Source organism: Kogia breviceps, chromosome 9 (assembly GCF_026419965.1).
Source record: "Kogia breviceps isolate mKogBre1 chromosome 9, mKogBre1 haplotype 1, whole genome shotgun sequence".
Taxonomy (NCBI): Eukaryota; Metazoa; Chordata; class Mammalia; order Artiodactyla; family Physeteridae; genus Kogia; species Kogia breviceps.
The window spans coordinates 11,391,071-11,463,159 of NC_081318.1; the positions used below are offsets into that span (position 1 = coordinate 11,391,071).

Consider the following 72,089-nt stretch of genomic DNA (forward strand, 5'->3'; position numbering starts at 1 on the left):
AAGTTTCTAGATTTCTGTTCTCCCCAAAAGTGAATAAGCATCTGTGAAACAGAACTACTTTGTAACAGAACCCCGTCAAGCACAGTCATTAAATAAAAAATATATACAACAGGTGATCAAGTGTCTGAACTGCTCACAGGGGCTTGATGAGGAAGTATCACAGCACTGCCACCAGGTACTTGGCCAGAAGTTGAACAGGGTCTCCAGTGACTCAGGTCCCACAGCAGGGTGAATTCACTCAACTTTCAGTTGCCCATACCTTTGTGGCTGTAAAGGCCAAAACTAGGGGTAGAAACCAACTGGGCAGAAAGATTTGCTTAGATAGAGTCGGTCAAGGTAGTCAAGGCCCAGGGTTATAGATGAAGATAGGTAAAAACAGATGAAGCAGACATCTGGCCTATAATGAATTAACTCTAGGACTACATGTCTTCTGGCCTCTGTGCTTATGACTCACTTGTGAACACCGGTGCCTGAACAAGGACTAGTTCTCTACAGATGGAGCAGTTTGTCTCAGTCTTTTATTCATCCTCATCCCGCAAAGAAAATTTTTAGACATCTTTTTCTTAATCACCCACCCCATGAAAATTTAATACCTTAGGTATTATATTCTGTATATCTGTTTATACGGTCCCTTTGAAGGACCATAAGCCATTGCAATATCTAAGATATTTTTGCCCCCTCCCCATGAAGGCCCATTTTCACCACTTTGGGGATGATACCTCCTACAATGAGAAAGCATGAGACAGAATTTGTTCTTTGTTGCCAAAAATTCGAGGTCTATTTTCTAGACACTCTTCTGGCATCTACTCCTCTGTCGGACCCCTTAGATTGTTTGGGATGGACTAGTTTGTTGGTCTAAAATGTTTGCCAGAAGGTCAGGGAGGACAGGAGGTGGGGGTAAATTGGTAGAATACGCTATGAGAAAAAAACAAAGATAATAGCAAACAGTTATCAAGTGCTTTTTCTGTGTCAGCCATTTTACTAACTGCTTTACATATAATATCTCACTCAATACTCTCAAATTTCTCAAGAGGAGCTTATTATTCTTTGTAAGTTATGAAAAAGAGAGCTGATCCTTAGAGAGGTTTTATAACTTGTCCAGGATCGCACTTCTTGTTTTGTCATCCTGCTATACTTTGATGAGGAAGATGTAGAAGGCTCAAAGAAGTCAGGAGAGAGTATGCATACAGTGGTGAGATCATTTCCATGAGATGGGTAAAAACCTCATGCTGCTGAGGATGAGATCTCACTGAGACTAGCCCAGCTCAAATTTGGAACTAGAAGGACAACCAAACCACATCAGTCTGACTTGGTTGTGTATATTTTATAGGACCTATATTTTATACAATAGGCTTAGGTCTCAAAATCCTGAATTTTAGTGGGATGAATAGGGGAGAACCTGATGGTCCCAGACATCATGATAAGGGACAGTACAGAGTGAAGCTTCAGCTTGTATGTAAGGGAGTGTGTCCCCAAAAGGCCTGTCACTGTGGTTAAATGCTGCTGAGGCTAAGAAGTAATACAAATCACCCAATTAATATTCAGCAGATATCTAAGAATTATGCTTAGTGTGTGATTCATGTCCTTAATTCACCCATTAGTATGGAGTCCTTAGAGCCTGGGTAAATGGACCTAAATGACTATGAGAAATGAGATGCTTTCTGAAATGCAAACTGAAGTGAGAACCACTTCATTTTCTCTTAGAAGCCGTCACCATTATAACAGTCTACATGCAAAAAAGAATCCCTTCTTCCTCTGAATATCAGGACTCTTTATGAATCCCTTCTTCCTTTGAGTATCAGGGCTCTTTATGTGCATACCTCATATTATAATTTTGCACTTTTGTTATATTTCCCCTATAATGGTGTAGCAAACTATTGCCCAAAGGCCAAATTTGGCCCACCATTTGTTTTTGCATGGCCCACAAGAAAAGAATTTTTTATTATTTTTAAATCATTGAAAAAATAAAAAGGAGAATATTTTATGATGTAAAAAATTATATAAAATTAAAATTTCAGTGTCCATATATTTAGGTTTATTGCTACCAGCCACATTCACTCTTTTTTTATGTATTATCTATGGCTATTTTACTGCTGTCATGGCAGAGCTGAATAGCTGTGATGTAGAATGTATGGCCCACAGAGTCTAAAATATTTTCTATCTGTCCTAATACAGAAACAGTTTCCCAACCCCTGCCCTAGAAGACTGTAAACTTCTTGAGGTAGTGGCCATATCTGAACACAACTTTGATACCCCACAATGCCAAAAGCACTGTCTACAACAAAGTCAATGCCTACAAAATGATCAACTGTAACTTTGTTTTAGAGAAGGCTGAGAATAAAGATAAAGTTGGTCAAATTAGAGGAAAAATATGACCTTTGTGACCTTGTAACTGAAGATACTGAGATGAAATTCAGAGATACTTTAGGCTCAGTGATGTCCACAGGTAAAAGGGGCATATTTGTCTATACCCACGTGGACTATTAACCTTCACCATTCTCGGACTTCCCTGGTGGCGGAGTGGTTAAGTATCCACCTGCTAATGCAGGGGACATGGGTTCGAGCCCTGGTCAGGGAAGATCTCATATGCTACAGAGCAACTAAGCCCGTGTGGCACAACTACTGAAGCCCCCATGCCCTAGAGCCCATGCGCCACAACTACTGAGCCCGTGTGCTGCAACTACTGAAGCCCGTGCGCCTAGAGCCCGCGCTCCGCAAAAAGAGAAGCCACTACAATGAGAAGCCCACGCACTGCAACAAAGAGTAGCCCCCACTCACCACAACTTGAGAAAGCCCGCGTACAGCAAAGAAGACCCAACACAGCCAAAAAAAAAAAACCTGCACCATTCTCAAATCTCACTCCTGTATCTCCTCTTCCTTCCCCTGTACTCTCAGCCATGGGTAATCCACCTTATTTCACAGAGAAAGTAGGTGTCAGTGGAAACCCTTCAACTTCTGATCACCTACACCCAAACGCAAATCAACCAAAAACCAATCAACTGACTTAATAATGAGACAAAAAAAAAAAAAAAACTACACCCAAACGCAAATCAACCAAAAACCAATCAACTGACTTAATAATGAGACAAAAAAAAAAAAAAAAGAGTCCCTCTTTTATACTCCTTGAAGAGAGTGAGAGGACCCATTATTACCATACTTTTTACCTCCTTCCCCTACCTATCCCTTGTTTAATCATTTCTTTCCCCTTTTACCTTATTTAGCTTTATCCTCAGAGACAAGTTACACTCACAGACAATGCCAGCTCACAAGATTTACAGAGATTAAGTAGAGTTTTGGTGTCTGTGTGTGTGTGTGTGTGTGTGTGTGTGTGTGTGTGTCACGGGGAGGGGAATACAAGAAGGCCTTTAATGTGGAGACTTGAGAATAACATCTGCAGAGCAGACTGACCTATCCTGATAACACAAAATCAAAGCTGTATTATCTTTCACTGGCTTCTCCAAGAAAACTGCTTTTCTTAGATTAACTATGTCTTAACATTGTATTCATTGATTTCCTTGTTTATTTGCTTATTTTTTTCCCAAGATCTCAGAGAAAAGAAAGTTTGCTGATTTTTCAGAAATTACAATTTTACCTTTTGAATGGTACCCAATATACATGCAATAGTTTTCTTATTAAATTATTCATATGCTAATTAGCAGTAACTGAATCTCATATTTTTCTTAAATAATGTCGTTGTGTACAAACAACCCTTGATTGTATCCTTATCGCGGTAAAATATGAATTTGGTTGATGTTTCTCCTCTCATTTATTTCCATTACTCAGACAGTGTCTGTATATCCACATGCAGTATAGGTCATGCACAAAAACATTTTAATCAGCGTTGATAGCAACGCCCTCCTTAGGATCGTGACTCACACAATGAATGAAGGTGACTATATATGCCACACAATATTTTAAGTGAGTGTTCAAATATGAAAATGCATTTTGTTCCCAATGGAAATACAATAACCTCTTTAAAATGTGGTTGAATAAAATCAGTGTTCCAAGGTAAGATCCAAGAATGGGCCAATGATTACAATTTTTCATGCTGCTATCAAAAACAATAAATGATATTTTCCTCAAATACTCTGAGGCCATATGAATGGATACTGAGTGGTTAACCGTGGGAAGTTCTATTACAGCAGGGCTTAATTTCTCTGAACATGCTGCTGTGACATAAAAACTCCCTTACATCCCACACCCCAACCCAATCACTCAGCCTCCTACCCGGTACCACAAGTACACATTTCGTCATCTCCTTCCTGGTTGCCAGGGCAATGCAGTTACGATGCTTCATACCTGAGTTGGCTGGGAAAGCATACAAGCAAAGTTCTTTTCTCTAAGTCATGCTCATGATTCAGTAAGTTGCCAGTGCTGACGTTAATCCAGATAATTGCCCTAGTAGTTTCTGAAAGGCCCCCTTCACCTCCTTATTCCTCAGCCTGTAAATCATGGGGTTCAGCATGGGTGTCAAAATGGCATAGAAGAGAGAGATCAACTTCTCCTGAAGGACAGAGGGGCTGGAGCGTGGTTGGATGTAAGTGAAAATGGCCATGCCATAGTACAGTACAACTACCACGAGGTGAGAGGCACAGGTGTGGAAGGCTTTCTTTCTCCCCTCTGTGGACTGGATCTTTAGGATGGTGGAGATGATCTGGATGTAGGACAAGAGAACCAAGCAGAAAGGAGTCATCAGCAGAACAATACTAGAAACCATGATTGCGATCTCGTTGGAGGAGGTGTCCACACAGGCCAGTCTGACCACAGCTAGGAGTTCGCAGGATATGTGATCAATATACTTGTTCATACACATGGGCAACTGAAAGGTGATGGTGGTCTGCGTGAGAGAGTTGACAGAGGCACTGACCCAGGATGTGATGGCCAACCTAGTACAGAGGCCTCCGTGCATGATGACTGAGTATCTCAGGGGGTCACACACAGCCACATAGCGGTCATAGGCCATCACTGCCAGTAGAACAAACTCAATCCCACCCAGGCCCAGGGAGGAAAATAACTAGGTTGCACAGCTCACATATGGGATTCCTTTATGTTCTGCAAGAAAATGCACCAGCATCTGAGGGACAATGTTTGTGGCATAAGAGACATCGACAAGGGAGAGGTTGGTGAGAAAGAAATACATGGGAGTGTGGAGTCGGCTGTCCAGTCTGGTCCGAAGAATAACGAGGCAGCTCCCCAGCACTGTCACCAGGTACATAACCAAGAACAGGACCAAGAGAGCAGCCCGAGTGTCCCAGTCACTGGACAGAACAGGGGAATGAATTCTCTCACCAAAGTATGGTTATCTGCTCCCATTTTAAAATGTGAGGATTATTAATCTGCAGAGAGAGACAGAAATAACAGAATCTACTGAATCACAGAACCATAAAAATAACTTTTATCAATACAAACTATATACAATTGGCCACCCTTAGTGCGATGTTTCACATCACTCGTGGGCCAAGATGACAGGCTTCAGTCTGATATACATTGTATCCATTCTGCGTCACAGAACAGGACAGCACCTTCATAAGGACTTGATGTTGTCCCTGGGAGGCCCAGTTAAAGCCTGAAGATAATGCATCACAATTTTAGGAGCTCCACATCTTTACCAACTTGCCTAAGTTTCTAGGGCAAGGGAAGGATGGTAGATAACAGTGGCAGGTAAATTGATAAACAGTGAAGAAAAGCTTGGTGGGAAAATTACAAAAACTACCTTAAATATGTCAACTAGATCCATTATAATGACATGTATAAATCTATTATAAAAGGAAATACTGAAAAGAGGAAGGGGCTTGTGCAAAGATCTGGAATCAGAGAATCTAGGTTTGAAAACTAATTTTATTTACCAGCTACATGATGTGGGTTTAGTGACAAAGTTTTACATATGAAACAGATAATATTATACAACTCACAAGTACATTTAAGGTCACATGTAGGTAATTTATGGAGAAAGTACTCTGTGAACTGTTACTTGTAGCAGTACTGTAGTAGTATGGATAGTAGTAGTCATATGATCTCTGCCTTGGCGTAAATAAAGTAGCAAACATGATTTTCTCATGCAACAACCTCCCCTCGACAATTCAGTCATAAATAATATTGGAGGCAATTTTTAATAGAAATGAGGGCTTAGGAATAGCTGGGTCACTCTAAGGACCTGGGGACCATTTGCCTTTCTGATAGCCTTGGGTCTCTTTAGCATCAGTGAGATACAGTGGGGTAGATGATTGCAATTGTACCTTGTTCTTTTCATTTTTCTCCTTTCAACTTGCTGCTGTTAAAAATCTACCCTTTTATATGGGCTCAAAATGAAGGAAATGAGAGTGTGAATGCTTGACTTTTTATTTACAAGAGAGAAAGGGAAGCAAATGTTTAAATACCTTTCTTAATTGTCCAAGGCAGAGAAGGAGTTATCAATTCATGTAGATGTACAGAGGAATGGAGTTGACTTTTGCTTTCTATCACCCAGAAAGTGCTTTTTCAGTATAACTGTATGTTATAATGTCAATTTTGAATATTAATAAGAAGCCATTTACATTTTTAAAAATATTTTTATAGGACTGATTCATTCTTATTATTTCTCCATGCCTGCCTAATTCACTAACGTTTCTTTTCTTGCAGTGTACAAAATAAAGGAAAATAGGAGATAAGGCAGTAAGAGGGCTTGAGGGCAGAAACAGAGCTGCTTGTGTCATCCACAAACTCTTAGGGGTTGGGGTAGGGTCTCTGAGCAGAAAGGTGAATATTGCCTATGCTTCAACTCTCCTACCTGTGTGAAAACTAATAAAGGAAAACCCTGACTAAGGGAGGCCTGATAGGGAGTCTCAAGCCGACCATCAGTGTAAATTACAGAAGAATCGTCAATTACAGGGCCCAAGGAAGAATCATCAACAGGAAAGAAGCATCAATTACAAACCTCAACAGGATAAAACACACACATTGCATCTCTTGTAAGTAACAGACTTCCCCAGCAACTCAGCCAGTGAGAAGCCGTCACAATCCTGAATTCTCAGTTTCCTCCAAAGGACTTTGGTTCAAAACAACCTTTCCCAACATCCTCCTTTTTCTCCATAAGTTTCCTCTCCTTTGTTTGTGGGACTTGCCTATGGCTTTTGCTACAGCTTGCATGTCCTGAATTGCGTTTTCTCTTGCAATAAACCCTCTCCCAAATAAACCCATTTTGCTGGCAAAATAATTGTTCCGTTTTTAAGTTGAAAACCTGTTAAAGGACAAAACAAAGCAAGTAGGTCTAGAAATGGCCATATATTTCAGATATGATTGAGATACATAATATCTCATATGTATGACTGAGATACATAAATTTTCATAAACCTCTTTCGTAATGTCCACAAAACTGATGTCCTCTACTTCTCTATCAAGATACTTCTACCACCACCCTTCACTTTGCTTTTCTTCAACATGGTCAGGCTGAAATAACATCTATTTGCCTCAAAGAAGGCAAAGAAAATATTTAACTTAAAAAATCCGTTAACTTTTGTTGAATATATGGCAGACCTGCAGCAGAAAGTAGACATTTCTTTTTCTATTAATTTGGCAAATATCTATAAAGTCTCATCTTGGCTAGATGTTGGTGTTTCAAGGCGAATATTACATTTACCTGTGTTCAAAGACCTAAGGCATCCATAGAGGAAATGACACAAAACAGATCATCATCACATCATTTTTTTCCCCTGGTGCATGTGCAAGCCGCCTGGAAAACACGCCAGCCAATGACTCACCTGTGCTCCTTTTACTCACCCTGCACATCTCTCTACTACAGCTTGTGCCTCATTACAAACAAGTAAGTGACAGTGCCACTTAGTGCAGGTATGAGCTCCCATTGTCTGCGAGTGTCCATGGTGCTTGCTGTCAAACCCTCAACTTGCTAAGAACCAAGGGCATTTCTGTACAAAAACTACGCTTGTTCACTGCTGTCCCCAAAGGCCAGTTACAATTAGATGCTTCCTCAAGACTTAGTTACAAAAGGAACAATAATTATGCTAATAACAGGTTAATGCCATTTTTCTATTTTCCTACTGGTTTTCTTTCTAGTTCTGAGAATTGCAAAATGACAGCGAGGGATGCATTTCAAGCTGGAAAAGTGACAAAGGAAGAGGGAACAGAAACAAATCCTCACCAGGAAATAAAAGACAAGTAAGGGACAAAGGAAGCTTCGGTGCCTCTCGGGACAAATCCCCGCTGGGGGCGGAAGGCCAGGCCCACGGGGAGGACGCTGAAGACCCGGCCCGAGGGAGCGAGCTGGAGGGCGAAGGGGCTGCACTGCTGGGAGACCGACGCAAAGCCTCCGTCGCACGGCAGCAGCAGGAACAGGACACGTTAGACGAAGAACATACCATCGTGTGCTTGGAATTTCCACGCGCTTCATTCTCCTACCAGGCGCCCGGCCACACGGCAGACAAAAGACGGGCCTGCTCACGGGTATGTCCTCGGCACCGGCACCCGCTCCTCCCAAGAAAACCAAGGTCTGAATCCAGAGCCCCACGCCATGCCTTCGTTTGGACAGAGCCTCTCTGGGGAGACAGAGGCAGCGGCCACATCCCCCATCACGCCTCACTGCGCAGCTTCACAAATGTCCCCTTGAAGTATCTGGGCCGTTTTTAACCAATGTTCTGCCCCAGAAGTGTCACCAGGGAAGCCCATTAACTATTTTCTGGCAATCAAAATAAAATCTGGGTAATAAAATAAAGCCTAACCTTTTTTTTTTTTCCTTTGTGCCTAGTCGGGTTTCACTCGCTCACAGGGGGCTACGTGCAGAGGCCTCGCACCCGGCTCTTCCCACCGGAGTTCCTAGTGCGGAACGGCTGCCGCCAGCACCGCGCCTCAGGCGGGCGTGTGCAGAAGTGAGACGAACGATACTGCATCCAAGATGGCGACCGGGGCCGTGTGCAGAGAGGCTGCACGTGACGGTGCCATCCAAGATGGCGACCGGGGCCCGTGTGCAGAGAGGCTGCACGTGACGGTGCCATCCAAGACGGCGACCGGGGCCGTGTGCAGAGAGGCTGCACAGGACACTGCAATTCAGGATGGCGGCAGCGGGCGTGTGCAGAGATTGCTGTGCCCGGCACTGTTATGTGCAGTCGTGAGCAGCAGATATATCAACTGCAAATTTGATTTTAAGCTAGTAAATCTTCCTAACTTCCCCATACACTAGCTTATATTTCAAAATATGCCTTTCTCTCATTGTAGGCTCTACATGTGTTGGACTCCGGGAAGGAGAGAAAGTAGAGAAAAGCCCATTAGGCCACACATGTTTCAAACTATACCAAAAGGGATTTCAGTCAACATGTGGAAATACTACATAATGTTTAGAAAAGAAGATATTCAGTCCATTGGAAGTCCAGATGGATACGTTTATGTTGAGCTGAAATATATAAAACATTTCTAGAGGATAATTTGGCACTATGTATCAAAAATCTTCTAAAGGCTGTGTCTTTTGGCTCATTACTTCTGCTTCAAGGAATCCATCCTATAATCAGAATGCAGATCAAGATGTAAGTAAAACAGATGTTTTTAACCAGACTATTTTGACTAGCAAATTTCTGGAATAACCTAATTTCAAAATGGAAAATAATTAAGTATAATTTCAGTAAATGAGTTGAACTGTTATACAGCTATTAAAAGAATATGTTTAAAGAATATTTAATGACATGGTAAAATGTCCAAAATGTAAATCATGGTGAACAGAATACAACATAAAACTGTACACAATACACACACACGATAATTTCAATTTTATAAATATCTGAATATACATAAATCTAAGATAGACACCTATATAGATATAGATAAATTAAAATTGATTAAAATGTTAACCACAATTATCTCTAATATTGGGAATACATATAGGTGACAAATATTTTTGTTCTCTGATTTTTGGTATTTTCCCAATTTTCTGTAATGAACATGTGGTAGTTTTATAATCATGAAAAATATGTTATTTTAGTATTTATAAGTAAACCAAAATATTGACAAAGCTTTATTCATGTCTAGATTCTATAAAGTTAACATAGCTTTGGTAGTAAACCTGGCAAAGTTAGAACAAGAAAACAAACCCATAGACCAATCTGTCCCCAATTGGTATTCCACAGAACTCTGTCCCTAGATATCCCAGAAAAAAGGAGTTTCATTTCTAAATAAATATAAACAGCTTAATAAATGTATAACATCTTAATGAAAACAGAATTTACTATAACCAAGTACATACATTCCTCCAATGTAAGAGGTTAAAATCTGGAAATCTACTGGATCACTAAGAAAAAAACAGAAGAAATTCAATAAGATGCTTCACCCATTCCAGATTTTATAAATTTGGGTACACTAAGAAATAAAAAGATATTTCCTTAACCTGATAAATATTATATCAATTTAAAATCAATAACTAATATCATTCTTGATAGTTTCTTTAAAAAAATCAGTAGCATTCCTTCAGACTAGCAATGACCAGTCAGAAAATGTAATGAAAACACATACACACACACACTATTTTACTTGGAAAAAAAGCAGGATATACATAGGATTTATACCCTGAAGCCAAACCCTCACATAATCACAGTGTTTGCATACCCAGGTTTGGGTTTGACCTCTTCAGCCCTGCTGCACCTGCCATTGGAAGTGCATCAGTCACTTTGGTAGGTTGCACCATTTCTTAGGGATGTTTTTTAGTTAATCCACATGGGTATCTAACTTAGCGAGGATGTTAATTTTTCTATCCATAAGCAAATCAAAACATAGAGGTTTGGGGGGGCTTCCCTGGTGGCGCAGTGGTTGAGAGTCCGCCTGCCGATGCAGGGGACGCGGGTTCGTGCCCCGGTCCGGGAAGATCCCACATGCCGCGGAGCGGCTGGGCCCGTGAGCCGTGGCCGCTGCGCCTGCGCGTCCGGGGCTTGTGCTCCGCAACGGGAGAGGCCACAACAGCGAGAGGCCCGCGTACCGCAAAAATAAACAAACAAACAAAAAAACCATAGAGATTTGGGGTTTTGTTTTGTTTTTGGCAACAGCAGAGATTGAGGGCAGAGGATACCTTCTAGATAAAGAGGGTCACTATGAACATGGATTGACCGTTACTAGACCAGACATGGAGACCCTAGAGTGTGATGGGTTCGGGGAAGAACTTGCAGTTGGCTTAAGGGATGTGGGTGGGTGGAGCAAACAGGCTTCCCTTACATCCAAGAGTCTGTCTGAGTCTCCTGCCTTTCAGAACACACAAGTCTAGGTCAGCTTCCAGCCCCTCTGGGACTTGCTGGCCTAGTATTCCGGCCCTGGTTTAAAGGGATGAGGGTAGAGCAGCTGGCTGGCTCAAGATGGATGGATGGATGGGTTGGGAGGCTTCCCCTGCCCCAAGCTCTGTTGAGACAGACCCCTAATGCCTTCAGGATCTGGGAGCTTTCTCCAGGAATGGCCAGCCTAAATCTGACCTGCCCAGGGTCACACGCCTAAACGCCAGACCCTGAATCTGAGGGAATGGGGGCCTGGGAGGAAGCTAGCTAGAGGAAAATGAGTGGATTTGGAGGCTCCCATTTCCCCAGGCTCTGGCAGTGCCATCATCAGTAACTTCTATAAGCTAAGGAATGTCTGAGACAGTGCCTCCCCAAGAGTGTCCCAGCCTGAGCCTGGACCAGAAAAAGTGTCAAGACTTTTTTTTTTTTTTTTGGATCCTGCTTTAAAATAGATTGTTTTTCTTCCCTTATTTGAATTTCTAAATGGGATTTAAAGAGAGACAGACAGAGAGCAAAAGAAAGAGACTGCAGATTTAGGGTAGAGAGACACTTGGGAGACTAGGAGAAAAATGACCCATAAAACTTTTTTAAGTTAATGTAAAAAGTGTGATCACTTGAGAATTCTTAAAAGAAAATAGATGAAATCCTTCCAGAAACGTGTTGCTTAGCATAAATGCTTACTTCTGTTAGATGGCAGCTGTAGGAATTTCCAAGTAAAGATGGCAGAAGGAGGCCAGGTCACAAAATTCCCTTCCATCAATATGTAATGAAATTAATTTAAAGAAAGGTGTAAAAGCGCAAAAGAAATATTTCTTATCATACAGCAAAGCAGGAATGGGGGCACAACCTCATTTCATAAACTTCTGAAAGTGAGTATAATTTAATAATAAATGCATGGCCCTTGCTATATACCAGGCTCTCTTCTAGCCATGTCTTATATAAAAATGGGTATTTGAAGCCATCTTCCAGATCCTGCCTCTACAAAAAATTAGATTTGGGTTCATCCTGGAATAATGTTTAAACACTACCCTTACTCATGTTGCTAACAGCCCCAGCAGAGGCTGAGAAATTGTACTGAGGGAAGAAGGTGAGTGTATAAAATGCTAAGAATTCTCACTGCTATAATCCAGTCCTGAGACAGTAGAATGACATGGTGAGTAGCCCTGGAAAAAGTCAGAGTACAATCTTTCAGGTGTAGAAACTTCTCTCTACCTCCATCATGGTCTTGGCAGAGAACAGGGAAACCTGCAGCACTCATGGTTTCCCAGGATTCAAAAGTATCATGCCATGAGTAGAGGACACACCCAGCCCAGTGGAGAAAACCCTGGTGCAGAACACTTAACATTATTTCAGATGTTCTTGTTGTAGAGAAACATTTACCTGAGAAATTCTTCATCTTCTTCGTTGAATTCAAGTTAGCTTAAAAGTAATACTGTTATGGAATGAACGTACCCCCCCAGAATTCATATGTTGAAATCTTAAACCCTAATGTGATGGAGGTCATTAGGTCATGAGGTTGAAGCCCTCAAGAATGGGATTAGTGCCCTAGGAAGGGGATGAAGAAACCTGAGCTCTCTTTCTCTGCCATGTGAGAACATCAAGAAGATACCATCTACGAACCAGGAAGAGGGTTCTTGCCAGACACCAAATCTGCTGGCAACTTGATCTTGGATTTGCCGGCCTCCAGTACTGTGAGAGATAAATATTTCTTGTTTAATTCACCCAGTCTATATTTTTGTTAAAACAGCCCAAACTATCTAAGACAGATACCTTTTAAATTAAAAATAGTATGTACAGTATGATCCTCTTTATGTTTTTCCTTTTCTCCCCATCTATTTATGCATTGTATTGCTTTTATAAAAATGAGAAAGTCATTAGCCTAAAAAAAAAAAGAGATAGCACTTAACCTTTCTTTTTAAAAAAAATTCTCCAGCTTAGTCTTCCTCCAGTTTTTTTCCATCCTCCCACTGTTCCTAATTTGATCATATTTACTTCTCAGTGAAGTTCCTACTTAAAACTGAGCAAACTTGATTTCCAAACACAAAATATTCCAAGCTTGAGCTTTAAGAATTTTCTTCTTTGCGTTGGTGTTTGTAATAATTCCATTTTAAACATCTATTTTAGTCCCTATAAAAGTCCACAGGAGCCCCTGTGAGGGGCTAGTATTCAGGAGTGAGGAGCAGCAGAGCCGTGTAGAGGCTGGGAGCAGTGCGGGGGGCACGGGGTGTGTACGTGGTGCTGGTCAGCAAGTTCCAAATGAATAACCCAGGAGAAGGTGGGGGCCCTATTAGTCAGAGTTCTCCAGAGAGACAGAACCAACAGGATAGATGGATGAATAGATAGATAGATAGATAGGGAGAGATTTATTGATATGACCAGGAATTGGCTCCCACAATTATGGAGGCTGGCAAGTCTCAGACTCTGCAGGGCGAGTCTGCAAGCTGCAGGCCCAGGACAGCAGATGGTGTAACTCCAGTCTGAAGGTCAACAGGCACAACACTCAGGAAGAGCCCAGGGTTCAGCTGGAGTTTGCAGGCAGGACCAAAGGCCACGTCCCAGTCTGAAGGCAGGAAGAATTCCCTCTAACTCAGGGGACGCTCAGCCTTTGCGTTCATAGCATGACCTCTGCTCCCTTCTCCCATGCCTCCTTTCCTCGAAACCCTGGCATGTCATGAGTCCCCTCACTTCCCTGCAAAGTCTGATCTCCCTCAGAGCTACCCTACCAGGCCTGACCTGGGCTTGGAGGGAAGACAACGGGGCTCACTTCTCAGAGGTTTCCAGAAGCGAGCAACCCGGCAACCCAGGCACAGAGGGGTACTTTCTGACTACAGAGTCCTTTGAAGGTGAAGGGAAAAGCCAGTGTTTGTGCAGTTGAGTGGGGCATCCTGGGGGACCCGGTGGATGCAGATGGGTTCCGAGGGATTGCAGACTGAGTGTTGCTAAAAGACCCGGGTTCCTTGGCCTTGAGCTTTCTCTCTTTCTCGTTCTCTCTGCCAAGACAGCTGCATTTCTCTCTTGCCATATCCCTCCTCCTCTCAAAAACTGACAGTCAGAAGCAAGCGCGTGCCCGCCCGCCCACACTCTCTTCCCAGACACAGCAGCAGAGCCCACCATTTTCAGCTGGGGCTGTTTTTGCTGTGCAACTGGTCACAGAGTTTCAGAGCTAAAACATCTCCTCCAGTCTCCACCTTTCTCAAAAAAGGAATACTGAAACACAGGCAGCAGAAAGAGTGAGCACAGGTGGAGATGCAGCATGCCCTTGACATTCAGATGTCTAATTAGGCTCCAGTGGTTTCAGTACAAAATCCCTGAGGCCAAGATCACTGGCCCAGTCCTTTAGGCTTTGCTGTGAGTGTGTGTGTGTGAATGTGCGTGTGTGTGTGCGTGTGTGTGTGTGTATTTTGGGGGCTGGCAGGAGACAAGGCCAGTGCAGCCTGTGAACCTCCTCCAGCTTGCAAACACAAGCAGGCTACGCGGACCTCAGCCAGCAAATTCCCTGCCAGTGGGGACCAGGCAGTTCTGCTCAGCTCCTCTCCTCCCCCTGCTGCCTCCCCCCACCCCCAGGGCCCTCGCCCCTCCTCCTCTGACGTCACCGACATGCTCTTTGCAGACTGGCTCCGGGGCCTCGGGAGGAAAGTCTGGCCTTGGGGAGGGCCTGGAGCGGGAAGGAGGGAGAGGGGCCCACTAAGACTGGGAACTTGCCTGACAGCCCCTGGGAGTTTAGAACGTCCTTCTCACACATGTCACATGTATGTCAACAACTCTGAGAAGCAGCAGACTTTTCAGCAGCAGTAGAACAACGCAAGTGTTCTGGTGATAAGATGTTCTACCCACAACACTTCCTACCTGTAAAAAACTAAATTATCTGGGGGACAAAGATGAACAATGTAAAAGGGAGAAAGGGAACAGAAAGACCAAAGGAAATGAGCATAAAAAGGGCAGTAGATTTAGAACTGAGGGAGGCCTGCTGGGTCCAGGACACCAAGGAACTAACAGGTCAAACCCACTCAGAAACAAATGAAAGAGGAGAAGCAGAGAACGGGATGTGATGACAGAAACAGAGATCCAAGGGATGAGATTGTTGGCTTTGAAGATGGAGCAAGAGGCCCAAGCCAAAGAATTTGGGCAGCCTCCTGAAGCTGGAAAAGGCAAGGAAATGGATTCTCCCCTAGAGCCTCCAGAAGGAACGGGAGCCCTGCCTACACCCTGACGTACCCAGTGAGATGCTCACTCGCTGGGCTTCTGACCTACAGAGCTGCAAGACAGCAAGTGTGATGTTTCAAGGCACTAAGTTCGTGGTCATTTGTTAGGGCACCCATAGGAAAGGAATGCACTCCCCAGCTGGTAAGTAGAAGATGTGGCAGTGGCTTCAGAGTCCAGGCTTTCAACAGCTACACCTTTCTGTCTCTCCCTCATGCTCAATATCTGTCACCTATTTGTTGGTCAGCAAAAAATTTTAACACCTTCCTGTTTTTTTTGGTTTATAAAACAATACAAGTGATATTTTTTAAAAATTCAGTGGTTATGAAGATAAGTATCAATATCCAACTTCTTCACCCTTCGCCCTTCGCCCTATATAAGCACCGTGAGATTGTTTTCTTCTTATATAAGCATGTAACCATACCCTCCATTTTAAGGCAACTTCATTTTTTTAATTAAAAATATGTCTAGGACCCATAGACTTAACTCGTCCTTGGAAATAATTGTGCATTATACTATATGAAAATGTATTATTATTTTCAACCGCTCACTTGTTCATAGTCTGACGGATTTCTTTTTCGACAAATTGCTGCGGTCTGCATCCTGGATATAAGGCTTCATCTTCGTGCAAAAACTGACACAAAGCGGGGCCTCTGCGATTGGGGCGGCCGACCAGGCTCCGCCCCCACCAACGCGGCCACCAATCAGATCCCGGGACCGCCCCTCTCTTAGCCTCCCCCAACCCACGTCCTTTCTACGTCCCAGTCCTCAGTCAGCATCCCAGTCCCTTTTCGCCTGAGGAGCTCCTGCCCCTTGGGAACCGCCGCCGCCAGCTCCTAGCCGGTGTTCTCTACCCCCAACCCGCGCTGCAGGGAATAGCGGGGCTAAGGGTGAGTGTGGGCCCGCGATGGGTTCTGGACAGGAGAGGCCTGGCGGTGACACAGGCCACAGTCCGGAGCGCGGGTGGCCGGGCGGGGAGACGGGCGACGTGAGCGATGCGGATGCCCGGGACGTGCGTTTGTGTGGGGTCCGGGAGGCGTGAGGGCTGCCTTTGCGCCTCTGTTGTACCCAAGGGGAGGCAGCAGGTGAGTGCCACCGAGCATTGCTTGCTGTTTACTTCTCGGCTCCCTGTCTGGTGTCTCCCTGCAGCTCCATCTCTGTTCCCTTCTTGCTTCGTTGTGGAGGCGCGGGACCCCCTGTTTTCTTGTGCTTTTTTGTGCTCCGCAGGGAGCCGTCGAGATTTCAGGTGAAAGGAACAGTGGAGGCGATGTCATTTCACCTCCCAGGGACTTGCTCTTGAATTCTTTGGGGGTGGCTTGCTTCTGCAGAGCCCGCAAGGTGAAAGTGCTTTCCTCCCCAAGTGCTCTACGCGCCCTCAGGCTCTGAGTGTGTCTGCGGTGGGGGAGTGAGGGGCAAGGTGCGGGAGAGTGGGTGCGGGGCGTCGGGCGGACGCTTGTCTGCAGTGCCTTTGGCCTGAGGCAGTCAGGGTTGGATTGAACAGTTCCCAGGTAAACAGACCCGAGCTGGCCACTGACTTGGCTCAACCTGAAATGGAGGGAGAAGGCCTTATGTATAGGAGAAAAAAATTTACGAATCCGATAATCATGGAAACTTCTTGGAGGACGTGCAGGTCTAACTAGACATAAAGGACAGAACGTATGGCTAGCTGACCATCCATCCATCCTTTTGTACCCCAAAATATTTATTTGTGAATTGACTTTACTTCAGTACTTTGCTTTTTTCCTTTGGTTTGATTTTTTTTTAATTTATTAATAAAAGGTATATACGCTAATAAAGTGAGTGCCTGACCACCTCCTAGGTCAAGAAATCGGACATAGCAGTACCCTAGAAGCCCCTTTGTATCCTAGGTCATGCCCAGTCTTCTCCCTTCCCTGAGAGATAACATCTATCCTGATTTTTTGTATTAATCATGCCTTTGCTTTCCTTTGTAATTTTACCATTTGTGTGTATATTCCAAAAACATATATATGTGTTGGCTTTCCCTATTTTTTAATTTCGTATTAATGGCATTGTACCATACGTATTCTTAAGTTTTTGAGGTTCATGCCAGTTGATGATTCCTTCATTTTCACTGTTTATGGCTTGAGTTTACTACAATTCATTCATTCTACATTTGTTGGTTGTTGCTCCTTTGGGGTTTATATTAGTTACCTATTGCTGTGTAACAAATTACCCCAACACGTAGCAGCTTAAAACAAAACAAACAAACAAAAAGCATATTATCTCAAAGTTTCAGTGGGTCAAGAATACAGGAGGAGCTTTGCTGGGAGTCTGACTCAGTGTCTTTCTCAGGCTCTAAGCGAAGTATTGGCTAGGGCTACAGTCATTTCAAGGCTGGGTGGAGGGAACCCCTTTCAGGCTCACTACATGACTGTTGGCAGGCCTCTTGGCCTCACTGGCTTTGGTTGGACACATCACTTCTTTGCCACATGGGCCTCTGTATAAGATCAGCATGGCAGCTTGCTTCCACCAGACTGAAGGCTTCCAGAGACGGAGAAAGACAAAAGCCAGAGACTTTTTGTAACTTAATCTCAAAAGTGACATCCCATCATTTTTGCCGTCTTCTGTTCATTAGAAGTGAGTCACTAGTTCCAGTCCACACTCAAAGGGAGGGGGTTAAACAAGACCATGAATATCTGGAGGCAGCGATTATTGGGGGCCATTTTAAAGCTGCCTACTACCTGGGATATTAACAAATAATGTCCTCTAACTATCTTGTACATGCCTTCTGGTTCACATGCACCCATTCACTCTGGTTCCTTGGAGTGTACACCTAGGTGTAGAATACTGGGTTTTAAGATTTGTGTATGTTCAACTTTCTTAGGTTATTGCTAAACTGTTTCCAAAGTGTTGAGCCAGTTTGCACTCTCCAGCAACAGATGAGAGTTCCTGTTTTTACATATACCTGTCACAATTTGGTATTATCAAACTTCATTTTTAGCCAGTCGAGCAGGCATGAAATAGCATTCAGTTTTGATTTTGATTAACATTTCTCTGATAACTAATGAAACTGACCATATTTTCATATAATGATGAGCTATTTTCCTTTCTCTCTGAGAAATTCTGCTTCCTCTCATTCATTTTCAGATTGGGTTGTTTGTATTTTTCTTATTGTCTATTGGAATGCTTTCTTTACGTAATCTGGATGCTAATCAATCCCTAGTTAACCATACATGCTGCAAATATCTGCTTTCAGTTTGGTGCTTAGCTTTTCTTTCTCTGTATGTCTGCCTATCTCTGCCAATGAATTAAGTTTTGAATTTTAATTTCAATTTTACTATACTTTCCTCTAAAAATTTTTAAAGTTCTGTATTTGGCAATGTCTTAATCCACCTGGAAGTTTCTTGTTATACTATTTACTCCATATGAATAATCAACTGTCCCAGCACCAGTGATCTGCATGAGTCAAGTTTTTCATATATGCATGAATTTGTTTTAAGCTCCCCTACTCTCTCTGATTATCTATTTGTCTAACTCTACATCAATACAAAATTGTTTTTAACTACTATAGTTTTATAATAAGTCTTTAAATCTGGTAGAAAAGATTCTCCCACCTCTTCATTCTAATTCAAGAGTTTTTTTCTAGCAATTCTTGGACCTTTGATCTTCCCTATAAATATTTAAGTAAACTTGTCAAGTTCTTCAAAACAGGAAACAAACAAGCAAAGAAACAAACTTGCTGGAATTTTTATTGATACTGAATTAATTCTGTGTATCAATTTCAGGGGAAATATTCTCTTAAAGGTGAATTTTTCCATCTATGAAGTTGGTATATAATGCCATTTATTTAGCTTACCATTAATATTTTTTAATGTTTTGTAATGTTTTATAGTATCTTTCATTGTTTTCCTTTTGCTCGTTTCTGTTGACTTTATTTCTAAGTACATTATATTCTTATTGCTATTGTAAATGTTTTCTTTTATAAAAATTATATTTTGTAGCTTATTGTTTGTTGCTGGTGTATAGAAATCCAATTGCCTTTCATATATTGATTATATATCAAACTTGATAACCTCCATTAATAATTCTAAATTACCTATAGAGTCAGATTTGCTAAAATGGCAGTTATATCATCTGAAAATAATGACAGTTTTGTTTCTTCCTTTCTAATCCTTACACTTTTAATTTCTTTTTCCTGTCTTACTGCATTGGCTAGGAACACCAGCATAATGTTAAATAAAAGTAGGGAGGGGTGTCTTGTTTTATCCTTAAGATAATAAATAAAAAGATTTCACCATATCAACTTTAAATATTGCATTAATGATGGTTATTTTGTAAATGCTTTGTCCCATGATAAGAAAATTCAGTTCTCCTTTTGGTAAGCACTTTTATTATGAGTAAATGTTTCATTGAATGCTTCTCCTATAGCTATTGATTTTTTTATATGATGTTTTCTTTAAGTATGTTAATATGGTGAAATTTAGTTTATTCAAAGTAACATTAAATCAACTTTACATTCCTGGAATAAACTCTCTATGATAAATATCTAATAACTTTTAGATATAAGGATAAGCATTAAATATTTGTATCTATATATGTGAATTAAGACTGTCCTGTAAATATTCTTTACAGTACTAACCTTATCTGTTGTTAATATCATTTCATAAAATAAGATGAGTAGTATTCTCACTGTTGCTAGTCTCTGGAAGAATTTGTGCAAGATTGGAATTATCTGGTCAAATATTATTTCAAATCACCAGCAAAACACTCAGGGTTTATAGTTTAGTTTGTCAGAGGATATTAAACTTGTTGGTCTAATTATTTTAAAGATTATAGGACTATTTAGGTTTTCTTATGGAATCAGTTTTCATAAATTGCATTTTCCAAGATATTTAACCAAAATTAATGGAACAAACCTGTTCACAATATTCTCTCATAATCCGTTTAAATATTTTCTATTATTATGACCCCGTTTTCATTACTAATGTGTGTATATTTTCTTTCTCTCTTTGGTTTGATTAATTTTGCCAGAATTTGGACTACTTTATTAGCTCTTTCACACACACACACACAAACTGTTTGTTTTCTTCATTATTATTTATTTTATTACTTTCTGCTTTCTTAGAATTTTTCTGTTATTTCTTTTCTAAGCTCTTAAGGTATATGCTTAACTCATTAATTTTGAGCTATCATTCTTACATAAGCTCTTCAGGCTATAAATTTGTGACACTGCTCTTTAGCTTTATATCACAAGATTTGATATGAATATTTTGCAATCATAATTTAAATATTTATCATTTCTATTATGGTTTCTTGTTTGAGCCATGAAATTTTAAGAAATGTGTATTTTAATTTCCAGTCACTCCATAAAGAATATTTCATTATCTTCTAGTAAATGTTGCCTAGCTAATTTATAATTAATTCAGAGAATTATTATACCAATTCCTTTGGATTATTCAATCTAGCATTATATCCTAGCACATTGTCAGTTTTGTGTGCTTGAAAATAATGTGTAGTCTCTAATTATATAATGTCCTGTATATACCTTTAAAACAAGGGTGTTAATTATGCAATCCAGAGCTGCCATATCTTCACCAATTTTTATCAGCTTAAATTATCAATACAAAAATAGATACATTAAAATCTCTCACTATGATGGTGAAATTTGAAATTTCTCATTGTAGATCTGTTTATTTTTACTTTATATATTTTGAGCAATGTTATTAGGGAATTGGAATAAATTGAAAATTTTATCATAATGTAGGGATATAAAATATGGCTAAAATAAAATAAAATATTAATGCTTTTGTTTTGAATTCTTAATTTGTTCATATATCATCAAATCAAGAGTTTCTTGATTGGTGTTTACCTCATTTATCATTCTTTCATCCTTTCACTTTAAATCTTTCTAAATCTGTGTTTTAAATATATATGTCGAGGGCTTCCCTGGTGGCGCAGTGGTTGAGAATCCGCCTGCCGATGCAGGAGACACGGGTTCGTGCCCTGGTCCGGGAAGATCCCACATGCCGCGGAGAAACTAAGCCCGTGAGCCATGGCCGCTGAGCCTGTGCGTCCGGAGCCTGTGCTCCGCAACGGGAGAGGCCACAACAGTGAGAGGCCCGCATACCGCAAAAAAAAAAAAAAAAAAAAAAAAAAAAAAAAAATATATATATATATATATATATATATGTCGAATTTTGTCACAAGTCTTTCTGCATCTGTTGAGATGATTATGTGGTTTTTATTCTTCAATTTGTTAATGTGGTGTATCACACTGATTGATTTGTGGATATTGAAAAATCATTGCATACCTGGGATAAATCCCACTTGATCATGGTGTATTATCCTCTTAATGTATTCTTGGATTTGATCTGCTAGTATTTTGTTGAGGATTTTTATGTCTATGTTCATCAATGATATTGGCCTGTAATTTTCTTTTTTTGTGACACCTTTGTCTGGTTTTGGTATCAGGGTAATGGTGGCCTCATAGAATGAGTTTAGGAGTGTTCCTTCCTCTGCAATTTTTTGGAAGAGTTTCAGAAGGATAGGTGTTAACTCTTCTTTAAATGTTTGATAGAATTTGCCAAAAGCTTTTGACAAAATTCAACACCAATTTATGATGAAAACTCTCCAGAAAGTGGGCATAGAGAGAACATACCTCAACAAAATAAAGCCCATATATGACAAACCTACAGCCAACATCATACTCAGTGGTGAAAAGCTGAAAGCATTTCCTCTAAGATCAGAAACCAGGCAAGGATGTCCACTCTCACAACTTTTACTCAACATAGTTTTGGAAGTCCTAGCCACAGCAGTCAGAGAAGAAAAAGAAATAAAAGGGACCCAAATTGGAAAAGAAGAAGTAAAACTGTCACTGTTTGCAGATGACATGATACTATACCTAGAAAATCCTAAAGAAGTTACCAGAAAACTACTAGAGCTCATCAATGAATTTGGCAAAGTTACAGGATACAAAATTAATATACAGAAATCTGTTGCATTTCTATACACTAACAATGAAAGACTAGAAAGAGAAATTAAAAAAACAATCCCATTTACCATCTCATCAAAAAGAATAAAACACCTAGGGATAAACCTACCTAAGGAGGCAAGAGACCTGTATTCTAAAAACTATAAGACCCTGATGAAAGAAACTGAAGCTAACACAAACGGATGAAAAGATATACCATGTTCTTGGATTAGAAGAATCAATATTGTCAAAACGACTATACTACCCAAGGCAATCTACAGATGCAATGCAATTCCTATCAAATTACCACTGGCATTTTTCACAGAACTAGAACAAAAAAATTTTAATTTGAATGGAAACACAAAAGACCCTGAATAGCCAAAGCAATCTTAAGAAAGAAAGACAGAGCTGGAAGAATCAGGCTCCCTGACTTCAGGCTACAATACAAAGCTACAATCATCAAAACAGTGTGGTACTTTCACAAAAATAGAAATATACATCAATGGAACAGAATAGAAAGCCCAGAAATAAACCCATGCATCTATGGTCAATTAATCTATGACAAAGGAAGGAAGACTACACAGTGGAGAAAAGACAGTCCCTTCAATAAATGGTGCTGGGAAAACTGGACAGCTAAATGTGAAAGAATGAAATTAGAAAATTCTCTAAGACCATACACAAAAATAAACTCAAAATGGATTAAAGACCTAAATTTAAGAGCATATACTGTAAAACTCTTAGTGGAAAATGTAGGCAGAACACTCTCTGACATAAATCACAGATCTTTTTCAATCTGTCTCCTAGAGTAATGGAAATAAAAACAAAAATAAGCAAATGGGACCTAATAAAACTCAAAAGCTTTTACACAGCAAAGGAAACCATAAACAAAATGAAAAGACAGTCCACAGAATGGGAGAAGATATTTGCAAATGCTGCTACTGACAAGAGATTAATTTCCAAAATTTACAAACAGCCCACACAGCTTAATACCAAAAAACAAACAACCCAATCAAAAAATGGGCAGAAGGGCTTCCCTGGTGGCGCAGTGGTTGAGAATCCGCCTGCCGATGCAGGAGACACGGGTTCGTGCCCGGGTCCGGGAAGATCCCACATGCCGCGGAGCGGCTGGGCCCGTGAGCCATGGCCTCTGAGCCTGTGCGTCGGGAGCCTGTGCTCCGCAACGGGAGAGGCCACAACAGTGAGAGGCCCGCGTACCACAAAAAAAAAAAAAAAAAAAAAAAAAAAAAGGGCAGAAGACCTAAATAGATATTTCTCAAAAAAAGACATACAGATGGCCAACAGGCACATGAAGATGCTCAACACCACTGATTATTAGAGAAATGCAAATCAAAACTACAATGAGATATCACCTCACACCAGTCAGAATGGCCATCATAAAAAAGTCTACAAACAATAACTGCTGGAGAGGGTGTGGAGAAAAGAGAACCCTTCTATGCTGTTGGTGGGAATGTAAATTGGTATAGGCACTATGGAGAACAGTATGGAAATTCCTTAAAAAACTAAAACTAGAGTACCATATGATCCAGTAATCTCACTCCTGGGCATATATCCAGAGAAAACCATGGTTTGAAAGGATACATGCACCCCAGTGTTCATTGCAGCACTGTTCACAATAGCCAAGACATGGAAACAGCCTAAATGTCCATCGACAAATGAATGGATGGAGATGTAGTACACATATACAATTGAATATTACTCAACCATTAAAAAGAATGAAATAATGCCATTTGCGGCAACATGGATGGACATGGAGATTACCATAGTAAGTGAAGTAGGTCAGACAGAAAGACAGATATCTTGTGATATTGCTTATATGTGGAATCTTTTTAAAAAAGATACAAATGAAAATATTTGCAAAACAGAACAGACTCACAGAAAACAAATTTATGGGGAAAGGTTGTGGGGAGGGATAGATTGGGAGTTTGGGATTGACATATACACACTACTGTATTTTAAATAGATAAGCAACAGGGACCTACTGTATAGCACAGGGAACTCTGCTCAATATTCTGTAATAACCTAAATGGGAAAAGAATAGGTATATGTATATGTATAACTAAATCACTTTGCTGTACACCTGAAACTAACACAACACTGTAAATCAGCTATAGTCCAATGTAAACTAAAAATTTTTTAAAGAAATAAAAACCACAATGAGATACCAGTACATAAAAAAGCATATGTCATAAACTTATGTGTATTTTTTTAAATCCTAGATTTTTAAATTTTTTGTTAGACAATTTATAACTTATCATTGAATAATTTAATCCAGTTATATTTACTGTGATTAGTAATACAGTTGCATTTATTTTTACCATCTTATATTTGCTTTTAATTTTTTCTGCTTTATCTGTCTCTTTCATCCCTAACCACTCTTTCTTTTTTCTCTTTTATTCCCCATTTCACTCCTTCTCTTATTTGGAAGTTACATGTTCTAATGTTTTAGGTCAAATGTTTTAGCAGTAATTCTAGTAGTATAGCATACTTAACTCATAACATTTATTGAAGTATAATTGAGAAATAAAACTTGCATATATCTAAGGTGTACAATGTGATGTTTAGATATACGTATACATTGTGAAATGATTACCACAATCAAGCTAATTAACATATTGATCACCTTGCATAGTTTACCATTTTTTGGTAAGAACAATTGAGATATACTATCTTAGCAAATTTCAAGTATATAATACAATATTGTTAACGACAATCATTGTGCTATACATTAGCGCTCCAGAACTTATTCAGCCTGCATATCTGAAACTTTGCAACCTTTGCTCAATATTTCCCCATTTCCAACCTCTCCCCAGCTCCTAGTAACGACCATGCTACTCTCTGCTTCCGTAAGTTCAACTTTTTTAGATTCCACATATAAGTGAAGTTGTACAGTATTTGTCTTTCTCTTTCTGAATTATTTCAAAACTTAGCATAATGCCTTGAGGTTCATCCATGTTGTCACAAATGGCAGGATTTCCTTCTTTTTAATGGCTAAATAAATTCCATTGTGTATATATGCCACAATTTCTTTATTTATTAATCCATTTGTTAGTCACTTAGGTTGTTCCCATATCTTGGCTACTGTGAATAATGCTGCAGTGAACATGGCAGTGCAGATATGATTTCCAGTTACTGATTTCATGTCCTTTGAATATATACCCAGAACTAGGATTGTTAGATAATATGGTAGTTCTAATTTTAATTTTTTGATGAATCTCTATACTGTTTTCTATAATGACTGTACAAATTACATTCACATCAACAATGTGCAAGGGTTTCCTTTTCTCCACATCCTCACCAACACTTGTTATTTTTTCTCTTTTTCATATTAGCCCTTCTAACAGGTGTGAAGTGATATCTTGTGGCTTAGATTTGCATTTCCATGATGATTAGTGGATTTGAGTACTTTCCCATATACCTGCTGGCCATTTGTATATCTTCTTTTGTGAAATGTCTATTCAGGTCCTTTGCTTATTTTTAATTGGATTATTTGTTTTCTTGCTATTGAGTTGTTTGAGTTCCTCATATATTTTGGATATTATTAACTCCTTATTGGATATACGGTTTGTAAATATTTTCTCCCATTCTGTGGGTTGTCCCTTTACTCTGTTGTTTCCTTCCCTGTGCAGACACTTTAGTTCGATATAGCCCCACTTGTTTATTTTTGCTTTTATTGCATGTGTTTTGGGGGTCATATCCAAAAATTTATTTCCCAGCCCAATGTTAAGTTTTTTTCCAGTGTTTTCTTCTAGTAGCTTTACAGTTTCAGATCTTATGTTTAAGTATTTAATGCATTTTGAATTGTTTTTTGTATATGGTATGAGGGAAGAATTCAGTTTCATTTTTCTGCATGTGGATATCCAGTTATTCCAACACCATTTATTGAAGACACTATCCTTTCCCCGTTGTGTGTGCTTTGCACATTTGTCAGAGATCAGTTGAATGTATGGTTACAGGATATAAAGTCAACTTACGAAAATCAGTTGTGTTTCTATACACTAACAGCAATTTAGCAATTTCCTAAAAGGGAAATTTTAAAAAAGAATCCCATTTACAATAGCATCAAAAACAATAAATACTTAGGAACCAATTTAACCAAGAAGGTAAAAGACTTGTACACTGAAAACTATAAAACATTGATGAAAGTAACTGAAGACACAAATTAAAAGACATTCTGTTCATGGATTGGAAGAAGTAATAATGCTGAATTGTCTCTGCAAATTTATATATAGAAAAGCTTAATAAAAGAAGTTAGTCATCTGCAAACAGAGATATCTGCAAACAAAGACAATTTAACTTCTTTCTTTCCATTTTGGATGGCATTTTTTTCTTCTTGCCTCATTGCTCTGGCTAGAACTTTCAGTACTATGTTGAAAAAAAGTGAAAGGGGGACCCCTTGTCTTGTCCCTGATCCTAGAGGAGAAGCTTTCAGCCTTCACTCTTGAGTGTGATGTTAACTGTAGGCTTGCCATATGTGGCCTTTATTATGTTGAGGTACATTCTTTCTATATCCAATTTGTTGACAATTTTTTGTCATGGAAGGGAGTTGTATTTTGTCAAATGCTTTTTCTGCATCTGCTGAGATGATTTTATCCTTCATTTTGTTAATGTGGTAGCACATTTATTGATTTGCAAATGTTGAACCATCCTTGCATCCCTGGAACAAATCCCACCTGATCATGGTGTATGATTCTTTTAATGTACTGTTGAATTCACTTTGGTAATATTTTGTTGAGGTATTTTGCATCTATATCCATCAGAGATGTTGGTCTATAATTTCCTTTCTTATAGTCTCCTTGTCTGACTTTGGTGTCAGGGTATGGGTAAGGCTCAAACAATGCAATAAATTTAAAACCGTTTATCTTCATTAACCCCCATCTTGCAGCTATACTATTGTTACTGTATATTTATTATGCTTTTATATCCCACAAGACGTATTTGTTTATTTAAATATCAATATTGATATTTGCCCAGGTATTTACTCTTTCTGGTATTCTCAATTCCCTCCTATAGTTATGTACTCCCATCTGGGATCATTTTTCTTAATTTTGAAGTACTGCTTTTTATTCTGTAATGCTAGTAAATTCTCTCAGCTTTTGTTTATCTAAAATTGTCTTTATTTTGCCTTCATTTTTTGAGGGATATTTTTGTTGTGCATAGAGTTTTAGGTTGGCAGATTGTCTTCTTTTTTTTTTTTAACCAATACCACTGTGTTCTGGTTTCTATCATTTTCTTTTGAAAAGCCAGATGTATTATTGTTCCTCTAAATGGAAAGTAGCCTTTATTTCTCACTGGCTTTCAGATTTCCTCTCTGAATTTGTTTCTTAGAATTTGACTATAATGTGCCTAGGTGTAGTTTTCTTTGTATTTATTCTGCTTAGGGAATTAGGAGGTTTTTTTTTTAATTTGAGTTTTGATGTTTTTCATTTCTTGAGAATTTTCAGTCATTAATTATTAGCATATTGCTTCTGTTTCACTCTCCTCTTCTGGGAGTCTGATTACACATATGTCAAGACCTTTTATTATGTCTCATGATTCTTATTATAGTTTTACTGTATCCTTTCATCTCCTTATGCATCCTTTCTTTCCTCTGTGTGTTATTTTTAGATACTTTCTACTGATTCTTGTTGCAGTTCATCAATTCTTTGGTCATTTGTGTCTAATATGGTATTACAACCAACTACTGAATTCCTGATTTCAATGATTATGTTTTATTTCTAAACTTTCCATTTTAATATTTTATGTTTTTATTCTATACTGCAATTTTCGAACCTGTTTCTTTTATTTTTGAACACATTAATCACAGTTATTTTAAAATCAGTCCCTGTCTAAGAACTCAAATGTCTGAACCACTTGTCTGTTTCTATTTTTTGTTGTTTCTCTTGAGTTCTTGATAATTCATCCTTATTTTTAACCTCTTTCTAAATTTTTGATTGGATGCAGGACATCATGAATGAAAAATCATAAAGTTCTGATTGATGTTATTGTTTATCAAAGAGGATTTTTCTGGGGTGGGGAACAGATAAAGTACCAGCAGATTACTTTAATACTATCAGAGATTAGCTTTAAGCTTTCTTAGAACTGGTCCCTTTCAGGTTTTTCCTTTATCCAAGAGCATAGACCCTACTTCTCAGGCATTATTTTTATTCATATGCCATGGTTTTTCTCATGTCTCAACTGAAAGCAGATAGTGTTGATAAAAATCAGTTACTTTGGTGGGACTTGACCTCCATATTTCCATAACAGTACAGCTACTGAAATGACTGCTCAATTGATTGGCATCTTAGCCATTATTTTCTGCAAGTTTTTTGGGTCTCTCCCTGTGCATGCATAGCTTAGGAGTCAGCCAGTGACTTAAGGGGAATTTGTACATAGATTTTTAGATTCACTTCTATGAGGTTTTGTCTTGTCTGAAATTTCACTCCTTTGAGTTTTAACTGGTTTGGTAATCTTGAACCAGTAAGGCTGACACTTCCTGCTTGGCCTCTGTTATCCTGCACTGTGAACTGGAAAATGCCCTAAAAGAAAAAGCCACAGTGACTGTGCAGTTCATGTCATGTGTTTTCCTTCCCTCAGAATTGTAGCTTCTCTCATCCTGCTTATATTGTTTGCTCTTCAAAGTCTTCCTTTTTTTCCTACATTTTATCCAACTTTTATTGCTGTTTTTAGTGGAAGCATTGTTCTAAACAAGGTATTTTCTCAATGACAGAATTGGAAGTCTCTCACCATTTTGTCTTACATCTCAGATTATTTATCTAAGATTATTTTATTTCTTCTTGAGATACATCCTTTAGAATTTCTGTTAAAGCAGACCTTTTGATAATAAATTCTCAATATTTGTGGGTCTGAAAGTAACATTTAAGACTCTTATAATAGAAAGTAGGGGACTTCCCTGGCGGTCCAGTGGTTAAGACTCTGTGCTTCCAATGCAGGGGGCGCAGCTTCCATCCCTGGTGGGGTAACTAAGATCCCACATGCCTCAGTGTAACCAAAAAATAAAAAGTAGTTTAAAGAAAGTAGTGCTGGGGTGGCACTAGGGATGAGAAAGCAGTGAGTGTAGCTTTTGGGTCACTTGCAGACTATTAAGGATGGTGCTGCTTTGAACATTCTAGTACATGTCTTTTGGTGACGTGTGTATGCATTTCTGTTGGATATATACTTAAGAGTGTTATTACTGAATAGTTTTATTTTTTATTTCAAAATAACTTTTGTAATATTTTAAAAATACAAAATATCTAAAGAAAAAATTACTAGTCAACGCTTCCCACTTCCTGAGGTAGCCAAATATATCCTTACTTTTCCTGTTAGATAAACAGAAACATACAAAAGTAGGATCATTAATTTTTCACTGAAAATATATGTTGAGAGCATTCCTCAAGGTTTGACTTGAGCTCATCTTTTTAAAAACTGCATAACATTTTGTAGTATGGACTGTTAATAACTTCTTCATTCATTCCTATGTTGCTGAGTATCTACAGAACTTAGTATCTCAAAAGTTATTTCAGTGCTTTCAGGATTTCATGGCAGTCTCTATTACTCAGGGCAGAAACTGGAAAGTAAAACAGAACCTCTACAGGAAGTAGAAATAAGAAAAAGGATACAGGATTTATAACTGAGCTAGTAGGGTAGAGTCTGAAACAGAGAAAGAAAGGATAGAACCAGTTGAAATTTGGGGAGACATAGAAAACAAAAGGCTTAAGGAAGAAAATTATAAAAGAGCACGAAGATGAGGAGAAAACTTACAATACAGAAAATTTGTAATTTGGTCAGTTTTCTATGTCACGATCCTATTTGTTTCATAAAGGAGTGATCCTAGGATTGCTTTCCTCACCCCACAGTCATGTCTTGTGCATTCAACCATCAGTTGGACATCATGGAGCACCTGTTTACGGCCACATGAAGTGGAGAATCTGGAGAAGAATGAAAGAGTTCTTGGCTTGTGCTTACTTTAGGTTTGGGGAGTTGTAATGAAACCCTGAAGTAGCACAAGGTGTGGTACTCTATCCACTTTACCTTGAATCCACATTCCTGTGGAAGGTCCAGCCTGGACACTGTTTTGTGCTAGGGGAGAAAGCTTTAAAATTGTCTCTTCCTGAGGATAGTATGGTCTGGGGACATCTCCTTAGATACCCAGGGTGATGATGGGTGAGGGGTGCGGAAACAGGACAGTATACAGAGGTCCCACAGATCTTGTAGGCCTTTGGGGCCAGCCATAAAAAGGGGCTGTGGTTTTCACCCTGGTTTCTAATGTTGAGCTCACCAAGCTAGACGAGCAGACACCTGATTCAAGACAATACGTGGTCAGGCATAAAGCCAGATCCTGGCTCAAAAGTCAAGTGATGCATCCCACTCTTTCTTGATTAAAATGAGTCAGGACTAGGAACGAAATTCAAGAAACCCATACACAGGGAGAAATCATATTTATAGAAGGGTCACTACCGGCTGCTTGAGCAAGGATATTTTATCTTAGTTGATTAAATTTATCTCTTTTTATCACAAAATAATTTATATTACCGTTGAAACGTTAATGAGGTGTATGAAGAAAAAATACAAGTAATCTCTTTACTGTCCGATTCTTATAGTTTGATGTGTGTCATAAAATTTGTGTTTATATAAGCATATAAAAATATTTTTAAATTTATTTGTACAAAAATGCAAAATCTCCGTTTTACTACCACGTTAAATGTTTATTAAAAAATATAAATATAGCCAAACTCCTGGCAAATATATATAGATTTAACACATCCTTGGAAATAGTTGTATTATTTTATATAAAGAACTATCACTATCCACCAACTCGTTTGCTGGTAAATAGTCTCACGGATTTCTTTTTCCGCAAACTGCCCTGCAGCACTGCCAAGGCGGGGGGCTGGGGTTCTCCGTCCTGGATTTGCTGGGGGAGAAACTGACACATCTGCGCGCAGAAACTGACACAAAGCGGGGCCTCTGCGGTTTGGGGGCTGCCGGCCAGGCTCCGCCCCCACCGCTGCGTCAGCCAATCAGCTCCCTGGACGGCCGCCTTCTCCCTCCCCCACCCCCGCCGCCGCTCACCTCTACCCGCAGCGTCCACCACCACCTCCACCAATTTTCAAATCCCGGGTTGTGTACCCCTTCTCCTTGTCACGTCTCTGCAGAGGAGTCCCTTCCCCCTTTGAAGTAGCGGGTGTGGATATTGCTGGACTACGGGTGAGTCTTGTACAAAGATGGTTTCTGGGACCAGAGCAGGCCACGGAGCACCAACAGAGTTCCCTGCGGCCGGGCTGGGAGAGGGAGGGACGCGGCCAGGGTCCCAGGGGAGTGGGCCCAGCGGGACTGGGAAAGTGGTCGGGTTTTTGGTCTGAGACCAGTTGGGCCTAAGGAGGCAGATGTCTTTCAAAGAGGATTCCCTGCGGTTTGTCCGTGTCTGTTTCTGGCTCTGCTTTTTCTTCTACCAGTCTGGCTTTTATTTCTTTAGTTCTGTATTTCTTCTCCTCCAGGAAGGTAACCATCAAAAGTCTAATGCATTCTTGCCCTTTCTAAACATTTTTCATAATAAAATCTTTCAAAGCTACAGATAAGTACAGAAAATAATATAACAGATTTATCAGATGTTGACATTTTATCACCTTTCCTTCAGCTCCCTCTCTCTCAGCGTCACTCCCTCTCTCTCCCTCTGTATGTGTCTCTCCTTTTTAAGAAACAAAATCTGACATTTAAAACCTTTTCCCCACCAAGTCTCATGCCACCATCCTGAGAGGTAAGTTAGGTTGTATCCCTCCCATGTATATTTTTGCCATATTATTTATTTTTTTGTATGCAGTATATGCATTTTTGTTTTGAATTTTAAATTTTTCATGAAACAATGTTTCAGGTTTTACCTTGGTGCTACTAGTCTTAGCATTTCAGACCCAAAAGGGTCTTAACAAGCAAGTCACCAGCCCTCTTTGTTTAGAAGAGGACCCTGACCCCTGGAGAAGATAAAAGACATCCTCGCCATCACTCCTTCACTGAGCAGGATCCTGAACTCAGGTCCTCTTGATTTCTGCTCCTGGCATTTCCTCTATGTAAACCCTGCCAGTGAGCTCACCTGCCCACATGCTCCTATTGAATATCGTTCATATGATTCAATTTGGGGAAAGAGGATTGAAGGGAGATGAAGAAAGGAAATATGACTTGGATTTGGACCCAAATCCTAGTCAAGATGAAAAAGTATGCATTTTCTTGAAACATATTTATTAAATTTTAGGATGACTGGAATATTTATTTTATTTAACAAGCAGTCATACAGTCTTACTGTATATGCCAGACATTGATCTAAGAACTTTGTATTCACTCACCAGGCTTAAGCCGAGGCACAGAGGAATTAAGTAACTTGTGCAAAGTCACTCAGCCCGTAAAGTATAGCACTAAGATCTGAATCCAGGTTATCTGGTGACAGTCTGAGTTCCTAACCATTATCCTGCATTATACTACCGTAGCACCAGAGCTAGGTGAAGTCACCACACAAAGTAGGAACTTGCAGTTCAGAGAAGGGAGGAGCAACTGTCAACTGGTCATCAGAAAGGACTTTAGGAAAGAAAGAGGATTTGAAAAGTACACAGAAGAATAAATTTTAGCTACCTATTGTTTGCTTGAAATATATTCTTATTTTTAATTTACGAAACAACACAAATAACAGTGCAAATGATGCAGCGCTATATAAAAGTTGCCCTGCGCTCTTCCTCAAATTAAACAAATTAGCAGGTAGAGTAGAGATGTAGCTATCCTTTCACCCACCATAATACAAATATATGGAGGCATGCTTTTTATTATAAAAATGAAAGCATATTCAACAATTTCTACAATTTTTATTTTCCCCTAGGCAATGTGTCAAGTACATTCCTCCAACGAAATGGAGATCTAACCTCTTCATGAGAATTGAATAATACTCTGTAGACTGTGTCCTGTGGTTTGTTCAGCCATTTCCTTTACTAATGACTAGTCAGAGAAGTTTTGTCTTTAATTAGACGGCCGTCCCCACTGCCAGAATGGGGGCCACCGCAATGCCGAGCCGACAGGGCCGGCGACACAAAGAAGTGCTGTCCCCTGCCCAGCGCCGCCCCTCGGGGTCGCGGTCCCGCCCAGGAGGAGAAGCGGGGAGGAGGAGACTAGCCCGGAACCCCACCCCCACCCTTGCTCCGTCTCCGCCCAGCTCGCTCACCCTGCGCCGCTTGCAGGGACGCCCCTTCCCCGCAGAACCTTGCGTCTCCCTGTCCCCAGCCCTCCTTCTTCCAGCTGCCGCCTTGGAGGTTGCAGGGCGACCTGGTGAGTGGCCCTCTCCGAATGCCCCGCAGGCTGGACCCGGGGCGGGTGGCCGTGGACTTTGCTCGGGTAGGGAGAGGGCGGTGCCGGAGGCCGAGGGGGCGCGAGGTGGGCGCCGGCGGACCTGCCGGCCCCGTTGAGCGGCAGGGTTGCCGGTCCCAGATAGGGGCACAGCCCCTGGCCGTTGTGTCCGCCTTCCTGAGAGATTGTTCTGTGTTTTCCGGCTCAGCATCCCTCCTGCCGCATTGCTCCCCCTCTCGGGGCTCTAACATCTGATGTTTAATTGCTTTGTGTTGTCGAGTTACGCACAAACATGGCCTAGAGAAACAGCATCTAACTCGCAGGTTTATCGGGGAGACTGCCGTAGCCCAGGGAGGTGGCAGGGCTTGCTCAGGGTCACACAGGGAGCTGGTGATGGATCATCACTTCTGCCCTACTGCCCTTTGATCTTTGCAAACACTCTCTGGGACTGAGATCCCTCGCTCACTTGCATTGCCCCCACGGAGACTAGGGGATGTGTGTGTGTGTGTGTGTGTGTGTGTGTGTGTGTGTGTGTGTGTGTGTCTAAGAGGGGCCGATGGTGTGTGTGTGTGTGTGTGTGTGAGAGAGAGAGAGACTAGGGGATGTGTGTGTGTGTGTGTGTCTAAGAGGGGCCGATGGTGTGTGTGTGTGTGTGTGTGTGTGTGTGTGTGTGTGTGAGAGAGAGAGAGAGAGAGAGAGAGAGAGACTAGGGGATGTGTGTGTGTGTGTGTGTGTGTGTGTGTGTGTGTGTCTAAGAGGGGCCGGTGGTCTGTGGACCTCCAACCCACCCAGACCTCCGTGCCAGCGGGCCTGGAGAATTCCCTGCCAACGCACGCAAGCTTTTCCGCTGTCTTCCCTCCTCTCACCCCTCCCCCTGCTGCTTCCCCCCACCTCAGCCCCCTCTCCACTCCTCTGACGTCACCGACATGCTCTTTGCAGGCTGGCTCTGGGCCTGGGGAGGAGAGTCTGGCCTGGTGAGAGGAAAGGAGGGAGAGGAGCCCACACCAGAACCTAGTCCTGACAGCCCCTTGGAGTCAAGGCCGGCCCTCTCCCACATTGTCCATTTGATAGGACACCCTCTGAAGCCGGATGATCAACAGCTAGTAAGAGGCAACACCTGGCTTTTTTTTTTTTTTTTTTTAAACTCAGGTCTCACTCATGGGCTCATACTCCTCCATTATGCTATTTTCCTGGGATTTACCTAGTGAGAGAAGTGAGCAAATATGAGTGAGAGAAAGAGAGCCCAGGGGGAACTCAGGAATTAAGAAGGGAGCGCATTAAGATTAAACTAAAGGAATAGAAAAAGCAAAGTTCTGAATCATGCCTATTTTTACGGGGATGGGGGGAGGAATTGGTTCTGGAGGACCACAGGAAGGCCTCCAAAGATGTTAGTAACGGTCTGTTTATTAATCTGGGTGATTGGTGTATGGAAGTTTGTTTAATTTTTAAATCATTATTATTTTACCATCCAAATTCTTCCGCGTGCATTACATGTTCTTTTAAATGTATGAATTAAACCATTTTAAGTGAAAAATAAATAAGATTGGGCTGGTATGAACCCACCCCAATTCTGGCTGCTATGAACAGAAGATGGTGGACACTGGAAAAGATACCGGACATATAAGGAAAAATAAAGCGTTCGGGGAAAAAGAGGCATGAAGACGAGAAGACCTACAGGATCCTGGGCGTCTGTGATATGGATCATTTTTCAAGGCCCGAGCAGCTCTATGCTGAAGAATTGATCCCAGGTTTGCCCTTACATCCACATCCATGATTCAGTCGTCCATCCGTGGGGCACCTCTTCATTCTTGTGGGGAATCCAGATATATAAAACACGGCCCCTGACCTCAGATACTTACTCTACTTTGGGGATTTCAAATCAAGCTACAGTGCAGGATGCGGTACAATATCCAAGGCAGGCCCACTACCCTTCTTCCCTTCTAGATACGTCTCTTAAAGGGAGACCCCGTTTAGGTACCATGGGGCCTCTTTGTGGAAGGGGTAAGGGATCTGGAAAGCTCTCGCCCTAAGTTACAGGTCGGGCCTGCGGTGCCTTCTACTCCCGAAGTGCCTTGGGTTCCATTAGTTAGTGGGCCTGGGGAGAGAAAGCAGGATCCACAGAAGGAGAACCGAGGACGAAGAACTCAAGGGGAGAAATAAGAGATTACCCCAGGCTATGTCCATCTGCGCTCACCAAGCTAGGAGGGCAAACGGATTCGGGCACAAAGAAGAAGCTTTTGGTTGAAAAATCGAGTGTGGGAGTCATTGATAGCTGGTGAAAATGGGGACAGAACCAGCTACAAAGTTCAGGGAACTTCCACAGAGGAGGAGTTCACATTTATTGGTGGACAAATGCACAACTTGGGAGATGAAGACATTTTAGAATGAGTGAGATGGGATCAGTTGATGGATCCAGTCATTTATATATTCAGTCATTTAATGTGTTTACTTGATTGAATTTATATGATCTGTGCTATTTTTAATTGTAATAGCAATACATGCAACAATTCAAAGGATTGTTGTGCAGACTTATATAAAGAATACTGTTCACCTCTTCCTTTCCTATGCAGTCAGCGATACCTTGTTGAAATGTGGCCTCCATAGTTTTCTGTTTATATAAAATCCTAATAACAGGCTTATGTATTTCTGGTACTTAAGAACGTGGACTCCAGTGCTAGATTTCCTGGGTTTGAATGAAGGATCCACTTACCACGTATGTGACTTAAGCAAGTAACAAGTTCTCTGGCCATCAGGTTTTTCGTTTTGTTTGTTTTTTGGTCTTGCGCATTTTTAAAATTGGGATAGTGATAGCACATACCTCATAGGTTTATTGTCAGGATTAAATAATGTAATGTATGTAAAGCGCTTACAGTGATGCCTGCAACCCGGTAAGCACTATATTGTTGTCACTACTACTCAAATTCCTAGTACTACTATTGTTAGTATCTTCAGCCATACAAAGGTGGGGTTTTGTCCTACATATTATAGCAATTTGAAACTTTCACTTCGGATATATCTAAGACATTCTTCTAGGTAGAAGAAAAATAGACTTAACACTGTTCTTTATAAAAGCCTCGTGATATTCTGTAATACAGATTATCATGCTTTTCTCAAGCATTCTCCTTCTCAAAGCTTGTCTTGCCACCCTCAGAGCCTTGCTATCAGACTGAGGCTGACAGGGCAGCCTCACTCACGGTGCAGGAACAAGGAAAACCGGCAGAGAGAAGGGCGCTCAGGTGGTTCCACCCAAACCCCACTCACCTCAGGCCACCCGTCAAGCCCAGGAACCAGGTGGGAGACTCAGCAGGAAAAGCACCCCTCTTCTCCCTTGTCCCCTGCTTTTCAAATCTCCAGGCCACCTGTCCATCCCTCTGTCACTTCTCTACAGATATTTCTTCTCCCATGAACTAGCTCAGAGTACAACTAGTGAGACAGAACTACAGGTTCCCTGCTCTAGGTGTGTTTGGAGTATCAACGCTGGCGGCAGCATGGCGGTTGTTTACATCATGTGTATGGGTGGCCGCCTGGGGCCTGTGCCCCAGGGTCTCAGGTTCGGTGCCATGGCCTATCCGGGGGATACATGGAAGTTGGGTAGCTGTGACTTGGGGTTAGAGATCCTGTACCCATGGGAGTCAAAAATGGTTCTAGGAAATATTGTTTGTCATCTCGCTGTCTCCCTGTCTAGGTTTTCGCTTACCTGTCTCCATTTGTAGTTTTGTTTGGCAGTGACCATCCTTGTGCATATATCTTTAATACTGCTGTTCTTAGTTTTGTAAGAAAGGTTATTAGTAGGCTTGCTGATCTTAAGATGGGCACACCTTTGAAACTGAGTTGCCACTGTCAGATTGCTTTCAGATTCAAGGTCCTTCTAACAGATTGTGCTAGTGTTTCCATAGCCTTTGGGACATTGGACATTATTATCTTTACCTTCCTCTCCTCCTCTTCCTCCTCCTCCTCTTCCTCTTTCTTTCTTGCCCCCTTCTTTCTGGACAATCTTATGGGTAATGTACATTGTATTTGTACATTGCCTGATTAGTGATATTGAGCATATTTTCATAGATTGATTAAGTTTCCTTTTCTGTGAATATCTTCTCTTAGAAAGGTAGGATTTCAGTGGCTTGAAAGGTGTGGGAGAGGGAACAGGAAGAAAGAGAATGGAAAGAGAATCTAAAATGAAAGCAGGGCATGTCCAGGAAGGCCAAGTATCCTGGAAGCTGCAAGAGATATGCTGGAAAGTAAGAAGCAGCCAGCCCTGGAGGCCTTAAACCCCAAGAGGAAGCTCAGATTTTCCCCTGTGGGCAAAGGCAAGGCTCTGGAGGGTTCTTTTCTGGGAAATAATACAATCAGTGGCTGTAGAAGAATAAAGGCGAGAACAGATGCTGGTGACTTAGAAGCTGGGTCCATTTAGTCCAGCAGTGAATCACGGAGGACCCAAACTAGGTTAGTGGCAGTGTGACTGGAAACCATGAAGGACGAACGACATTGTGACCAGCTGGATACGGGGCAGAAGAGAGAAGGGACACAGCTGTGGCTCCTTGCCGTTTGCTGTCCTGGCTATTTGCGGACCCCAGGAGGAGCCAGGGACGTGACAGATTCTTATTAACCAACTGTTTGCTGATTGTATCTTCTCAGTAGTTCTCTGGGGTGGAGGTTACCCACTAACAATTAGGGACCTCGAACTTATGTTTTTACCCAAGAGGAGCTAACTTGGGGGGAAAAGACTAAATTTAAGACTTTTTAGTTTTAGAGACAGTTACTAATGGCAGAGTGTGCTTTCAGTAGGGGTCTTGAGTTTATTACTTATGTCAGGACCAGGGCCTTTGCATCTGTGGCCTGGGGAAGGCACAGAGAGGCCTCTGCCAAGGGCCCATAGAAATCCTTGAGAACGAAATATAATCATCAGTATTAGTACTGGCTCCAAAATATGAAACCTGTAAAATCAGAGTCAATAAATGCTTGCTTAATCCAGTGTTGGTAAAATCTAACATTAGGTTAGATTTCTTTTTGCTTTATAATAATTCCCTTGTTAATGTACAGAACTGCAAGTGATACATGTATGTTGATTTCATATTCTGCAAACAGACTTTGCTAAGTTGGTTTATTCTAATAGATTTTTTGTTCTAATAAATTTTTTGTGAAATATTTTAAAAAATAATAATTCCCTATTTTGCACATACTTAAATAGCTTATTCTTAACTAAGTAATTTTAAGCAAAGATATATATATAATAAGTGAACACACATACATATCTACAAATCTATAGATCCACCTATAATACATAATGGAAAGGCACTTAACCCATGCTATTCCTTTAATCTTCAGAACAATCCTATGTGGTAGATAGTATTATCCCTACTTAATGAACGAGGAAGCTAAGTTCAGCCTAACTCCAGAGCCTAAGCTGGTAATTGCTTTGCCGTAGTACCTTGAGCGAGCATATTCTTTCACAGGGAAAAAAGCAGTAAGGGCCAGAGATAAACACCTAAAGAATATCTGCATTTTCAGAAGAGGGAAGAGCAGGATAGGAATGAAGTGGTTTGAGAGGTTACACATGATGAGGTTGGCTCAGGCCATAAGGTTAGAGGTGGTGACAGCCTCAGGGACCAGGAGAGCAGCATTGTGCAGACCCACCGGGTGGTCAGTGAGGCCTGGGTGTCCTGACTATTAAACACGTCTGTCCTTGAGGGAGTGCCTCAGTGAAGTGCATACAGAGGAGTTCAGACTGCAGAGAGACCTTATGCGGGGAGCTTGTGGTGAAGAAGCAGAGGGGTTTTGTGGGTACGCATCCACAGACATACACACCTTTCTCTGCTATGTCCAGGAGCAAGTAAGAATCTGCCGTAAGTTCATAAATTGTTACCTCTGCTCTGATTGTCTGGGACCTGGACTCAAGCCAGAGGACTTCTGCTTTCCTCTTACCCAGCCTATGACTGTGACCAAAGAACCCTCTATGAGGACCCAGGCTTTTCAGACTGAAATTCTGGCCCCAAGCTGAGATTAATACGATCGGTGTGGAAGCCGAATGGGGAGGAGTGGGGGTGGGGAGATAGCGTGCTACACCACTGCGTTGGTTTCCACTGGTTACCGCAGCAAAGTACCACAAACTGGGTCGCTTACGACAACAGAAATGTATTCTCTAACACAACGGTCTCCAGCCTTTTTGGCACCAGGGACCGGTTTCGTGGAAGACAATTTTACCACGGACGGGCGGCGGGGGTGCAGGGACAGTTCAGGCGGTAATGGGATGGGGAGCGGTGGGGAGCAGCAGGTGAAGCTTCAGCCGCCGCTCCCCTCCTGCCGTGCGGCTCAGTTCCTTACAGGCTGCAGACCGGTGGTGGTCCGTGGCCCGGGGGTTGGGGACCCCTGCTCTAACAGTTCTGGAGGCTTAGAAGTTTGAAATCCAAGTGTTGACAGGTTTGGTTATTTCTGGAAGTTCTGAAGGGGAATCTGCTCCGTGCCTCCCTCCTACCCTCCGTGCCAGCAATCTCTGGCATTCCTTGGCTCATAGAGACATCACCCCAATCTCTGCCCACATGTTCTCGTAGCGTGTGTGTCTCCCCTGTGTACCTGTGTCTGTGTCCAAATACCCTCTTCTTAGAAGGACACTAGTCATTAGATCAGAGTTCACTCAAATCCAGTCTGACCACACCTTAACTTGATTACATCTGCAAAGACCCTATTTCCAAATAAGATCACACTCACGGGTGCTGGGAATCAGTACTTAAATATTTGTCTTTGGGGCTTCCCTGGTGGCGCAGTGGTTGAGAGTCCGCCTGCCGATGCAGGGGACACGGGTTCGTGCCCCGGTCCGGGAAGATCCCACGTGCCGCGGAGCGGCTGGGCCCGTGAGCCATGGCCGCTGAGCCTGCGCGTCCGGAGCCTGTGCTCCGCAACGGGAGAGGCCGCAACAGTGAGAGGCCCACGTACCACAAAAAAAAAAAAAAAAATTTGTCTTTGGAGACACAATTCTGCCCGAATTCTTCACTTCTGTTTGCTTCCTTCTGTGGTGCAAGATGTCGAGCTGGTTTAGTTTGACCGTGAGGACGTTAGCTGACAGGGCACAACAGGGTCTCCTGCGTTGCAGACGCTGACGGCCGTGACGAGTGCTTGAGTCGGTTCGCAGTGTCGGTCTCATCTGCTTAATGGGAAGGATTGCCCCAGCTAGTGGAGGAGTGAACTCGTGGCTTGTTTGTCTGTTTATCCATTCTTGGCCAGGCTGAGTCTTTGCTCTTCTCTCTGCAGAAGCGGATCCAGCCATGGCGACTCCGTCTGCTGCCTTTGAGGCCCTTATGAATGGAGTGACAAGCTGGGATGTCCCCGAAGATGCCATCCCGTGTGAACTGCTTCTGATCGGAGAGGCCTCCTTCCCGGTGATGGTGAATGACGTGGGCCAGGTCCTCATTGCCGCCTCCTCCTATGGCCGAGGCCGCCTGCTGGTGGTGTCCCACGAGGACTACCTGGTGGAGGCCCAGCTCACCCCTTTTCTCCTCAACGCAGTGGGCTGGCTTTGCTCTTCCCCTGGGGCTCCTGTTGGCGTCCACCCATCCCTGGCGCCTCTGGCCAAAATCCTCAAGGGCTCTGGTGTAGAGGCAAAGGTTGAACCAGAAGTGAAGGACTCCCTGGGGGTTTACTGTATTGATGCCTACAACGAAACCATGACTGAAAAGTTGGTCAAGTTCATGAAACGTGGCGGGGGCTTGCTGATTGGAGGCCAAGCCTGGGATTGGGCCAACCAGGGCGACGATGAAAGGGTTCTGTTCACATTCCCTGGGAACCTTGTGACCAGCGTGGCCGGCGTGTACTTCACCGACAACAAAGGGGACACGAGTTTCTTTAAAGTCTCTAAGAAGATGCCCAAGATCCCAGTCTTAGTTAGGTGAGTGCATTACCCCTGTGGGCAGCTGGTCCCGGGTCAAAAAGCAGACGGTGGTTCTTGTCTTCCGGCTACTTACTCCCAGGCTGACAGAAGAGAATTTGGCACTCAACGTGGATTCGCCATAAATCATCCAGAGTATTAAAATTCCCCGAGGCGCAGGAGGGGCGGGATCCCTGTGGCCTCCTGAGACCCGATCACTTAGCTCTTTGAGAGGAGAAACCTCTTAGTGACCAGTATGTCCCCCAGCATCTTGCTGGGTAAAATATATTGCTGAATCCCAGGGTTCACATGACTAATCCAGGAAGGTGACAGGTGAAGGTTGCTTGCTACTGAAATGTAAGGAAAAGGAAGACGGACGTGAGGGGTCCAGTAAGACAAAGTCTAGAGAGCTGCGCGAAAGCTTTTGAAATGTCCAGCCAGATAGGGTTCGGATGGAAGTAGAAACTAGAGGATTTAGAAGTTGAGATACCAGAAAGACGGCACAGGTTCTGTGTGCTAGATCTTAAATCTAGGAGTCAGAGATGATTTTTATCTCTGCAAGAAAAGACCTGCTGATGGAGGATGAAGGAGGCAGCCGATGGGTGCCGAGACAGGCTACACAGAAAGCTCTTTGAGGGCCTTGCCCAGCTGTCCCCTTCACATTGTGCTCCAGCACCTCGTGTGGTGTTGAACATGGAGCAGGTTAGCAGGTGCTCGGTAAACGTGCGTTGGATGGATGACTGGATGGATGACGAGAGAGGTGAGAAGCTGGAGTGGTCCCAGAAGTGGAGCAGTCACACCAGGCCACGCCCTGTGTGGTGCGTGAAGACGCTCAGCATCCTCGGAGCCAAGAGCGTTGGTACTTCTGTCCAGTGGGAGCAGGATGAGGTAGAACTGAGTGAGGAGGGCTCGCCAGGGTTAGTGCAGAGACTCCGGGCGTGAGCTGGGGCCCCTCCTTGGCATGGAACTCCTGGAACACCCCACAGCTCCAGTCTCATACGTGCAATGAGGCACGGTGATGGATCGGATTGATCAAACTTCAGCTTACTAGTGATCTTCAGACTAAGGAACAGGAAGGTAAAACTTGGGCATAATTCTATTTCTTAACCACGTAATCCCCTTTAGTTGCCGTAAAAGATGTTTTTCCTCTATCAGAATCATACCTCTTTTTTCTTTGGCTGTGCCTATATCATCTCTCATCAGCACTGAATCTGAATTTTTTTCTTTTTGGTTAAATCGTGTGAGTGTGTGTGTGCAGGCGTGCACGTGGGAAATCAACTTGAAGGCTAACGCAGGAGGAAAAATCAGACTTAATAAGGGAAGTGCATAGAGTCTCCTGTGGAGATTATGGGTTATTAGCATCGGTTATTCACTAGGTAAGACTGCATCACACCTCTTGACTGTGCTTGTGCAGGTAGGTATATCATAGAATTACTTAGATGTTATGATGGTCTTTTTTTGACTTCTGGATGGATTGAAGATGGCAGCAATGATTTCCTAAGTTAACTGGCTGAGAGGAAGTGAAGAGAAGGAAAAGGTACAAGAGAATATATGTGTGTGTGTGTGTGTGTGTGTGTCACATATATACATTTCTTAACTTATCTACATTAAGAAATACCTATGCATAGGTTGAGATGAGTAGAGAAAAAGAGAAAAGAAAATCCTCTCCTCCTCACCCCGCAGTTCCCTTAATATTAGCTCTCAAGCACCCAGTATGTGCGTTCCGTCCAACCCTCCTTCCCTCTCCCTTGCTCATCCCTTATTTCCTTCCTTCTACAAAGTGATATAATCACAGAGTTCAAAAAATCAAAACAGTGCTGAAAGGTCAGCATCAGCCTATCTTTCTCCCACCTCCTGCTGTGGTCATTACCAAACTATACATTTATCCAAATTCATTCATTATAAACCTAAATTGTGTGAATTTTACTTTATGTCAATTAAATCTCAATTAACCTTTGAAAATATATTTGTTAAAATAGGACTTTAAAAAATAAATAATCTGAGATATAATCAGATTCATGTATAAGGACTGTAATTCAGCATTATTTGTTATTGGGAAGAGTAGAAATTATAGAATACTATACAGTGGATTATTAACTAACCATTAAACATATTATGTTTCCAAGAATATTTAAGGACAAGGGAAAACTCTTTGGGGATACTATTAAGTGAAATAAAACAGGATACTAATTGTGGTTCAATATGTTCCTAATTTTGTTAAAAAATATATATACCTATGTGTAGAAAATATTACATAAGAAAGCCCAAAATATCAGTAATAGGTAGATCTCTTGATTGTGGGATACTGATAGATGATTTTCAGTTATAAACTTTAATTTTCAAACTTCCTATCAGATTTTTTAAGAAGGCATATATTTCATTACCTTGCTTCACATGCAATTCAGAAATCACATTAAAATCTTTCCACATCTTTATGACACACAAATGCTTTTTTATTTAATAAGCAGAAAATATTTTTAGAATTCTAACTCTCTTAATCACTTTTTTTTCACTTTCCTTTCTAATGTTTCTGGAACATGCACACACACGCACGCACACGCGGTGTTGCCAATACAGTTGACCCTTGAACAACGTGAGGGTTTGGGTCATCCCTCTGCACAGTTGAAAATCTACGTCTAACTTACAGTCGGCCCCCCGTATCTTCGGTTCCATATCCTCAGATTCAGCCAACTGCGAAACGTGCAGTACTGTGGTATTTAGTATTGAAAAAAAAAACCTGTGTAGAAGTGGACCTGCACAGTTCAAACCTATATTGTTCAAGGGTCAACTGTACTTTTGAATTATGATTCTTCTTCATTGGATACTCTTTTAGATTACTTTTTCAGCATTGCTGGATCTCTTATTTTTTTATTTTCATTTTAAAATTATTAAATCATAAACCCACAATACAACTCTCTTTTCACCTTTGCACATTATTTTCCCCACTCAGTCATAATTTTACTCCCTTGTCATCTTAGTATACATGCTAATTTGAATTCTGCTCATAAACATTTTTCATTCTATGTAATCTTTAAAATTACACTTGATTCATTTTACGCAAATACCAGTGTATATACCTCATTTATTTAATCATTTGCCTACTGTTGAAGATTTGGATCTTTCTTTAGTCTTCTTATAATTATGTAATACTTATAACATATCATCAATGCATTTTCAGCAATACTAGACACCAACATGCTTCTATTAGAATTCAAGAAGGAAGATTATTTCCATCACAGGCTGTCAGGTTCACATTGAAAGTCCCTGTGGGTTTTGTTACTCTGCCCAGATATCTTGTTACTTATTTTTAAACCCACATTTGAACATGAGAGTGTGAATTAAGATAGCTTTAACCTTGCTACTTGTGCATTTCTTACTAAATTAAATTCTAAATAAGATATTGGGATGAACCTTCTAAGAATAAACTGTCCACAGGTCTTATCAAGATGAATCAGATTTTTATCAGAAGAAGTTACTACTTTTATGATGGAAAAATAAAACCCTTAGTAATAAACCAGATGATCTGCTTTTAGCCTGGTGAGAACACCTGCCGAGAGCAGGACACAGGTCTCAGTCACTGCCCTCACTTCCTGCCTGGAAGGCACCATGATCTGCACTGAGAGCACTAGCCACCACGTTGTCTGTATGACCACACCGCCTGTACTCTGTTCCCTGAACAATTTCTAATCTTCCATCCGCTTATCCTCGGAGGTCTCCACTGTATCTCCAGATCTGAGGGCAGTGGCTATTGTACTTTAAATGCAGAACCAGCCCCACCTTCTTTCTATTAAGTGTTTCATTTGAACAAACACTGGATCCATTGTCGTAAACACAGCCTCATTTCAAGACTCAGGATTCTAGTAAGAGATTTCATATCTACTGGGAAAAGCACAGATTTTAGTGGCGGCCAAATTTAATAAGTTCCCAAGCTCTGTCTGGTGCTTGCTCTAAAACCTTGAGCCGTAAGTAAGCCTCATCTCTAAAGCAGGATTAATAATGACTGCCTTTAAGGGTGGTTGTGAGGATTAAATGAATTAAGAAACAGGTTCAAAGTACCTAAAACACTTTAATTATTTTGACATCGGCCTTCAGGCTGTGGTAATGTAAGCATATGAGGTCATGAATATCATTTCCAAACATGGAAAATTACTTGGCAGCCATCATTATGCTGCTTTGCCCCAGGTCATGTATGTTTCTCCAGTTGTATAGGCCATTGATATTTTAACTGGTTATTTTTTCCTACTTCATCCACCAAACTGAGGCAGCAGCATCATGATGGAGTGCCATGTTTTACCCTTTTTCTACATTTAACAAAACAGGGACGAGACACTGAATTGGCTTTACCAATAAAGGGACCTGATGCCGATTAAACATATCGTTAGATAACTGATCTGAGGGAGGTTTGGGCAGAATCAACCACAATAGTTTGCTCTGTTTTTTGGGACAAGAAGGCCCTTGTCTCACTTTAACACAAATCTCGGGCTTCTGTTAGAGTTCTAGTTCTATGTGTGTTCATTCATCCATTCATTTAGCCAGCAATTTATTCGGTATATGCTATGTCTCAGGCTTTATTTCTTATTTCAAAAAAATGATTTCCAAAGATCTGAGAATTAGAAGAGCAGAAATGTCTCCAATAACCAGGCCTGGAGGAAATCACAAAAAACAAGTAACTGTTGTAGGAAGAGGGCTTGTGATATCAAGGTTCGGGAGAACCTGGAAACCTGGGCTTGCTGCCATCAACTGCACGCCGTGACCTTAGCGTGTGCTTTCAACTCTCTCTCTCCCTCTAAATGGAAAGTGCTGGAGGAGAAGGTTCTTGCCCCCGTTTCAGCCATTACTCCACTGAGACTGGTTTTCAGTCTTCAGTAATCCCTGTATATTCAAGGTCATCAGAGATGCAGAGGAAAGCATGTTGAACAGTGGTCATGCTCTGAAATGTCCACATGCTCCAAATTCCTTGGCTTGAAAACACCCCTGTGAAACCTGAATTGGCAAACGTTATATAAATTGATGCCGTGTGTGTGTGTGTGTGTGTGTGTGTGTGTGTGTGTGTGTATGTATATAGACATCTCCACTTCATTTTGAAAGATGGCCAAGGGACATTATATAGAAAAGTCTTTTGAATTTCAGATTATGAAGATTTCAGGATTTTGAAAATTGACTATCTACTTCAAATAAGCCGAAATGAAACAAGAAAACTGCCAAATTCCTGAAGATATTCAACATGTATATGACTCCCCAAGTAGTTTGGAAAACAAAGATACCTGAACAGATATTAATAAGCTTATTAGTAACAAGGATCCACAAGTCTTTGGAGGTCATTGCTAGGATAGACAGAATGCTAACTGCAGATGTTGGTCAGGGTCACGGCCCTGTGAGATGGGGTGAGCATACCTACCTAACTCCGAGCTTCTCACTACAGTCCTAGCCATGTATAGTAGAATTGGATTAACTGGTTCTCACAAAATAAATTAGAAGTTTTTAGAGAGTGAATTCAAGTGGGAAGATACGCCACTTTAGAAGAGAAACTGTTAAGTCACAATTCAGTTTTCTTTTCCTTTTTATGCACATTTTCCTTTTTTCAATTTCAAAATATATGCTTACTTGGAAAAAGAGAAATAGTCCCAAAGTGTACAAATTAAAAAGTGAAAGACTTCATCCTCCACCTCTGCCTCTTACTAATTCCTCCCAGAGGTAATCACTGCTTACAGTTTGGTCTGTATCTTTTTTGATGCTAACTCTACATGAGCTCTTTCAGAAAATAAGAGGGGAGGAAAGTTTTGTAACTTATTAAAACATTATTTCTCTGATGCTAAAACCAGAAAAAGACATTGCAAGACAAGAAAAGTACAGAACAATGTCCCTCATGAACATAGATGCAAAAATTCTTAATAAAATATTGTATTGTAAGTAGACAACAATATATAAAAAGGATACTACATCATGACCAAGTAAGGCTTATTCTAGGAATGCTTGGCTGGTTCAAATATCAAATTAATTATTCTGTTAATACAGAATAAATGAGAAAAACCATATATATTCAATAGATGTACACAGACAACAAAAAAACCTTTGACAAAATTCAGTGTCAAATCATGACAAAATTTCAGCTAACTAGAAATAAAAAGCAACTTTTTCAGTGTGATGAGTCCTCTGAAAAACCTATAGCTAAGAACATACTTAATGGTGAAATACCCTGAGCTTGAGAACAAGGCAAGCTGTTTTCACAAATGATGATTAATCCCTGTTCTTTTGTTTTCTTGGTCTTCTCTTTCACATTTGTGCAGTTACAGATTCTTCTGTTCTCTTGGGTTTCTGATCAATCTGGTTTCATTTGATTTATATTTCCTATAAATTCCTCCTGTCCCAGCTTGCTGATTGCACCCTTCTTGAAATATAGTGCATCTAGTGCTATTATGATTTTATTGTCTTTTTAAAATAACTTTTGTTTCATTTCAGAACAGAGAGGGAAAAGAAAAGTAAACATCCAATTCAGGTTTTTTTATGGAACAATTATTTATCTGCCCCTGCACATAAGCCATGGCTGTCAGAAATAACAGACAGGTCTGTGATGATGCTCCCGGCTCAGCAGGGAGCATCTAGGGTCCTGCTAGTGACGCAGTGTCTGGGTCTCAACTTTGCACATTCAGTACTGCTCATCTTGTCGAAACAGGCTGATGTATAAACCTTGATACCAATGTAGATCACCTCTTCACTGACTGCACTTGTAAAACAATTAATTGCATGAAATGTATGAACAGAACCCGTGATAAGAACTAAAACACAAAGCACCGAGCTAATCTCCCCGTGCTATGCCGCTGCTTCCCACCAGCCAGCTATTTTACATTCAGTAGTGTATATATGTCGATGCTACTCTCACTTCACCCCAGCTTCCCCATCCCACTCCAAGCCCTCAAGTCCATTCTCTACATCTGCGTCATTATTCCTGTCCTGGCCCTAGGTTCTTCATAACCTTTTTTTTTTTAGATTCCATATATATGTGTTAGCATACGGTATTTGTTTTTCTCTTTCTGACTTACTTCAGTCTGTATAACGGACTCCAGGTCCATCCACCTCACTACAAATAGCTCAGTTTCGTTTCTTTTCATGGCTGAGTAATATTCCATTGTATATATGTGCCACATCTTCAATAAAGATCTATTACCAAAAGAGAACTAAAACATTTTCTATTTCATTTTGTATGCATAAAGTACTTAAATTTAAAAACGAATGTTTTTTGCTTTAGAATCAGCAAATTAAAGATATACTAAGATGTTGCTAGAGAAATATAAATGTCACAAAAAAAATAGAAGATTTCGGTTGTCCTGGCCAGTGACTTCTTTCTTTAGGCAGGTGATCCTGGGAAGTAACTATTATTATCACAAGGTTGTTTGGTAAATTTGGAATCAGCAAGAACAGCTAGTTGAATGATTTTAATGGCTAGTGCTTCAAGGAGGTGGAGAGTCATCTTGTAGGGTGACACCTTTATCTTCAGGAAGGTTTGTACCTGCTAAGAGGACTACAGTTTCCCCATCAGTTAATTACAGCTCTGCCAACCACAGAGAGTACAACACAAATACTGTAAATATGCCACCTACCTGACCCCCATTTTTCACTGTTTCCTTACAACTGCCTCTGACCATACAGTTGCCAGAGATTTACCTAGCGAGAGTGACTTAACCAACTCTGGGACCTCAAGCTTAGAGATCACTCAACCTCTTACCCGCTCATAATCCCACTACCTGGGGCTGCATCCCCCATTTGGGGGGTTATAGGTGTCCTGAAGTCTTATAGGAGTTTGTCACCCTTAGATAGGAACAGTTTGGTGATGAGAAAAACCTTATAGCACGGATGTGTATCACTCCTGTTGGGCCGGCAATGAATGTGTGGGATTCTGGGTGTAGGCAGTCAGTCCTCTTGGGTTCACGTAACAGGAGGGTCCCACTAGAGTTGAGGCCGGTCAGCTCCCTGCCCCACCTTTTGAGATAATAATGATTCTTCACTAGCGCCACTAACTCACTCAGCTCTCTGTTGACTTTATTTGTAGAAAATTAGCTGCATGAAATTAGAAACAAGCCTCCTTATAAGAATGAAACCATGATTTTCCATTCCGTTCTTTGTATACTGCTTAAAAGGCTGAAACAAACACTTAAATCCGGAATATTTAAGATACAGTATTGGGTATACCCAGCAGGACTTCTTTCGAGATTCCCTTTGGAGGGTTTGTACACAGAGAATGAGCAGAGCAGAATTAATGCTGAGTGCCTCTGTCTTCCCTCAAACAAGTCTCCATACCCAGTGAGGCCAGGTCTGCCCACTTTGTTCTCCCAGTTCCCCTGTAAGAGCTAAAAATGGTATTAGGAAGTCTGACACTTGCTATATGCTGGGTGCTGTTCCGAGCGCTTCGTAACAGAGAACACGTGTGTCTTTTGCAGTTGTGAAGACGATCTCTCCGAGGACAGAGATGAACTCCTGCACGGGATTTCTGAGCTGGACATCAGCAACTCGGACTGCTTCCCGTCCCAGCTGCTAGTGCACGGGGCTTTAGCCTTTCCCCTGGGGCTAGATTCCTACCATGGCTGTGTCATAGCGGCTGCCCGCTACGGCCGGGGCCGGGTGGTCGTGACTGGCCACAAAGTCCTTTTCACCGTTGGTAAACTGGGCCCCTTTCTGCTCAATGCTGTCCGCTGGCTGGACGCGGGCCGCAGAGGCAAGATCGTGGTGCAGACAGAACTGAGGACTCTGAGCGGGCTGCTCGCAGTGGGGGGCATAGACAGCAGCATTGAGCCCAACCTGACCGGCGATGCCAGTGTCTATTGCTTTGAGCCCGTGAGCGATGTGGGAGTCAAGGAGCTGCAGGAGTTTGTAGCAGAGGGCGGGGGCCTGTTTGTTGGAGCCCAAGCCTGGTGGTGGGCCTTCAAGAACCCAGGAGTGTCCCCTTTGGCTCGGTTCCCAGGAAACCTCCTCCTCAACCCCTTTGGCATTAGCATCACCAGCCAAAGCCTCAACCCCGGGCCCTTTCGTACTCCTAAGGCAGGGATAAGGACCTATCATTTCCGTTCCACTCTGGCTGAGTTCCAGGTTATAATGGGCAGGAAGAGAGGGAACGTGGAAAAGGGCTGGTTGGCAAAGCTGGGACCGGATGGCGCAGCTTTCCTGCAGATCCCCGCAGAAGAGATCCCTGCCTACATGTCGGTGCATCGGCTCCTAAGGAAGCTGCTAAGTCGCTATCGGCTCCCAGTAGCGACCCGAGAGAACCCTGTCATCAACGACTGCTGCAGGGGTGCTATGCTCTCCCTGGCCACTGGGCTGGCCCACTCTGGAAGTGACCTCTCTCTGTTAGTCCCAGAAATTGAAGATATGTACAGCAGCCCCTACCTGCGCCCCTCGGAATCTCCTATCACCGTTGAGGTCAACTGCAACAATCCGGGTAAGGAATGAGGGGTGGGAACCTGGCGGGTGGGAACTGGGGGGCAGTGGGTCGTGATGACTTCAGCAGCTCAGCGCCAGATCTGATCACCCCCAGGGGGCCGTCTCCATCCTCTGCCGTGCACTCTCAAGGAGATGGGGGTTGAGGTTTTAGGTGATGTTTGGAAGAGTAGAGCCAGGGCAGCATGGGGGCAGGAAGATGTGCAGAGCTCGTGAAGGGACTCTGGAAGCTGGGTGGCGATGGAATCGTGGAGGAAGGGTAATGTCTACTCTTCCTTTGCGTTTGGCAGGCACCAGGTATTGCTGGATGAGCACCGGGCTCTACATACCCGGGAGGCAAATTATAGAGGTGTCGCTGCCTGAAGCTGCCGCCTCTGCTGACCTGAAGGTAAGGCACGCCCCATCTCACCACGTAACGTGGAACCCAAATACGGAAGCCAGAGGCTCTTGCTTTCGTAGTGGGCATCTTACCTGACCTTCCTACAAAACCACTGGCAATACAGGGCATGTACTTCTACCCCCTTAGTTGCACAGGATGAAGCAACTGAGATGCAGAACAGCTAACTGATTGATTTAAATGTATGGATTTGATACATTTCAGCGCCCGGGACTGAAATCTAACCAACTTCTGGCTCAGGTTTTGTGCTTTTAACTTATGTCCTAGGGTGGGAATAAGAAAGGTACCAGATGGCTGGTGCCCTAGCACACAGTCCAATAAATCTTAGTCCACGTTCCCTCCCGTGTACATTTCACATCAAAGCATGAGTTCCTTCTGACTCCGGCTTCTTCCCTGTGACACCATACACTGTTCCCAGCTTGCCCAGTCCACGTCAGCTCTGTCACTTTCACATACACACACCGTACTCACAAGGTTAAGCTGCTGTCCTGCTCTATCCGCTTTGTGGGTCATCGTGATGCTTAGCGTCTGTTTTGTGCCTGTATCTGTCCCGGAACTTATTTGGCATAAACCCGGGAGAACAGTCCCAGGATGGCGCTGAGGATAGGGGTGACTCCACTGGTGCAGGAATAGGGGCCGGGGAGAACAGGGGGAACTGAATCGATCTTCCACTACATCAGCCGGTCACGTTTTCTCCCATTGGGCCTTCTCTCAGGTCAAAAGGCAGGATCCCCTCTGGCCCTTCCCAAAGCCAGAACCACCACGGGGGAATAGGCAGCCTAGGAATCTGGCTGTTACAGAGACACCAAGGGACCCTCTGTGGGAGTCGCCCACCTCAGCATTAGCATCTGGGTCACACCTGGTGCCCCTACATCAGCGTCTCGGCGTGACCCTTTGTGGAGCTGTTTGACCCGCCCTGAGAGTGACTTTACACGATCTGGTCCATACGACCTTGAGCGATGATACAATTTCACGGGTTTAGCGCACAGGGCTTATAAACGGTGGGATGCCTGGACTTGCCTAGGGTCATGGCCCCGTGACCCTTCCTGCCCCCGTGTCCCGGGCGCTCGCCCCTTCGGCTCATGCACGCCCCGGGGCCACTACATGGGGCGTCTCTCTGCTCCAGGTACAGATCGGCTGCCACACCGACGACCTGACCAGGGCCAGCAAGCTGTTCCGAGGCCCCCTTGTGATTAACCGCTGCTGCCTGGACAAGCCCACCAAGTCGATCACCTGCCTCTGGGGGGGCCTCCTGTACATCATTGTGCCTCAGAGCAGCAAGCTGGGCCCTGTGCCCGTCACGGTTAAGGGGGCTGTGCACGCTCCCTACTACAGGCTAGGTGAGTGGGCGCTCTGGAGCGAAACCCGAGGGACAGGAGCTGGGGGTGACGAGGTCATCTGGGGCTGCCTGGTATAGGAAGAGGGAGACTCGGGTTGGTGGAGGGAAGGGAGGGAAGCTTCCTTATAGTCAGCTTAGAGGCTAAGGGGATAAAGACCAGACCACCGTGTCACATCCATGGGACCTTTGGAGCAGAAGGATAGAGCAGGTATGTGGTTGTTCAGGGCATTGGTCTCCTGCTGGGGTTCAAGTTGCACGTGTCAATGTCAGGGATTTGGGGAAACAAGTTTCAAGCGCTGTGGCCTGTCTTCCAGGGGAGACATCCCAGGAGGAATGGAAGAGGCGTGTCCAGGAGAATCCAGGTCCCTGGGGAGAGCTGGCTACAGACAACATCATCTTGACGGTGCCAACCGCAAACCTTCGCACTCTGGAGAACCCCGAGCCGCTGCTACGCCTCTGGGACGAGGTGATGCAGGCCGTGGCCCGGCTGGGGGCTGAGCCTTTTCCCCTGCGTCTGCCTCAGAGGATCGTTGCCGACGTGCAGATCTCAGTCGGTGGGTGCCTGGGGCGAACCTCTGCGCGTGCCGCCCCCACTGAGGGCCTTCCTTCTTGCAGCAGCCATGCAGTGGGCAGCCAGCAGGGTAGAAATGTTCTTACGGCAAGACATCTAAAATGTAATCCTGGCTATTTAAGTGGAAGGGGGAAAATGCGTCAAAAAAAAAAAAAGACTCGCTATGTCCCCCAACAAAACACTGGAAACTACCTAAGTGCCCAACAGTTACGGAACGGTTCAGTAATGTATTGTGTACACCTTCAGGGGACATTAAGGAAGACATTTAAAGTGATATTTTCATGGCATAAGGAAATATGATGAGGTTATGTGACACATAAAAAGCAGACCGTAGAACTGTACGTACACAGTATGTTAAAATATGTAACAGTTTTAGTCAAGAGATGTTACCAAACAGTGGGAATGGTGCAGAAAACACGTGCTGGATTTCCACACACTTCCATCAGGGGACTTCAAGGAGTGGATAAAACCTAGGGCCTTGTCCTAGGTCACAGGTGTTGGGAGAAAGCACTGAATAAAGAGATCTTTGCCAGTGGGTCAAGAGGCCTGAAAAATGAAGGCTGTATAGAAATGAAAGAACCAAGGAAATCTCTCTGGACCTTAGTTTTCTCGGCTTCTGTAGATGATCACTATACGGTAGTGTCGACGTGGGCAATTCCATGTCTAAATACTGAGAACCACAAGTTCTTAATTTTGAGAGAAGGGTATAAAGATGGGTTCACACGGACAGAGCACTCTCAGAGAAACAGAAAAGTGGAATAGTAACGTGAACGGCGATCTGTAGCCCGCCTCGGCTCCCACAGCCAGTCAGAGCGGCGATGAAAGCATTATTGCAGAACGAGAGCATAAGGAGGAAGGCCCGGAGGGTCTGGGTTTTGCCTTTCTGAGCATTACAGGGTTCCGGAAGTCATGGGTGGGGTCGGCGGGGACTGGGTGTTTGGGGAGATACAATAGAATAATTTTGTTAGACGGGTGGGGAGCGCTCTAACCCTCTTTTCCCCCTCCTGCATTTCCCAGGCTGGATGCACGCAGGCTACCCCATCATGTGTCACCTGGAGTCGGTGCAAGAGCTCATCAGTGAGAAACTCATCAGAACCAAGGGGCTTTGGGGCCCCGTGCACGAGCTGGGCCGCAACCAGCAGCGGCAGGAGTGGGAGTTCCCCCCGCACACCACCGAGGCCACCTGCAACCTGTGGTGTGTCTATGTGCACGAGACGGTCCTCGGCATCCCTCGAGGACGAGCCAACATTGCTCTGTGGCCCCCAGTTCGGGAGAAGAGAGTCAGAATCTACCTGGGCAAAGGTCCCAATGTGAAAAACTGGAACGCGTGGACGGCCCTGGAAACGTACTTACAGGTGCTGGGCCAGCGCAGGGGGAGGTGGGAGCCCTGCGGTGGGGACCCTGAGCAGATGGTAGCGCGGTGCCCAGGGGGCATCCCGCTGACCCGCCTCCCACACCAGGCGGGGGGGGGTCCTGACAGCGCCCAGGTGTGAAGGTGCTAGTTGAGGATGCTTCTCAGGGCATCACTTTGCATGGCCCTAAGGTGGACTTAATTGCCTCAGCCCCTCCCTTCACCCCAGGACTCTGAAGAGATTTTTGAGAGTAGACAGGAAGCACTGAGAAAGGTTAAAAATTGGTAGAGGCAAATGTGATACTACAAATATAGTTGCTGTCACTGGCTTTAAACCTAGACATACCTGAGACTGAAGCCAAACTGCGCTGTTTAAATAGCTCCCTAAAGCCGAACACACCCCGACCTGCGTGCACGTGCACACACACACACGCACACGCACGCACACGCACGCACACAATATGTGGGGAAGGAGCTGTTTTTCCCCTAGGTGAGTAAACCGTCTTCTCATTATGACTTGGCTGTGCCTCAGTTTCCACCTTATAAGCAAGCCAGGTTTCCTCACTGGACTGGACATGGGGGTGGGCTTTGCCTTTTAGTTACCACACAACACCCCAGTTCCAGCCCCTGGGTCCCTGGATCAGTTCCCAGCTCACTGTGGAGAGTTTCATCACCTTGGATTCTGGAACTCAGTCTCAGGCCGGCCACACTCTATTCTGGCCCTTCTGCCTGCTGGAGTTCTCACTGCAGATCCCCTCCACCACAGGAATGATGGTGACACTGCTGGGAGACTGTTTTAACCTTGTCATCGGGACAGAAGTTCCTCCTCTGTGAAATCAAGTTGAGGTTGGAACTGCTTCCCTGGTCGCGCAGTGGTGAAGGATCCACGTGCCAATGCAGGGGACACGGGTTCGAGCCCTGGTCCGGGAAGATTCCCACATGCCGCGGAGCAACTAAGCCCGTGCTCCACAACTACTGAGCCCGTGCGCTAGAGCCTGTGCTCCACAACAAGAGAAGCCACCGCAATGAGAAGCCCTCACACCACAGCAAAGAGTAGCCCCCACTCGCCGCAACTAGAGAAAGCCCGCGCGCAGCAACAGAGACCCAGTGCAGCCAAAAATAAATAAATTACCATGGGCTGTTTCCAACAGCCTCAGGATGGCTGCCTTTTCCCAAAATTATGCCTTCCTCTTAATTCTAGCCACTAGACTATACATTGTCTTCTGCTTCTACTGGACTCACCTTTTTTCCCAAAGGCCGTTTTTGGTCGCCTTGCAAATTGACATAGACCTACAGTTAGTGTGGATTATGTCAGGATAGGGCTGGGAGTTCCCTAACCGTTGGGGTTTAACTTTGCAACTGTGAAAAACAGTGGATTTTTTCACTTCAACTGATTTTAAATCCTCGTGTAACATCCTATGACTACGTTCATGGTCTAGTGAGATAGATGAATAATGATATTGGTAGTAAATCCTGAAACTAATCAGTGCAGTTTTTACCACGGCTGTCTTGAGTGTCTGCTTTGTGCTGAGCCCTGTGCCGGCTCAGAGGCCCTGCTCGTCGTCAGAGCATGAGAGTAGCACGTGAGGCTGGCAGGTAAAACAGCAGAGGGTCAGTGATAGATATGACACTGGTGTTTAACGGGTGAAATGCATTAACTCACTTAGAGTGTCCGTTGGGCCTTTTGTAGATCAGATGTCTCATCCTCCTCCGCCCTTCTCTTTCCAGCTCCAGGAGGCCTTTGGGTGGGAGCCGTTCATCCGTCTCTTCACTGAGTATAGGAACCAGACCAACTTGCCCACAGACAATGTCGACAAAATGAATCTGTGGGTGAAGATGTTCTCCCACCAAGTGCAGAAGAACCTGGCTCCGTTCTTCGAGGCCTGGGCCTGGCCGATCCAGAAGGAAGTGGCAACCAGCCTGGCCTATCTGCCTGAGTGGCAGGAAAATATTATGAAACTGTACCTCCTCACACAGATGTAAGGAGTGCCCAGCGAGGTGGCAGGTAGAGAGGTTTGGGGAGTTAGGCAGAGATGGGGATTCACTCCTCGACCTCTGTCTCTTAGGCTCTAGCCTTGCCCCCTCAAGCTCATTGCCCCTAGATCTCAGTCGTGTCTCTGGGGAGTGGGTTCAGAACATAGAAAAAAGCGGACTCATAATTCCTGGGGGGCATAGCCTTCTGTTGATGAGCTGATTCCTCTGCTCTCAGCCATCAGATGCCTTCCCGACCCTGTGCTGGGCCCGTGCTGAGAGCTTTGGCCCCTGCTCCTATGCCAGCCCTTGGTTCACCATCACGGGCCGTAGCCCATAGCGGGTGGCTCTCACCCTGAGGTCTCCCTGGGCTTTCATTTTTGATCATTTCCCCAAAAACCTGACCATAGAACCCAACTGAAATACTAATTTACCATGATATTCAGACAGCTCCCTGGTGACTCATATATCTTATGTCTTGGGTAGTTTTCCAAAGGCTGTCTGGTGTATTACGAAGAGCCCATAACTAGGGTTAGCTCTTGGGGAAGTCGTTTTATCTCTGAACTCCCACTTCTTTGTGTGTAAGGTGAGGGTAAAGATCACTGCCTCACAGGGTTGTGGGCGAAGACTCAGACCGGTAATTCTGAGGAGGAGTGCGGGTACCGGGCACGCGCTCTAAGGGGTGGTTTTATTTCATGCTGGTCCACAGAGTCGTGAGTGTCCTACTCGCCATTCTCTTCCCACAGCCCAGGGGTCAAGGTCATCTCTCACAGTTGGCTTACCACATCCAAGTCCTGGTTCTTCACCAGTTAGTTATAGGACTCTGGGCAAGCTCCTGAACTTCTCTGGGACTCAATTTCCTCATCTATAAAATGGGATCTATTTCATAGGACTATTGTGAGGATTAAATTTTAGTGCCTCTAAAAGTGACAGTACCGAGAAATTGTCAGCTGCCACTGTTATTGTCAAATTAACTCAATATCATTTTAGATCAGGACTGCACTTTCAGATGTCATTTACAGATGCAGTGAATTAATCCTATCCCATCCTATACTTTTATACGCTGACTCTGAAAGGATTCTGGTATATCGCCCTACGATCTAAAGGAAGGTCTCTATATTTATAGTGGGGTTTTAAAGCTGCTTGGGGTTTGGTCTCCTTCTTCAATTCCATCTTTCAGGTAAAATCCCTTCTTTGATTAAGAGTGGAAGTCACTTGAAAAACCAGAACAATTCCATGAGGATGTTCATCCTTAACAAACACGGAGCATCCGGCTTAGTGATGCTGTTTATATTTCCGTAGTGACACAGATTCCTGTTGCTGTTTGGCAGATAAAGTCCGTGCACAGATAGAATCTTTACACTGGAACAAGATAACTGGATGCAGCTGACCCAACGTGCATTTAATTACAGTACATTCAGAGATTTTTTTAACTTCCAATCTTATTCAGAACCTCCCAGTTCTTCGTAGTTTCAGCTAGAGTTGGGGCTCCAGGATTAATGCTGTGTACATCCAGCCAGTTTTCCTTTAGCTCACTTCTTTTGATTTAGTTGCTTTAATGCACTGTTTTATTTGCTTAATTGGGAATTGGGTAGATGCAGAGACAATAAGATTTGACCTAGACAATGTTTTTCTTTTGATTCTTTTATTGTGTCATTTCTTAATACTAGAATTATTTTCCCTTACTTCATGAGCATCTATCATCCAAGTACTTTAAACATAGATGTTAAATATTCATTCAGCATTGAAAATAACTGCTATCAGTTAGTGGGTTGTTGAGTATGTGCCAAGTATGTAGATTGTTTCATTTAATCTTCACAGTAACCTTATGGAATGGAAACTTAACAGCTCCCATTTTTCAAATGAGTGAACTGAATTTTAGGGAGATTGAGTAAATTGCCTGAGCCTTTATTGCTAATAAGTGATAGCGCTGGGATCTGAACCCAGGCATTCTGAATACAAATGACTATTAGTAACTACAGTGCTTTGAACAAGCAAATAAATGAGTAAATGAAGAAATGAACCAGCAAATAGAAGGACCTTTATGTCCCTCCTTGCCAGCACTTTGGCTGTTTTTCCTTAGCCCTCATCTAATTTTATCAGAACAGAAAGTCCTTTTGTTTACCCCAAATGCCAGTTCAAAGGAAGACTGTGAGGTAGGCTCCTGAATTGCTTCCCGATGGACGGTGCCGGGGTGATCCCTTTAGTATGGTCCCAGTCATCGGGGTTCCGGGATCTTCGGGGTTCAGTCCTTATCTCCAGGGCACCATGAAAGCATTCTACTAGCTTATTGGATTTTGAACGATGGGCTATTTTGGTAAAGTGTCTGACTCCCAAAAGTCTCAGACACTGTATGTTTTCAGAAAGGAAATCAGATCCTCAGTCATTTAGAACCATTTTTGTATCCGTTCTTGCCCTGCTTAGTCCATTTTCAGCAGTACAGCCCCGGGGACCTTTTAAAACTATCAAGTTGTCCATGTCACTCCCCTGTCTAAGAGCTTCCAATGGGACTTGGAATTTAAGATGATGAACTGAACATGTAAGTTTACTTCCCTCCCTCCCCAGGCCCCACTGAAACCGAAGTCAAGAAATGTAAAAGAGAATTGACACATCTCAGCAGAGAAAACTGAAGGAATTTGGTTATAAGTGAAGAAGATCTCAACACATTTCTGGAAGAGAGAAAGTGGAAGAAGTGATAATGAAACAGTGCAGCTCCTTTCAGACGGAATATATGCTGATCTGAACACGTAACTCCAAAGAGATTTGGGCACCTGAAAAGTCTGTCTACTAAAGAATTATGTCAGTTGTGAAACTGAACCCCATCTCATTCTATCCCAACCTTTGCACAGAATGCAGGCAACCTACCACTGGTTTCTGTTAAGTCTGTTGTTGTTGTTTATTGTTGTTTGTGTAAAGGAATCGAATAAACTGCTTGAGGAGAGGTAGGAGTTGGTGCTCCAATATAAATTTCTCTTTTGTGGAAAAAAGTGAGCCCCTAGCAGCTAATTCTCTACAGATGGCTGAGATCCCTACTCAAGTAACCAAGTGCTTTCAGTCACAGAAAGGCTTACTGGAGAGGCAGACAGACCACACAGTGGCAGAGGGAACCCACAGCAACTCCTATAAAAACAGTTATACTGATTCTTCAATGCAAATGGTCAGCTGGGAATTCCCAGACATTGAGCCTTAGGGGTAGGGGTTGGGGGAGGGACCAGGGGAGCAGCATGTGAGAAAAATAACCAATCAGAATCAGGAGATTTGAAAAATATAACAAACTCTAGGGGAAACAGTTAACATGGAAGAAAATGACTTAAATATCTTCAGAGACATCTAAGGTGCATTGGTAAGATAAAAACAGGATGCTACAAAGTTATGGAAAACCTTGAAAATAAGAGGAGCCCTTAAATTGAAATAAGACTGCCAAAAATATTTAGTAGACAGGCTGTAAAATAAGGTTGAGGGAATCTCCCTAGATATAGAGCAAAAAGAAATAGAAAATATAAAGAGAGGAAAGAGACACAGACAATATCTAACTGTTAGGAGTTTCTGGAAGAGAGAACACAGAAAATGTGAAGAAGAAAAGAATTGAACAGAAATAAGTCTCCAAATTGAGAGGACCCTATACAACCTACATCTAGACATCATCTTGTGGAATTTTGGAATATTAAGGATAGGGTGAAGATACTTAAAGTGCCAAGAGAAAAAAATAAAATTAGGTCATCATAATTAGATCAACTAAAAGAGATGAGAAAGAGACTGGGAGCGGATTTTTCATCATCAACACAATGCTAGAAGCCAATAGAGGAGTGTCTTCACACATGGAAAATCTTTGTACCCGGAATTCCATAGCAAGCCAAACTGTCAAGAGTCAAGTCGAAAGAAATTTTCTGACGTGCAAGTTTTCAGAAAATCTACTGTCTTAGCACCTGGAAAGGAAGTTCTCTCTCACCTACTGAGGAAGTTCTCCAGCAAAATGAGAATGAAAATCGGGAAAGAGAAAGAAATGGAATCCAGAAAACAGTGGCCCTCACCCAGGATGGCTGACTCCAGAGTGACCATTATCCAATAGGATGGCTCACTCTAGAGTGACAGTTATCCAAGAGACCCATTTCAGATAAGAGTACACAGTCTCAGGCTCTCTGGGGAGAATATGCATTCCGTGCCATAGATATTATCCTTGAGAAGCTGGAATGTTTGAGAATATGGAGGAGATACATTCTTTAGTAAACAAAAAGAACAAAACAAAAATGTCAAATTCAGGTTCAATTAGGAGACAATAATAAAAAAAAACCTCATGGAATGTAAGAAGAGACTCAATTTGACATTGGCAGTAGGTACATTTCAAGTGACAGGAAACATGACATTGGATATGTCTGGAAGAAAATATCCTAGCTTCTACTTAGCTCCCAGTAAACAGTATTTACAAAGCCAAAATGAGGTAGATACTATTTATTGGTATTCAGTGTTCTGATCAGCCTATAGGTAAAACATGAAAGGCTTAATCTTTTATTCAGAAATAAAATGGAAAGTAATCCTGAAAAGGAGAAAGAAAGCAGAAAGAGGTTGAGAATTAGTTGGGGGAAGAGAGGTGGAGGGAAGAGTAGAATTACTTACCTATTCAACATGGGGATGAAAAGATAAAAGTCTACAGTTCATGGAACAAGGACTAAAGGATTGTTACTGTTCAAAACTATAAACCAATAGAAGTATTAACAATGACATCTGTCAAAAATTTGGAAAAGGACAGGCAAATGAAAGGTGGGAATAGTGTAAGTTAAATCCTTATCTTTTGTAATGGGGGATTATTAAAGATTGTCTAAAGTTAATAAGTCAAGAAATTATTGTTCAAACATTATTTAAATGTTAGGAAGTTAACAGAATATCTAAAAATAGAAATTGTTAAATGCATTGCCTCTAGGGTATGGGACTAGGGTTAAAAGGGTGGGGTGGGAAACTGTTTTTCATTTTAAGCCCTTCTGTACTATTTAATTTTTTACCTTGTGCATGTATTACTTTGAAAAATTTTTAATAAACTTAAATAAAAACCCTTCAGTGGCTTCATACTGACTAAGATACAGTCCAATCAAAACACTTAAAATGGCTTATAAGGCCCTCAAGTATTTGGATCCACCCAATGTGTCCAAGGCCCATCACATCTCCCCATTACTCTCTCGTTCTAACCACACTAAATACCTTCCAGCTATTCAGACACACTTCCCCTTCTCGCTTCTACAGGTGTTCCACAGAAAACAAATCGTGTCCCGATCTCCCCATGTGTCTGCTGATGAAGCTCACCGTGTGGCAGGTTTTCAGAACCTGTTGAGTGAATGAATGTGCGACAGGGTGTTCGTGAAAACCACCAACTAGTGTTCTTTCCCAAGAAGGCACATGATCTTCGTCTCCGTTCCAGGAGCATTTCAAGACCGTGATGTAAGCTCTCCTGAACTATTCATTTGACAGTTTTGATAAGTTTTAGTCACATATGAGACCGGGTGATGTCGAGGATTTCTATCCATCTGTTAGTCTCTTTGGTATGTTCTTTGCCAAACTGCCTCAATATCATAATCGATTTTCAGCTATTTTTTCCCTGCAGTTGGGAGAAACAGCCAGCTATATCTAGTGGACATCTTCAGGCTCCCAAGTTTCATGTGTCCTGCTATGCCTGGTTTCTTGGTGGCTCTTCCTTCTTCATTAATTTACTCTCTTCTGTTGTCTACCTTCCAAGGCCAACTGGAGCTCTCTAATGAGTACTGATTGACTTTACTACTGCCAATCTTCAACAACTGCATTTACTGGAAATCTTTCCTATATCTCCTCTTAAGATCACTCTCTGATTTACCTAGTCCCTAAACCAATGTCCCCACCCAATGTCACCACCTCACCTAATATATGTGCTTAACAGGCCAGTAAGTAGTCAAATACTGCCCTAGATATTGACTATTCTTGCTGACAAAAGTAACACACCCTTCTTTCAAGACTAATTCATGCCTATGTTCTTTACTCCTTCAAAGATTTTGGACCCCTACTTGGCTTCCATTTTGAAACAGATTTCTTTCATTGACCCACATAATTGGAGTCAGTCTTCCAAGTGTGGTAGAGAAGGGGTGGAGGTTATCCTTAACTCTTCAGACACCTAGCTACAGATACACAGAAACAATTCCACATCTAATTCAAGAAAGTTACAGAAATGTTACTTATTTGGATTCTTGTGATTTAAATGCTATAAAGAGAAGCGTTTCTTTGATAGGAAAGCTTGAGCAGTTTATTTCCAATGTTCTAGTGTCATGTTAGGTGGTTGGTTTCATAGGTGCTCATTATATTAGAAATAAGTAGAATAAATGAATGAGTAAATTAAAAACAAGGTATGCCTTGACCAGTGATGACAGTGTCAGGAGCCAAGGATTATGTTAATACAAATATGTGCACCCGAGGGCCATCAGAAAGTTAATCCTGTTCATCTGCACTACATAGGAACTCATATAATTAGTTAAGAAATATGTACATGGAGGTACTAAAAATTTCTTTGCATGAACTGCCTAAATTTGGACATAGTAGGCACTTTCACAGATTGCCAAAATTATTTAGTATAATTTGAGAACTGAGATAGTGCTGTAAGGGTAGGAGGGAGGGCGAAATGATCAAATGTACAGTATAAAAACAAGGTTGGGAAGAGCCCCAGAGGCGTAGAGAGAAGACCCCTCTCTGCTTCTCAACAATATAGCAGGTTCTACCTATGCCTAGTCCTCTCATCTGTGAAGTGTCTGTGAGTTAAACAGGAGCCAAGAACCTGAGATCATAAGCTCATTCCTCACCCTTTGTCAAGGTTAACAGAGACAGGAGAGGAAACCCCCAACTTGTTTTTTAATAGTTTCTCCTTTTCTTGCTATCTGTGTAGGCTTGGAACCAAACTGTTCCAAAGCAAACAATAACAAGCCTTAGTTGAGGCTTCTGACATTTAACCACAGGATGACTGGCTCTATAAGCTTATTGATTGATGACGAAGTTACTCAAAACTTAGAGCAGACTTAAATCTCAGGCCCTCACAGGGAAACTTTCAGATAAACTATAAAAGGGCAAAGATCTGACTCATATCAGAAGTGTCTGAGTGACCTTTGGATAAAACCTAGTGGATCTCTGGTACTGGATAAAGAAGGGCCTTTGATGGGGTGGGGAGGAGAGAATATCCTCAGGTATAGCTGGTGATGGTGCTAATGCCCTCCAGCCAAAGACCATCAGGAACACACCTGTAGTTGAACAAGTTGGATGTATTACTTATTGAAGCTGGGGGAGCACCATAGGGAACTGTGGGAGTCTCAGTAAAAGAGTGTTACAAAGAACCTGTTATAGGATTTGGGCTTGGGTAGGTAGTTTAAGGGAGGGTCTAAGGAAGCAAGGCTCTGTTCTGGATTGGATGCACTCAAGAAGTGGCACTTCTATGACTGAGTTTCTCAATAAATCTCATCTCTAAGGAGGGCTGACTAAAGTGAGCTTAAAGCTGGAATTGGCTTTTTTTAAAAAAAGCAGGGCTTCCCTGGTGGCACAGTGGTTGAGAGTCCACCTGCCGATGCAGGGGACACGGGTTCGTGCCCCTGTCCGGGAAGATCCCACATGCTGCGGAGCGGCTGGGCCCGTGAGCCATGGCCACTGAGCCTGTGCGTCCAGAGCCTGTGCTCCACAACGGGAGAGACCACAACAGTGAGAGGCCCATGTACTGCAAAAAAAAAAAAAAAAAAAAAAAAAAAAAGCAGCAATTACTCACTTTAGACGAGAGAGATGTGTTTGGTATTTTGTGGTTGCCCAGAGATCTTGTTTCCATCTAACTTTATTTATCATAGTCTCAGAGTGACCTTGTCTGATGTCAATGTTCTGTGAAATTGTTTATGTCTGACAGGGCAAGCATGGCCATGTTCTAGCTGTGAGTGTCAGACAATTTCCTGGGTGTCAGGGCCTGCTTTTTTTTTCTTTCCTAATGCAAAAGAATAGAGAAAGAGCCTTTGTTTCTCTTACAGAAAATTCAAAACTGTACTTCTCTTGACTGAGCATAAGGGATAAGTTAGAAAAAAATTAATATCACAACTAATATCACAAGAGATATCCTGGGAAAGGATGGTTCCCTAATGATCCCCTAGACTTTGTGGAAGTCTTGCTTATAAACCAAAATGAAGTTGGGACCATGCTCGATACTCAAGGGGCACTCACTTATTGTCTGAAACATGCCCACTCCTTAAATGTAGATTTCTGGGCCACTCCTAAGAGGAACAGAAAGCAGTCATGAGAGTAGCAGTTTGCTTTTACCTAGGAGGGATAACAATATACCTTTACAATTCATGTAAATTCATTTGCTAACTGCTATAATTGGGGCACACAGAAGGAATTGAAATGTAAAACAGAAACTGGAAGATGCTTTTCCATTAGATAAATAAAGCTTGGATGAAAGTATAGCAGAAACCATTTCCCCAGTGCTCAAACTTCCCTTGCTAAACTTAGAATCTCTGTTTGGATAGGAGATTAAGGTAGTAAAGGTCCATGGCCTCTCCCAGATTTTCAATATTTTTGTAGCACTAAACTAGATGAAGCCACTAGAGAAACACTTCTCCAAGTTAAATTAAAAACCTTCTTGTTTTATCTGCCCTCTTTTAAGAAACATTCATAACATGTTTCCTAAACATTCATAAAACCAGTATAAAATTTGGGTTCCTGAAAGATGCATTTGCCACATTTGGGCATCCTCTTCTAGTCTAGCCATCAAGTCACCTAAAAATTCATTAAAGAAACATGTATTGAACACCGACTGCAATGCTAGTTACTGTTACAGGGTCTGGAAATACAAGGTAAACATAATAAAGCTCCTGCCCATGTTCCAGTTAGAACATAAAAATGAACAAATAAACATATATCAGGTGTGTTAAGTCCTGTGAAGTATTATAAAACAAAGGATGGGGAAGAGAGTGTTCTGGGATAGAGGAGTAGACAATGGGTAGTGAGGTCCAGGAAAGCCTCTCTGATAAGATGACATTTGAGCAAATTCTTAAAGGAAATGATGGAGCAGACCCTGCAGATAATTCACGGCAAAAAGAGGTAAAATTACATTTGGCATATTGAGAGCAGCAAGACAGACATGAGTTTCATCCCTAGAAGAGTCAATAACTACTTTCTCAGATGTAAGTCTTGACCACAGATTTCTGACCTTAACATTCTATTTGGAGCCATTAACCTAAATGGACACTTGTAACTTTTGAATGTCTGTCCTCAAACTTCAAAGTCAAGCCACATTTCACAATAAATTTTGCAGCTGCTCCCCCTCTGAGATTTCTGACTAAAAAGAAAGAGGGGCTCATCTCAGTAGTTGTTATGGCCTCTACCAAAGGGACTGAATGGGGACATGACTCTATACTTTTCTATACTAATTTCTGGGCCCCTGTCAATGACCCGATGGATCCAGTAAGTAGAATTTGGAACCAAAATCATACGGAGAAAATTGATCGGGAAACAACTGACAAAATTTGCATAGCAATGAAAATTTTAGTCTTACATATTGATGCCCATCACGACAAATGTGTAGAGAGTAGTGGGAACCTTCGACTCAGTTATTCCTGGCTTCTCATTCTACATCCACCCTTCCCCCTTTCCCCCACCTGCCCAAGCTGAATGATGTCCATTCGACCTCAGTTCAAATTAAAAGACACTTTGGATCACAAGTCTCAATATATAACGGACAGACTTAAAAAGGAAGGCCTTCATGTCACAGGAACTTCAGAATAAATTCTGAAATACCATTTGCAGGAAAAAAAATTATGTTGCTGGTCTTTATAAGACTAGAAACTTTGACACACTCTTCCTCTATAGGAATTTTGTTATGGAGATATTTGACCTTCCATGATTCCCAATCCCCATACAACAGCCTCTCTGGCATCTTGATATCTGCAACCCTTGTGGGATTGTGTATGAAGATGTATAAACCACACTGGTGTAGGTGCAATTATAGGAACTTGGATCTGTTGTGTGCCTTCCCACTGGGTCTGATATTTCAGAGCTGGAGGAGGAACATCCACGCAGCCTTGGGCTAAGTCAGCTCCACTGGTTCCCAGATGGCTGAAATCTTCCGTACAAAACCAAAGTTTATGTCTGACCTGGAAATGGAAGGAGTTTAGAAATATAAGAAGCCCCTCCCTCATTCATCAATGGAGGGAGAGAGTTTCAGCCTGGATATCTCTGGAGTGGCAGTGATTTTCTCCAAGACATCTTCTGTGGTTGGAATATTACTGGCTCTTACCATATATATTCTATACACTGATAACCCAAAAAAGAAAATATCACCCCACATTAATTTCACAGATACGCCAAAGGAGGATATGAGAACTTTTATAACTCTGAATTAGAGCTGGCCACCTGTCAAGATGGCCAGCAAACTCCAGCTTATTGCTTTAAATAAACATGCAGGCAGGAACTTGCCCCTGGAAATCGACCATGCTACAATTTGAATAAGGGTCATCATACGTGTACCACAGAATGAAAAATGTACCCGAGTCTTCCCTAAATACTCGCAAGTTGATGACTTTGCTCTTTGTGCCCACTACAACACAAGTTTAATAATAAATACACTTGAGCATTTTCATGTTAGGAGATATAATTATAACTGTACATATATTAGCCTGGGTCCTCCAAGAGGCAGAAGCCAGATGAGGTCAGGTGTACAAGAGGTTTACTAAGGGAAACACTTGTGAGAGAAAATGGAGAGAGACCCAGAGGAGGCTAGAAGAGCCATCAGACTGCGATGTAGTTTTAACCTCTGTGAAGGAGACTGTGAAAGAGGGAATGGCTTGCATTGTAGGTCTCAGAAGGTTTTGACAAGGCCTCTGGAGAGTCTGTGAGCCACAGTCACCCACCAAAAAAGTCCCATGTCTCCTTAGTGCCCCCACCACACTTAATCACTGGCCAGCAGAAGCTCCTGGGCCGCGTGGCTTTGGCGCCAAGGATTCTAGAACACAGCAGCTGAGTCCATCTGTCAGCTGCACACCCACTCCCTGCAGTTGGAGATCTGAGCCGAGCACTTTCATAGCCACAAAAACGCTCCTTCTTAAAACAGCTGTAGACACCTGTGCTGGATCATCTTAGTGACTTAACCTCGCCAGCGACTCAGACCAATACAGGCCCATAGGGGGGTTCATCCATGCCTATTCCTAAATTAGACTGTGGCTAATCCTTTCCAGATTCTTGAGGCCCTTTAGGGAAAGACTATATGGGACCACATTAAGTTTAACTCATAACTAAAAATACTTGAAGAAGGAGGCCAGTGACTGTTAATGCTAGCCCACAGTTGGAAAGCATGTGTATAAAGTAACCCCTGGCATTTGGCTTATTGAGAAACTGCAGAGATTTTCCTGTATTTGACAAAAGTGGTCTGATGTAACACTAGTAACAATGAAAATTCTGATTTGTGTATGCTTATTGCGTATGCTAGACAATTATTACATTATTTATAACCCAAAAAGAGCCTGTCGTTGCAGTGCAGAGGGTATGGATTAGCATGCTTGGCTTAAGCTAATTCATATCTACCCTTGGAACTGGAAATGGCTTCATTTCCCCCTGAATCTTGTAGGGCAGAGGTAGATGATCTGAACAAAATTGGGATTTGGTTAGAAAGGACAAGAGAGGTGAGGTAGAAAATAGATGTTGAGGAGGTAACCTCAGTGTTTCCTACATGGCATTTCTTAAAAACCTTCCTACGAATTGGAGGCTACAATCCAAGCTCCTGAGTATACCAGCCAAAGTGCCTTAAAATCTGGCCCAAATGCCTCGTAGAGCTAGCACTATATATACAAGTCCTGTTAACAAGCTTCACTCACAATCAACATTTTCTTTCTCAAACCCAGCCTTTCACACTCACGTCTTCATGCTGCAGAGACTATGACACAGCCTCACTTTGTAATGTCTGCCACGCTCATCTGCCCACAAAGATCATACATATTTTTCTCCAAAGCTAAGTTTTAGTGTTACCTCTGTAAGTTCTTCTCTGATATCTTGATTAGAAATCATTGCTTCTTCCTTTCTGTTCCCTTGCACTTAATTTTCAGCCAGTTCAGCACCCACATAAATCCATCTGATACTACAGTTGTTTCGTGTCTCCTCTCCTCTCTCGACTTACTGACCACAGTATCACCGTCATCTCCCAGAGAGCCTCACAGAATCTGTGCCCCGTGAGAATGTGCTGACTTCCATGGACTAGTGTCTGCGTTCTGCTGGGTGGGAGGAAAGGCCTGGGGGCTCACACCTCCACATGAGCAGTGATCCTTAGTCACATCCATGCTGGTCACCATCTTTCATTTCCCAGGTTTTTTTTTTTTTTTTTTTTTTTTTTTTTTTTTTTTTTTTTTTTTTGTGGTACGCGGGCCTCTCACTGCTGTGGCCCCTCCCATCGCGGAGCGCAGGCCCCGGACGCGCAGGCTCAGCGGCCATGGCTCACGGGCCCAGCCGCTCCGCGGCACGTGGGATCCTCCCGGACCGGGGCACGAACCCGCGTCCCCTGCATCAGCAGGCGGACTCCCAACCACTGCACCACCAGGGAAGCCCTCCCAGGTTTTTTAAATGGACCCTTATGCTGTGCCCTGTGTTGCTTTGTCTCCATTCTTCAGCCAACCCTTGCTCCCAAATGGCAGGGCTTTGTTTGAAATGGCTTTGTTTGAAATCCCTTCTTCTATTAGATCAACACTTGAAATAGTCTCAGGAGTCCTTTTAGAACAATATGGTAAAGTAAATATGGTATTTTACCATAAAGACTGAGATTGATGTAGGTAGAAACCGGTTAAAACCTAAGAGCACAAACTCTCAAAAGAGACCTTGAGCTCAGCACTGACAGGGAACTGGCTTGACCCTCCCTCAGTGTTCGTTTCCCACTTTGCTTTGCTTCTCAAAGGTCGGTTGTTTGCTGGTATGAGACCAAGAACTCAACTAACTTCACCTCACATTGGGTTTCCGTCCTGAAGTATTTGGAAATTCTGATCTGTTTTATCCAAATTGTCTTCCTTGTATAGGTTTCGCCACGCTCCTTCTTTCTGAAACATGACTGCATTTGGTTCTCTGTCAAGCAGTTTTGCACTAAGCCTCCAAAGACTTAGTTATTTACTCACCAATTCAATAGACATTTCTTGAACATCCACTATATACTTATTTATTCAACATACATTTACATATTTATTAAGATACTACATTCCAAAAATGAACCAAAATCAATGGTGGGCAAAAAGGAGACAGACTCTACACTCATACCATGAGAGCCTATGAGAGAGAACAGCATTAATCGATGAACACACAAATAAATGTAAAGTTACAACCTGGGTGAGAAGAGAGGAGCAGAGGTCAGAGGAGGATTGAGCACAGCCTGGAGGTTAGGACAGTCTGTCCGAAGGAAGTGATGACTGAGCTAAGATATGAAAAGAGAGTCACTTTCTAGGAGAAGGAAACTGCACTCTGGTAGGAGGCAGTTTTGCACATCGAGCAGCCTTCAAGAAAACCCCTGGAGGGGCGTTTGGCCAAGACGGCGGAGCAGGAAGGCCCTGAGCTCACCCCCTCTCGCGGCCGCACCGAAATTACACTATTTACAAGGACAGTAGAGCAAGGGCTGATGAGAAAAACCAGAATCTACCAGAAAAGACCTTCTAGAACTAAAGATATAAAGAAGGAACCACAACAAAAGGGGTAGCAGGGGCAGAATCATGGTACAATCAAGACCCATACTCCCAGGTAGGTGACCCACAAACAGGAGAATAATGAAAATTGCAGAGGTTCTCCCCAAGGAGCGAGGGGTCTGGGCCTCACGTGGGGACTCCCCAGCCTTGGGGGTTCTGCACTGGGAAGACAAGCCCCAGAATGTTTGGCTTTGAAGGCCGGCAGGGCTTACTTCCGCAAGAGTCAAAGGGCTGTAAGAAATAGCGACTTCACTCTTAAAGGGCACACACACAATCTTACACACTCCGGGACCGAAGACAAAAGCAGTAATATGAAAGAAGCCAGGGTCAGACCTGCTTACTGATCTCGGAGGGCCTCCAAAAGAGGCAGAAGGCAACTGGGACTCATTCTGGGGACAGAGATGCTGGCAGCAGCCATTCTGGGGTGCTCATCCCACGGTGAAGCGCTGGTGTTAACAAGTGCAATTTGGGGATCTGTCCTCTAGCTTATTAGAACTGGGACCTGACCCCACCGACCAGCCAGCCAGGCCCAGGCCTGAGACACCCCAGACCAAGTGGCTAGCTGGGTAGAAACACAGCCCCAGCAGACAGCAGGCCAGCTACCATAGGACCCCTTGAACCCCCAGTCACCCCACGACACGCCACTGCCCACCAGAGGGGCCAGAACCCAGCCCCACCTGCCGGTAGGCCAGCACTAGCCCTGGTACAACCAAGGCCCTGCAGCCCCACACAATGGAGTATTACCCAGCCATAGAAAAGAATAAAATCTAGTCACTTTCGACAACATGGATGGACCTAGAGGGTATTATGCTAACTGAAATAACTCAGACAAGACAAATACTGTATGATTTCACTTACATGTGGAATCTAAAAAACAAAACAAATGAACAAACAAAAGTAAACAGAGGGCTTCCCTGGTGGCGCAGTGGTTGAGAGTCCGCCTGCCGATGCAGGGGACGCGGGTTCGTGCCCCGGTCCGGGAGGATCCCACGTGCCGCGGAGCGGCCGGGCCCGTGAGCCGTGGCCGCTGGGCCTGCGCGTCCGGGGCCTGTGCTCTGCGACGGGAGGGGCCGCGACAGTGAGAGGCCTGCGTACCGGAAAAAAAAAAAAAAAAAAAAAACTAAAACAGAAACAGAGTCATAGACACAGAGAATGAAGAGGTGGTTGCCACGGGGGCGGGGGTGGGGAAGAGGTGAGGGAGATTAAGAGGTACAAACTTTTAGTTACAAACTAAAGCAGTCACAGGTATGAACTGTACAGTGTGAGGAATATATAAATTATGTAATATCTTTGTACAGTGGTAGAAAACAACTAGACTTAACAAGGGGATCATTTTTAAACATACAGAAATATCAACTGGCTACGTTATGTAACACGAAACTAATACAGTGTTGTAGCTCAATGATACTTCAAAAACAAACTCACTCCTAGAAAGAGAGATTATATTTGTGGTTACCAGAGTCTGGGTGTGGGAGGAAGGTGAATTGGAGGAAGGCAGTCAAAAGGTACAAACTTCCAGTTATAAGACAAATAAGTTCTAGAGATGTAAGGTACAACATGATAAAGATAATTTATCTGCTGTACCTGATATACAAAAGCTGTTCAAAGAGTAAATCCTAACTGTTCTCATCACAAAGAAAGAAAATATTTTCCATTTCTTTAACCTTGCATCTATATGAGACGATGGATGTTCACTAAACTTATTGTGATAATCATTTCCTTAGGTATGTAAGTCAGATCATTACGCTGTACACCCTAAACTTATATAGTGCTGTACATCAATTATAGCTCAATAAAACCAAAAGAA

At 42.7% G+C, this 72,089-nt stretch overlaps 2 protein-coding genes across 5 annotated transcripts; one reads left to right on the plus strand and one right to left on the minus strand.

The window, feature by feature from the left end:
• Positions 1-4,357: 4,357 nt before the first annotated feature.
• On the minus strand, positions 4,358-5,313 carry LOC131762957 (olfactory receptor-like protein OLF3). Its single transcript, XM_059074812.1, is given in 2 exon segments — positions 4,358-5,268; positions 5,271-5,313. Coding segments are annotated over 2 exon segments (954 nt in total).
• Positions 5,314-16,164: 10,851 nt separating this feature from the next.
• TCAF1 (TRPM8 channel associated factor 1) lies at positions 16,165-60,024 on the plus strand. 4 transcript variants are annotated; one of them, XM_059073477.2, is made up of 9 exons: positions 16,165-16,324; positions 40,927-41,560; positions 49,975-50,969; positions 51,259-51,356; positions 52,492-52,705; positions 53,019-53,258; positions 54,293-54,630; positions 56,355-56,605; positions 59,163-60,024. In XM_059073477.2, exons 2-9 carry the CDS (start codon positions 40,941-40,943, stop codon positions 59,170-59,172), a joined length of 2,766 nt encoding a protein of 921 aa, XP_058929460.1. In that variant the 5' UTR covers positions 16,165-16,324; positions 40,927-40,940; the 3' UTR covers positions 59,173-60,024. The 4 variants fall into 4 exon arrangements, with proteins under 4 accessions (XP_058929460.1, XP_066898040.1, XP_058929457.1 ...); XM_059073474.2 differs by lacking the exon at positions 16,165-16,324 and adding an exon at positions 31,400-31,569; XM_059073476.2 differs by lacking the exon at positions 16,165-16,324 and adding an exon at positions 33,531-33,666.
• The last annotated feature ends 12,065 nt before the right edge of the window (positions 60,025-72,089 follow it).

Bases quoted from the DNA above. Each gene is read 5' to 3' on its own strand.
- TCAF1 (XM_059073477.2), top strand. From the start codon at position 40,941: ATGGCGACTCCGTCTGCTGCCTTTGAGGCCCTTATGAATGGAGTGACA. The intron at 53,259-54,292 runs GTGGGTGCCTGG...TGCATTTCCCAG, and splicing joins CGACGTGCAGATCTCAGTCG to GCTGGATGCACGCAGGCTAC. The intron at 54,631-56,354 runs GTGCTGGGCCAG...TTCTCTTTCCAG, and splicing joins CCCTGGAAACGTACTTACAG to CTCCAGGAGGCCTTTGGGTG.